The sequence below is a fragment of the Miscanthus floridulus genome, chromosome 17 (assembly GCF_019320115.1).
Source record: "Miscanthus floridulus cultivar M001 chromosome 17, ASM1932011v1, whole genome shotgun sequence".
Classification (NCBI taxonomy): Eukaryota; Viridiplantae; Streptophyta; class Magnoliopsida; order Poales; family Poaceae; genus Miscanthus; species Miscanthus floridulus.
The window spans coordinates 53,741,424-53,813,512 of NC_089596.1; the positions used below are offsets into that span (position 1 = coordinate 53,741,424).

At 45.8% G+C, this 72,089-nt stretch overlaps 2 protein-coding genes and 2 pseudogenes across 2 annotated transcripts; 2 read left to right on the forward strand and 2 right to left on the reverse strand.

Moving 5' to 3' along the window:
- The first annotated feature begins 7,183 nt into the window (after positions 1–7,183).
- On the forward strand, positions 7,184–11,724 carry LOC136518695 (uncharacterized; annotated as a pseudogene).
- An 11,664-nt stretch (positions 11,725–23,388) lies between these two features.
- Positions 23,389–24,236, forward strand: LOC136518870 (uncharacterized). The gene has a single exon (XM_066512555.1). It carries the CDS (start codon positions 23,463–23,465, stop codon positions 24,027–24,029), a length of 567 nt encoding a protein of 188 aa, XP_066368652.1. The 5' UTR covers positions 23,389–23,462; the 3' UTR covers positions 24,030–24,236.
- A 1,522-nt stretch (positions 24,237–25,758) lies between these two features.
- LOC136514903 (trans-cinnamate 4-monooxygenase-like) lies at positions 25,759–29,888 on the reverse strand. Its single transcript, XM_066508612.1, has 3 exons — positions 28,998–29,888; positions 27,494–27,615; positions 25,759–26,583 (listed from the first exon to the last, which is right to left on the reverse strand). The coding sequence occupies exons 1-3, from the start codon at positions 29,780–29,782 to the stop codon at positions 25,985–25,987; spliced, it is 1,506 nt and encodes a 501-aa protein (XP_066364709.1). The 5' UTR covers positions 29,783–29,888; the 3' UTR covers positions 25,759–25,984.
- Positions 29,889–71,530: 41,642 nt separating this feature from the next.
- LOC136516613 (pentatricopeptide repeat-containing protein At4g21065-like) overlaps positions 71,531–72,089 on the reverse strand; it is a 7,223-nt pseudogene continuing 6,664 nt past the window's right edge.

The following is a 72,089-nucleotide window of genomic DNA, read 5'->3' on the forward strand; positions in this document are numbered from 1 at the left end:
GGTGGCTGGGGTACTGTCCTTTATAATTCAACGGGCACTCCGCGGGATACCATGGACACTCCGGTGGTCCAGGCTGACTATGGATAAGGATTTCTAGTGGCTTCTCGAGGGGTTTGACGGACACTCCATCGAATTGACGGACACTCCGTCAATCGGGCGATAGAACCTATGCTCTTGAGAGATCCTAGGTTCAAGCTTAGATTTGTGGAGTTGTGCATCTTGCATGTGCCTAACATTCCTAGGGTAGCTTAGATGGCTTGCTAGGCTCAAGGTGACTAGGTTTTTAGCTAGTTTCACTACGTGTGGCTAGGGCTTTAGAATTCAAACCAAAACTCATGAGGAAAGAGATAAACCTAGAGATTGAGATGAAGATCCTTAGCTCTAAGATTTGAGAGCTTCCATAGCCAAAAGGTTGAAGATCCCATTCTTCTTCCATCCAAGCTTCCTCTATTTCCAACATGCCACTCCTTCCATCCATCATCTTCTCTACACATGATTGAATTACCACTAGCAAAACAACTTCAAGCATGAGTAGGTTGAGGATGTTGATGAGATCCATGGAAAGGTGTTGATGCTCCTCTTCTTCTTCTCCCTTTCCTCCTTCAATCCCTTTTCCCATCCCTTGTCTATCTAGTTCTAGGGTTCCTCCTTGCTCATGAGAGTTAGAGAGAGAGGGAGAGGGTTGCAAATGAATGGACGAGGGAGAGGGTGAGTGAGAGGGTGTGCTTCAGCTGACAAAAGATCCCAACTCGTGCTGACATGTGGGTCCAAGGTCATAAATGGAAAACCCACTTATTTCCACTTAACTCTGTGCTATCTCAGTTTCTATCGGAGGATTTGATACCCTGGCGGATCGTCCGGTAGTCTCTGTCTTGTGCTGAATTGATTAAGTCACTGAATCATGGATGCTAATTGCTAATGTATCGTTCCCACATGTGTTCTTGAGATGTAATTGGTGTTGATGTCAATAGGACGAACACCAGTCCAAGTAAAGGTTCTCTTTCTCTATGCCGGGTGTGTTAACGGATTCTTGGTGTTTCATCTTGCGTAACATGGCATGGATTTCCGTAGGATTTTCAATAGTTGACCTCTCTCGGCATCCAAAAATGGCTGCCTAGGTTATAACGGATTTTGGGTCGTTACAGAGAAGAAAGGTAAAAATAAAAGGATACACAGGCGAACTAGGTTCGGAGATGATTACGACAACCGTTCCCCGGCAATGGCACCAGAAATGCTTGTTGTCGTTTCTTAGCGTAAGCAGAAGGAATCTGCAAGCGCACGGATACACCCAGTGATATTCATGGTATCGTATTTCCATGAGGAACGGAAGTGTAAAGTCTCTTTAACTAGTTCACCTAACGAAAAGAAGAGGATAACTTGGATAGTGAGGTTCTCCTAAGGGTAAAGATCCTAAGTGAAGATACCTTTGCCACTAAAGACTTACTTCGGGCACCAGATAGCACTTGGTCTACCAAGTGAGCACGGCCTGTAGCTCTACGTCAAACCCGAACGTGGGGGATTATAAGGGACGGACAGGGCTGTCACCACCTGTCGCCTACCCCTCAACCGTGGGGAACGAGGCAAACGAAGATAACTTCTAGCTCGGACACCACATGTACGCTATCAGTTACTACTCTAGTGTTGGCCAGAAACTTCCGTCTTTATCAGGACTCCTCTACTAGAGTATCTGCCATAGGGACGGATGACGGACCAGCAAGTAAATAATGAACAAAGGTAATTTACTTAAGAACTCTGATCCAAAAGATGAACACGAACTTCTTACTCCAATTAGTAAGACGAACGTAGAGGTACAAGTGTAGAGGAAGCCGATAGCTCCGGCACTCCTTCCGCTAAGTGTACAAGTGCACCGAGCACACTAGTGGAGGTAGCCGACAACTCCGGTACTTCTCCAACTCTTCTCTCTCTCACTTCCTATACTACTCTTAGCTAGAAGCTAAAGATATGAATGAGGCTCTTCTTCTTCTTCTTCTTCTTCTCTTGTGTATGATTGATGATGGATGAAGAGGCTTCTCCCTTGCTTATATAGCTCTCTTAGGACGGTTGTGGGGGAATATTCTCTAGGATCCACATGCAACCGTCCTTTGGGGCAATCAATGCACCGCCTGGAGAAAGGTGGGCCCGAAAGGCGGCAAGGGGGTGCACCCGCACCCTGGGTGGCGCCTCCCTGCACCGCCTTCGTAGGGGCGGTTGCTGGATGGGCCTGGGCCTCATCTTCGTGGGTATTGCCTCCAGAATCCATAGGTATGTGGTCTTTATCTTGTTTTGCTTGATTACGCCTTTGTGATTGCGCATTTTGATGTACTTTCATGTATATGTCCTACAAAACATGTAGACACCAAAACTTGTGGAAACTGTGAGTTAAAACTCCTAATTCTAAGTTTTGGTAATCATATTTGTTCTTTTTATTAATATGTTGGTGGTAAAAGATATGAGTTAAGCACCGCCAACACCGACCGTGACGGGCGGACTGTGGTCGGGAGGCGAAATGTGGGTTAGGGTTTGGTTTATATATGTAGGGCATCGGTTTAGGTGGGCCTCGTATAAAGTGGCCCAAGTTTATACATGTAGGTCGTTTAGTGCGCTAGGCTGTGGAGGATTCAATGTCCGTTGGCTAATATGTTAGCCTTCCTCTTTTTCCCCCTTTTTGTTTTGGCGTCTTTTTTCTACCATGACGTGGCTAAGATGGGTGATTTGCTCCAAGCTGGTTAGCGTATTGGGAACCCATATTGGTCTAGAAGCACGTTGAATACATAGAGTTTTTAAACGATCAGGCAGGCAAGAAGCTACTATACTACCTTAGGTAACACGGAGATGTAATTTAGGTGTTCTAAGAGGTTTTAACCTCGATGATATAGATTGCTGAAAGGGCTAAGTAGACAGGTTTTCATAGGACTACATGTTTTTCACTACTTAATTTTATCTAAAAGTTAGGGTAGCCTGAATATTACAGAGACAACAGGCTGATGAGCAGGGTTGTTCCTTCTTTTTACATTGAGGATTGACTAAGAAGTCCAACGTGGTCAGGAGATGTAGCCCATACTGGGTCCATCAAGTGTGCTCCGGCGATTGTGATAAAACATTGGCGTTGACAGGTTGTTGATTGGTGTTGGCTGCTGCGAAAATGAGTGAAATTAGTCGAGGAATGGTTCATATAAGGTTGGAAACTATAGTTAGTATGTAAATTCGAGGATAGAAATAATTGAATAATGTGACCTTTTATTTGGGACGAATCTACTGTGATCTGGGCTCTAAAAAATAGCGAAGGCAAGGTACATCCGTTGCTGTACGTATATATGAGTAATTCTATGATGAATGTGGTGAATAAATGCAACAGTCTGGAAGTAAATAGGTAAAAGGTGACTTTTCTCAGGAGTTATGATTATATATAAGCAATTCTGTTTATCTTCCGAAAGAGAAGTTGAATTTGGTACCTGATGTTCTGTTGCGATGAGAAATATCATGATTATGTCGCTGTGGAATACTTTGTTTGGAGCCTTATTGATGTGTGTATTTGCTGTAGAATAGGATGCGCACAGTATTAGTTTGGCTTCTATATTATTGTATTTAGATGAAAGGCTGAGCTGCGGTGTGCATACCTTGTTTTTTTTTAAGTTGTTCAGTCCTTGGTCTGCAGCTGCACAGTAAGTCTTTATAGAATCAAGCATATTTTGGATCAATGCATCTAGATGCACAATTTCCTCACGAGAAACTTGGCTGATAAGTTCTTGATTCATAAGTTTTATATCTTTATGTACTTGGTGTATCATGGCCGCAGCTTTAGCTGCACAGAGCTGCAGCTCATTGATGAGCTCATTGTAGCTGTTTATCTCGGAGACTAACCTTGCAAGAGTAGGGTAGTTTAGGTCCACTATATTGTATCGAAGAACATTTGTTACATGCCTTACAAATTGATAGATGCTGTCCGCTTCGGCTTCCCACATTGTCATATTTCCAGTGGACATGTACTCGCGATGGAGAGCCTTTCCTGAGATACATGTGTGGAAATTTCCATCTGTTGTTGGCTCCGTTGTGACCGTCACTGTTGTCCCATGGATTTTTCAGCTACGGTGTTGAGGATAGTTTTAAGACGCGCTGTATAATTGCTTGGTGCATCAACCTGGTCGAGGAATGCAGGTGTCAACAATTGAAGCTGTGTATGTGTTTACAGATATTTGTCTTTTAAAAACCAAGAAAAAAATATCAGGAATATAAAAGGTTAGCTGTGCAAGGATTTTCTTACCTGACAAATGCAATGTTTGTCTGTGAATTTAATAAGGTTGATGTCGGTGTTTTGTCATCCAACGAGTGAATTTATATGTGTGTCGTGCTGCTCCAGTAAGACGATGGTAGCATCCAAAGACACAAGGAATTATACTGGTTCAGGCCGGAGCCCTATGTCCACTCTCAGAAAAGATCGAGTGCGTGTTCCTCGGTTGAATGCTGCAGTTCTTACAATGGGGTATGCAAGAAGAGTGGAAGAGGTCGGAGAGTGGAGAGGGACTGCCCGAATGAAGTCTCGAGAATCCATCCCCTTGGAAGGGTGCTCTAGCTGCCCTAACATAGAATCTGGGGCCAGGCCACGTACAAAGAGTTAGGTTCTCTCGACCAAGCGGTCGTGCGACTGAGGGAGGGGAAACTAGCTATCTTAGCTTGCAAGAAAGGGCATCTTGTCTTGATGTCAGCGCTCGTCCGGGCATGGCTATCATCATGGTCTGGTGCCCATGTCGCGGCATGGGGTGACGTGGTGCTACAGTGCCGGTCGTGATGGCACTGTTGGCACGATGGTGGTTCACCAGCCGTCCTATGTGACGTGGTCTCGCCGTGGCCTTCGTCATTGTCTTCTGATCTCCGGGGGCGTCGTACAGGAGTAGGTAGCTGGTCCTGGGTCGTCGGTCGTCCTGTTGGTGGTGAAGCTGATGACCACTATCCGAGCTTCAGGGTCGTGGCCTTCGTTGGCTCAGTTGGTCTTGAAAGTCATGGCCATAGTTGTGAGCCCCATCCCGTAGTGGGTGGGGCCGTATGCCCATCCCGTCAGGCCGTATTTGGACGATGGTTTACCATGCCTGTCGTCACCGCTCGACGGTCCTGTCTTGTCTGTGGCGTGGTGCAGGGATGGCGCTTGCTTCGAGACGGCTGTCCCCATAGTCCTGGCGGACTGAGCAGACGTGCCTGTCCCTATCAGAACAGGCGTACTTGGTGGAGCTCGACCCCTCCCCGTCCCTCCGAGGGGTCCGGCCAGAGGAGAGGCCAGGCATCAACGTGCGGTGTGTGGCGAGAGCACTACAAGAAACAGTCACTCTAGGCATGTTTTTATAGTAACGCACACCGAAAGCGTCTCTACATAGCGTGTCTTAACATAACACGTTTTTAGTGTTAAAAGGCATCTAAAGACACTTTTTATGATGGTATTGTAAGCGTCTCAAAGTGACATGGTGGTAGACACGCTTTTAATCATCAATAGCTTCTACACACGTTAGATAGCGTATCATAGAACGCTCCATAGACAATTAAAGATGTTTTTTTTGATACAATACTAAAGTCGTCTCAAAATAACATTAAGTTAGACACGCTTTAAACGGTTAGTATAATTTATACACGTTGCAAAGCGTATCAGTAATCGTACATAGTCACGTAAACATGCTTCTTGATACGGTACTGAAAACATCTCAAAGTGAAACAAAATTAAATGTGCCTTCGTCATCCATCAGTAGCATGTAGAGACATTGTAAAAAAAATTATTAACATCCATTACATATCTAAGTCCTCTCATACATATTTTTGCTATAAATTTGTAGTCAGTAAACATTTGTACTTACGATTTATATCGTCATAAAAATTTAAGTTTAAAATTTGAAAATATTTTTCTTAACATTCTACCTCAAGTGTTTTTTTTTGGACCTGCTTGTACTCTTGGCCACTATAGTATATAATAATGTAATATTATGAAAAAGAACACAAAAAATACTATAGAATATTTAAAGCATAAAAAGAACACAAAATAGTGCTAGTGTTGGAACCTCGAATATGTGGTATTTTAGATGGCAGCACTACCACTGGTCTAATTGGAGAGCTCATATATTAATCTACTTACTACATTCTCTACAATAATATGAAGACGAGGCTACTATAATTCCAATCCACAATGTTGTTGTCCTCACAAATCGAAAACTCTTCGACGGCATAAGCGAAAACTCTCTTTTTTTCTTTTTTTTACTAGATATATGCCCGTGCATTACACCGGTGTCATAATATTTTTAACTGAACCTCAGTAATCGAACGCGGACGTATGAGCTCCGAGGACTTTGTATTGGACGCGGACACGTGGGTACAGTCTTCGTGTCGTAACCGCATAGGATGCGGACATGTGAGTTCTGAGTGAAGTTTTACTTGTGTTCGGACGCGGACTCGTGAACGTTAGAGTCTTTTTAGGAGTATATATATATATATATATATATATATATATATATATATATATATATATATATATATATATATATATATATATATATATATATATATATATATATATATATATACATATATATATATATAATAGGGAAGGAAAGAGGCAGAGATATAAATCTTTTGAATGAATTAAGCAATATATATACATATATATATATATATATATATATATATATATATATATATATATATATATATATATATATATATATATACACACACACATATATATATATATATATATAATAGGGAAGGAAAGAGGCAGAGATATAAATCTTTTGAATGAATTAAGCAATTGGTAGTTAAAATTAGTGTAAAGTACATTCTCCAACCTTCAACTTGCACATCGGATTACTTATCTCACTTCTTCATAGATAATATCCTATTATTAGTAGTGTATTTTTTTTCCTTCTCCCTAGACAGATTATCTATCGATACTTTTAAAGTAGAAAGGGGGACAGGGGTGGATCTCGTGCATTTGAAGGAAAAGACGGTGGATTTTGAGTAATTATTTAAAACTTTTTATTATTAATATATTTTGCGTGCAGCCTAGCAGCCTGGTGGAGATCGTAGACTCGGAAGATCCTACTCGCAGTCTGGAGGACGCGCAAGTGTAACAGGCTGGTTTGGTGCGCGAGAAACTCTTGTAAACAAATACGACCGAGCGATCAGGCTGCAGGTCCGTCCGTGAGTTCGTGTCTGGCATCTGCTCACCTCAGCTCCCCTCTGCCGGAGCCTGGAGGCGCCTCTCGGCGGCTTGGCCTCGCGGCCTCCTTCCCTCGGCCTCTCAGCGGCACTACGGCAGGTAGCAGCAGCCAGCAGATCCACTGGCCACCACAGGGCGCCACGAACCGGTGAGGCGGCGACCATCGTGGCCCGTGGCACCTGCAGTTCTGCTGTTCAGCAGAGTTTAGACTACAGCTCGTTGCCCCGTCCTGCTCCTTGCCGCTGCTCTGCTCTACAAGTCGTCTGGACAGGCTAACAGGTGAGATCCGGGGCAGTAATCTGTTTGTTCTGTGTTGGATTTCGGATATGCAACGAATGTCAATAACCAGTGAGTCATTGTATAATATTCTGGTCTACAGTCCACTGGTGAAGTTGATCAATTCTGCAGCTTCTATAATCCTGGAACTGCAGAAAACTAGAGATGGCTAGGTGGCACTATATGTTGTTAGCAATTTAGTATATGAGCTCCATTCAGGATTCAATGATACGAGGATAAAATATTTGTATTATGCCAATTGACTGCTAGCAATGGGCTGCAAGGAGGATTTTGATTAATATGCTCATATGCAGATAACTGATGTTTTGGGCTGATCTTATTTATTTATTTATAGAATTGAGTTTGCATATATATTGCAACTATAGTTTTCTCGGTGTGTTGGTTGAATTTAGGGCCTGTTTAGATGCTGAAATTTTTGGCAAAATGACACTGTAGCAGTTTTCGTTGTTATTTGGCAATTAGTGTCCAATCATAGTCTAATTAGGCTTAAAAGATTCGTCTCGTGAATTTCGTCTAAACTGTGAAATTAGTTTTATTTTTTATTTATATTTAATACTTCATGCATGCGTCCAAAGATTCGATGTGACGGGGAATCTTGAAAAAATTGGCATTTTGGGAGGGAACTAAACTGGACCTTAGAAGAGGGCTTCAAGGTGAACTAAAACCAGGAGGCTGAATTTAGATATAGATATATGATTTTTTCCTATCCAAGATTGATCCGTTGAAGAAGAAATGAAAATGGAGCAGATCCAATTGTGGTGTCACCTAATTATTGTATTGTCGTATTCTTGATTTACAAACAAATGTAAATTTCAAGCCAAGCTTACAGCTCAAATTAAGATTCTATCCAGTACCATGCTTGCATAGAATAGGTTTATGGTTTATTATGTACCTAAAAGATTGTTGATCTGATTTTGTTGGTGCAAATCTAGTACTATTATTCGTCCTCAGATATCTATATGTATTGCAAAAGAAAAACACTGATTGATTCCATTTCATTTTTATTCTTGTCAAAGGGTGATGGATCGAAGTTGGATGAGTAAGCCAAGACAGGATACTGCATATCAAGATGGTGTTGAGCAATTTTTGAATTTTGCTTACCGCGACATTCCACGTGATAGCGAGATACTTTGTCCTTGCAAAAAATGCAAAAACAGATTAAACCAGAGTCATGATGAAGTCAGGACACATTTGAGATGTGATGGTATTATTCAAGGTTATACGACCTGGGTTCATCATGGAGAAATGTATGATAGTCCACCATTAGCATTTGTTGACATTCCAAATAACACTACAAATTTGCCTACTTCGGGTGTCCCAAGGGCTGCTGCAGTACAAGATGGCATGCAAGAACTACTTCAAGCTGCCTTTTGCAGGGCTGAAATGTTCGAGTCAGTACCAAGTATGTCTGAAGGTGAAGTAGATGATGTTGAATCAGGATTTGCAGATATGGAACATTCTGTAGCTGAGGATGAGCATCCTGCAGATGACAATGCTAAGGGGAGTGAATAGAATCTGTATGAAAGATACTTGAAGGATGCACACACAAGCTTATATCCTGGGTGTAAATTTTCTAAGTTGTCATTTTTGGTCAACTTATATCACTTAAAGTGCTCAAATGGCTGGACACAAGAATCATTTACAACACTTCTGGGTGTGCTAGCTGATTCATATCCTCCTGAGGCAGACCTACCTAAGACATATTATCTCAAGTGAAGAGAATCACCCGTGCTTTAGGTCTTGACTATGTGAAAATGCATGCTTGCCCCAAAGATTGCATGCTTTTCCGAGGAGATGCAGCTAAGAAAGATTTTTGTGATGTGTGCGAGAGCTCTCGTTGGAAAGATGCTAAGAAGATTGGTTCTGCAGCTAAACCTAAGAAGAAGAAGAAACCAGCAAAAGTGTTACGTTATTTTCCATTGATACCAAGGTTCCAAAGGTTATTTTCAACTACCAAAACTTTAGAAGACATGCGATGGCATGATGTTGGACGTACAAAAGACGGAAAACTGCGACATCCAGCAGATGGTGAGGCTTGGGAAGATTTTAATCGTAGATCCTGATTTTGCAGCAGATGCTCGTAATGTATGCCTTGGTCTTGCAAGTGATGGATTTAACCCTTTTCGGAATATGAGTTCAAAGCACAGTACATGGCCGGTTCCTTACAACTTGACACCTTTGATCTGCATGAAGCAAACATCTTTACTGTTGTCGATGATCATTCCAGGACCAGATTCTCCAGGGAATGATGTTGATATATACTTGCAGCCATTGATCGATGAACTCTTAGAATTGTGGAAAGGAGTGCAAACATGTGATGCCTCTTCTCGAAAGAAATTTCCTCTCCGAGCTGCACTATTGTGGACTATAAATGATTTTCCTGCATTAGCTTACCTGTATGGCTGGAGCACAGGTGGTAAATATGCATGCCCATCATGTGATGCACTTAGAGAAAAATCTATGTGAAAACTTAATTGGAACTTTATTGGATATTCCTTCCAAATCAAAGGATGGTCTTAAAGCACGACTAGATTTAGTGGAACTTGGAATTCGACACAATCTTCATCCTGTGGTAGATAATGAAGGAAAGCAAACTGTGCCTGATGCACCTTTTACCATGTCTAGAGAAAAAAAGGAGGTTCTCTATTCAGTAATCCAAAACCTGAGAACACCTGATGGCTATGCATCAAACATTTCTAGGTGTGTTGACATGAAAGATTGTACATTGAGTGGACTAAAAAGTCACGACTATCATGTTTTACTACATGACATCCTTCCAGTGGCACTCCGATCCTGTTACCCCAGCAAAGATGTCATGGAAATAGTTATTGGAATATCTAATATCTTTAAGAAGTTATGCTCCAAGGTGATAGATGCTGATGAGCTACAAAACCTTCAAGAGAGTATTGTGGTAACACTATGTAATATGGAGAGAATTTTCCTGCCATCATTTTTTACTGTGACAGTGCACTTAATGGAGCACTTGGTAGAAGAAGTTAAACTTGGTGGCCCTGTTCACTACCGGTGGATGTACCCCATGGAGAGGTATGTAATTACATATTGCAGTGTTATTGTCAATAATTCGTTCGACTAATATGTGTTCATGATTTCATTTAGATTTTTTGTTCGGCTTAAAGCGCTTGTGAAGAATAGAGCTCACCCAGAAGGTTCGATTGCTGAAGGATATTGCATGGATGAGTGCATGACCTTCTGTTCTAGATTTCTTGACGGAAATACTCGATTTACCAGACCAGCTAGAAACCCTGAACCTTCAGACAATATGAAAGACGTGTACTTGTTTGAGAGTGCTGGAGAACCAATTGGAAAGGCTACTACTGTAAGCCAATTTGATAGCCAGCTTCTTGTTCAGGCACATCGATACGTGTTGCGACACTGTGATGATCCTGAAGAATTTCGCAAGTGTGTAATATAGTCCCCCCTGCCTCGATTTTTAAGTTTTAGTAAGTTGAATCCATGACACTGTATAACGAATAACCCCATTGTTGTAGAGAATGTGGATGAGGAGAAAGGAAAATTGTGTCCTTCAACTACTTTGACTCTGGCTTCCATCCAAAAGTTGATAGACCAACACTTTCCTGACTGGTTGGAACAAAAGGTGCAGTACAGATGAAATAACTTATTGGGCCATGAGTTTAATAGAATGAATTGATCTAATAAATTTCTTCAATGCAGGTTATCCTAGGTGATGGACTAGGAATCACTAAAAAGGTCCGAGCTTTGGCTGCAAAACCGAGTAGACACGGTGTGAGATACAACGGCTATATTATTAATGGTTTCAGGTTCCACACACAGAGTCGTGAGGCTGCAAGGTCGACACAAAACAGTGGTGTAGTGAACATTGCAAAAGATGGGGTTAATTATTATGGCAGATTATCAGATATAATAGAACTGACATACACCGACTACAAGGTAGTTCTTTTCAAATGTGATTGGTATGATGTCCATCATCGTGCTGGTTTACGAAAAGATGAGTTTGGATTAACACGTGATTTTTTCTCGGAAAATACACACTAGGGAAAAACTGGAGCATGATCCCTTTGTCTTCTCTTCAGAAGTGGAGCAAGTCTTTTATGTTGAAGACCCAAAAGCTGAAGGATGGAATGCTGAGGTAAGAGTTAAACCACGAGATACTTTTGACATGGCTGCCAGCAGATGAAGCAAATTAGACTAACTGGCTTTCAGGTACTATCAGGCTTCTTTTTGATAGTATAGTGGACAATTGAGCGTCGCGATCACGGAGCATGCCATCGACGGTGTCGGTGCGTGCTGTCCCTGCAGAATAGGGCAGCAAGGCGGGCGGCGGGCGGCCATATACTACCTCAAAAGACATCGTCCGGAGCGCGGAGTGGTAGGAAGTGTTGTAGCAATACTCGGCCCACGGCAGCGGCAGTATTAACTAAAGAAATCAGTACACATAATAATTTATTAGTACACAGTCGAGCCACGCGCGGGGACGATCACGAGTAATGCACCTCAAGTACATAGCGATGGTCCGGTTCACCACCTTAGATTGGCCGTCGGTTTGGGGGTGAAACGTCGTGCTCATCCGCAATTTGATGCCAGCCATCTTGAACATGTCCCGCCATACATGCCCAGTAAACACTGGATCTTGGCCACTGACAATGGAGGCGGGGAAACCATGAAGCTTGACGATGCCATCGAAGAAGGCTTTAGCGACGGTGGCAGCGGTGCAGGGGTGACTCAGGGCGAGGAAGTGAGCGTATTTGGAGAACCGACGCTCTTGTCGTGTACCCATGGGAGGCCATCGATGAAGTCCATAGCAATGTCGGACCAAACCTGTGCGGGCACCTCAAGGGGCTGCAGGAGGCCAGCAGGATGGAGATTCTCCGTCTTGTTCCGCTGGCATGTCAGGCACGAGCTGACGAACTCATGCACCAACCGGCGGTCATGCTCGACGAAGAAGTCCTGCCGGAGGCGTCGCAACGTCTTCTGCGTGCCCTCATGGCCAGATGAGTGGGCGAGCTGGACGATGGTCGAGAGGGACGCCGAGGTAGCCGGCATGAACATTCGGTTTCCACGCAGAACGAGCCCGTCGGCTACGCGCCACGGCGCACCGCGCTCGGTGACCACTAAGTCGCGGAAGGTGCGCAACTCATCATCATCTTTGAATTCGCGGCGCAGATCGTCGAAGAACTTAAAGGGCGGCGTAGTGAGGGCGTGCAGCAGCGCATCAGCGTCGTCGTCGCCGTGCCGGGACAGGGCATTCGCCACGGTGTTGAGGCGGCTCGGCCGGTACTCGATGTTGAAGCCGTATCCAAAAAGCTTGCTCACCTCGATGAACTTCAAGGCGTAGTGATTGGTCGTGACGACGAAGTGACGGCCCCATAGATAGGGACGCCAGTGGCAAATGGCCTAGACGAGCCCCATTAGTTCGTGTTCGTACGCCACGAGCTTGAGGTGCCGCGCCGCGAACGGGTGGCTGAAAAAGGCGAGCGAGATCAGGAGCGAGATGGTAGTACAAGCACCAAGACACAAGATTTAGACAGGTTCGGCCGTCAGTATGATGTAATACCTACATCATGTGTTCTGATATATTGCATTGAGATGTATGTATCGTGTCCACTAGGGGACCCCTGCCTCTCCTTATATACTGTGGAGGGGTAGGGTTACAAGGAAAGTATCATATTTGGTACTATACAATAGTTTGCGGTGCACGTCGAGCAGCGTCGTGCACGCCTTGATCTTGTGGGCTGGGCCACCTCTGATGGTGCGGCCCATGTCTTGTCTTGTGGATACCGGGGGTCATACCCCCACAGCTAGTCCCCGAGCCTGACAGTAGGTGACATAGTCACGTGGTGCCAGGGTCAGAAAGTAGAAGAACCAGCTGAGCAGGCAACCAGTCCCCGGGCATAACCTTGAGATGGGAAAAGCGCACATTCACCGTAAGGTGAAGTGTGCCCACTTAGTCCTCGAGCCTGCTAGAAGATGGAGTATAAATCTTGTAGCTGGGTCAAAGAAAAAGAAGTCTGAAAGCTTGCCAACATCGTCTAACATGCACGTATCAAGACCCTAGACGTGCTGCCCAATATCAGCACCCTGATCTGAACAGCATGGAGCAGCTTGATAGCACACCGATGAGACGTAGCAAGATCCGAGCAGCAAGGGAGTCCCCGGCATAACTGGTGATGTCCGAGCACCGAAGAGCGAGGAGTCCCCGGCGTCGCTGGCGATGTCCGAGCACCGAGGAGCGAGGAGTCCTCGACGTCACTGGCGATGTCCGAGCACTGAAGAGCGAGGAGTCCCCGGCATCGCTGGCGATGTCCGAGCACCGAGGAGCGAGGAGTCCCCGGCGTCGCTGGCGATGTCCAAGCACTGAAGAGCGAGGAGTCCCCAACGTCGCTGGCGATGTCCGAGCACCGAGGAGCGAGGAATCCCCGGCGTCGCTGGCGATGTCCGAGCACCGAGGAGCAAGGAGTCCCCGGCGTCGCTGGCGATGTCCGAGTACCGAGGAGTCCACGGCGTCGCTGGCGATGCCCGAGCACCGAGGAGCGAGGAATCCCCGGCGTCGCTGGTGATGTCCGAGCACCGAAGAGCGAGGAGTCCCCGGTGTCGCTGGCGATGTCCGAGCACCAAGGAGCGAGGAGTCTCCGGCGTCGCTGGTGATGTCCGAGCACCGAGGAGCGAAGAGTCCCCGGTATCGCTGGTGATGTCCGAGCACCGAGGAGCGAGGAGTCCCCGACGTCGCTGGCGATGTCTGAGTACCGAGGAGTCCCTGACGTCGCTGGCGATGTCCGAGCACCGAAGAGCGAGGAGTCCCCGGCGTCGCTGGCGATGTCCGAGCACCGAGGAGTCTCCGACGTAGCTAGCGATGTCCGTGCGATGAAGTGTGCCCACTTAGTCCTCGAGCACGAAGAATCCAAGCACCGAGGAGTAACCGGCGTAGCTGGCGATGAAGCACGAGCGACGAATAGTCTAGTCAACTGGTCGGCGGCGAAGTGAGCATTGAGTAGAAGCGACCGACAAACAGTCCGATCAACTGGTCGGCGACAGAGTCCATGAACCAAGCAGTCCGACCAGTTGATCGGTGGAGAAGTCCAAGCACCAGGTGGTCCGATCACCTGGACGATGGTCCTACAATACAAATATGTAGAATGGGTAGTACATGATGTAAAAATATATGAACTCTGGAGAAAAAAAATAGCGTATGTAGCTCGGCGATCAGTTGGAGCGAAGATGTATTTATATTTAATATAAATCACCCGGCCAGTTAGTGTGTAGCTGAGTCTCCAGCCCTAGCTAGCCCATAGTCTATAACGTCGAGCGCAGAGCCCGTGCATGTGTAGGAGGAACAGGCGTCGCTAAGGAGCCGCTGCCGACCACCCATAACGCAGAGGGCAGACGCTCGTGCACGTGTAGGGAGGAGCCAGAGACAGGGCCGTCTCTAGAGGCGTCCGAGCATCAACATGACTTTTTAGGGGTTCAGAAAATCATTTGGAGAGCAAATATGGAGAAAACAGTTCGGAGAAACATCATGGCGATATACGGATATTGGAGAATATTTAGAAGAATATTAAAGCGTAACTTAGCTTTAGACAGAAAGTTTGGTCGGCGACGTATGGCATTATCTGGTCGGTGTTGACAGCGAACACCTGGCGGGCGGTGAGTTGTTGGTGAAGGCGACCTCGGAGGTGATTCCAAGATCGGATCTGCTGTCGTGGGGGCTAGTGTAGCCAGCGATGAATCATCGTCGTGGACAGGTATGGATCTCCATGAGATTGATGACGAGAACGCGCTGTTGATTTGAGGTCCATCTGGCTCGCCGTGGATCAAGCGCACACCCCTACCTGGCGCACCAACTGTCGACAAAAGATGTTCGGCAGTCCACCGAGGGGTATCCTACGATGTTAGATTTGTCGTAGAGGTGAGCGAGATCAGGAGCGAGATGGTAATACAAGCACCAAGACACAAGATTTAGACAGGTTCGGCCGTCAGTATGACGTAATACCTATATCCTGTGTTCTGATGTATTGCATTGAGATGTATGGATCATGCCCACTAGGGGACCCCTGCCTCTCCTTATATACTCGGGAGAGGTAGGGTTACAAGGAAAGTATCCTATTTGGTACTATACAATAGCTTGCGGTGCACGCCGTGCACGCTTTGATCTTGTGGGCTGGGCCACCTCTGATAGTGCGGCCCATGTCTTGTCTTATGGATACCGAGGGCCATACCCCCACAACGTCATCGCCTTGATGAAGTACGGCATCGAACCCGGAGCCAGACGCGTCACAGTCCATTGTAAAGGGCCGGTCGAAGTCCGGTAGCTGGAGTACCAGCGCGGTGGTGAGGGCCTGTTTGAGGCCGTCGAATGCTGTCGTCGCCTCAGGAGTCCAGGCAAACCCCTCCTTGAGCAGCTTGGTGAGCGGGCGACGATGATGCTGTAGTCCTTGATGAATCGGCGGTAATACCCCTCATTCCTAGGAAGCCGCGTAAGCCACGAACCGAACACGATTGTGGCCATGTGGAGACAGCCTCGACCTTCGCACGATCCATGGCAACGCCCACGGCTGATCACATGGCCAAGGTATGCGACCGATGGTTGCGCGAAGGAGCATTTGGAGCACTTGAGCCAAAGATGGTGTTCGTGGAGGGCGGTGAGGACGGCATTGACGTGTTGAAGATGGGATGACCACAACGGGCTACATATGAGGATGTCATCGAAAAACACCAAAACAAACTTATGAAGAAACAGCCAGAGCATGGTGTTCATCAAGCTCTAGAAGGTGGCTGGTGCGTTCGTGAGCCCGAAGCGCATGACCAAGAACTCGAAGTGGCCTTCATGGGTGCAGAACATTGTTTTCTCGACGTCTTCAGCGTGCACCCGCACTTGGTGGTACCTGGAGCGCAAATGAAGCTTGGTGAAGAAGTGCGTGCCATGGAGTTTATTGAGCAGCTCCTAGACGACGGGTATCGGGAACTTGTCCTTCACCGTCTGCTGATTCAGGGTGCGGTAATCCACGCACAAGCGCCACGATCCATCGTGTTTCTTCACCAAGAGCACGGGCACCGAGAACGCCAACTTACTAGGGCGAATGATGCCCTGCTCGAGCATGGTCGCGCACTGGGCCTCCAACTCATCCTTCTGAAGTTGTGGATACCTGTACAGCCGTACTGCCACCGGTGCTGAATTGGGCAAAAGATGGATCCAGTGGTCATCGGGGCGGCCTAGGGGAAGGCCAGCCGGCGCGGCAAACACATCATTGAAGGACTGAAAAAGCCAATCAACCATTTCCGGCTCGTTATTGCGGATGGCGTGAAGACGGCGCGTCGACTAGACATCGTGGCGGTGGAACCGATGCCGCGCCAGAAGATACGGTGGCCCTCACGCCATAAGGTCATACAGAGGTCGTCGAAGTCCCATAGGATCGGCCCCAGGGTGCGGAGGAAGGTGACGCCTAGCACCATGTCGTAGGTGTCAATGGGGATGGAGTAGCAGTCGACGGTGAAGATCTCATCGGCAATGCTGATGTCATCGTCGAGGGTGAGACCACAGCACGCCACGCGGTCACCGTTAGTGACGATGACGCCGACATCCGAGCAGGGCTGGAACTAGAGGCTCACGCGGCATGCGACGGCGCCCCTGACGAAGTTTTGAGTCGACCTAGAGTCGAGCAAAGCGATGGATTGCTCTTTGCCAATGGTGATGTAGAGCTGCATCGTGTCCTCGGTATGGATCCCCGCAATGGCGTGGAGAGATATCATTGGTGTCTCGGGGTCGAACGCCACGGGCTTAGTGGTGGTTTCCGTGCCAGGTTCCTCATCCTCCTTGGGTTCCTCCACCATGTAGTCGAACACCTCCAAGTAAAACAGATGCGGGCACTTGTGGCCGCGAACATATGGTTCATCGCAGTTGTAGCACTGGCCGAGTTTGCGACGATCGGCCATCTCGGCAGGTGTAAGCCGCTTGAACAGACGAGGAGGAGCAGAGGACGACGCCAGCTGTGCCCCAATGGCGCCCGTGGCCGACAGCGGAGCGGTTATGGTGGCCGGGGTGCAACGAGGCGGCCGGGGCGGTGGAGCTGGCAACGCCAGGGCCGGCGCGGCGTTGCGGCGCTCATAGGCGCGCGCCAGGCTCATGGCGCGTTGCATGTCTTGAGGGTCATGAAGCTCCACATCAATGCGAATGTGCTCCGGGAGGCCCCCAGTGAAGAGCCGGGCCTGCTGATACGAAGTGAGGCGGCCGGCGTGCGCCATTTTCACCTAGAAGGCCTCCTGATAAACCGCGACATTGGCCGGGAACGGCAGGCGAGCCAATTCCGCCAAGTGGTTGGTACGGAGGGGTGGCCCAAAACGCTGATGGCATAAACATTTCAACTCTTCCCAAGCGGGCTCACCGACGTCGCGCTCCAAGACGTAGTACCACTGTTGGGCGGTACCCATGAGATGGAACGAGGCAAGCCAAACCTTGTCGCCGTCGGGAGTACGCTGGCACGGAAGAATCGGTCACATCTATTGAGCCATCCCAGCGAGTCATCCTTGCCATCATAGGTGGGAAAGGAGAGTTTGTGATAGCGTGGCACGGCGGCGGCCTTAGGTTCCGGCGGCACATGGGGAAGGGGAGGTGGCATGTGCATGGCGGTAGACGGTAGAGGATGTGGCGCCCGCATGATCGATGAGGAGGGAACTGGGGATGGTGAGTGGGGAAAATTGATGTGGGTGATAGGCATGCCCAGCGATGGCTGCCCCCGCTAGGAGGACACAGCCATGGAGGCTTGCAGTGATGGGGCGGACGCGGGAAGGGAGCAAGGGCACCAGCATTGACGCGGAGGACAGCTCCGAGATGACAGGGCCCGTGGCCAGCAGTTGGGGAATGGCATCGTAGCCTAGGAGAATGTACGGCAGAATGGCAGTGTGGAGGCCGTGGGATGACCCTCGATGGCCGCCATGCGCGTGGTGATGTCCCCCATCTGGCGCTGCAGACTTTAGATGGCGGCTGTGAGCGCATTGAGGGCGTCGGTGGGGATCGCGGTGAGCTGTGGTAGCGGAATGGGGAGCGATGCAGTGGGGACGATGGCGGAGCTGGTGACTGTGGGGGCAGATGTGATGACGGGTGGCATGGTGGTGGTGGCGGGAACGGCGGCGGCGGAAGAAGCTCTAGAACCGGACATGGCTGATACCAGATTGTTGGAGCTTGGCCTATTGTGTAGAGGGTATGAGTGAGAGGTTGAGGCGAGGCTTGAACGCCCGGCGACGAGGCGGCGGCGCCGTGCTCAGCGCCGATGTCTAGGGTAGACAAATGAGAGAATGCGAGTGCGAGTGCGAGTGCGAGAGTGCCAGAGAGCAAGAGAGAGATTAACTCTAATCTCTAGCTAAACTTTCATTAAACAAACTGTTCCATACTTATACCACAATCCTAACAACTAATCAGCTAACTTCAAGGGATAACAAACCAAGGAAACTAATGCTCCTAAACGATTGGATCACACAACGACGATGCGAACACCTGGGCGACGCGGTTGGCGTGCCGTGGCTGGTTTCCGCGGGCTGGCGCTCCTCGCCACAGTCCACCTTTCAGCCACTTCTCTTGGCGTGACGCTGGTAGACGTTGCCGACCATAACACTAAACTCAGCTTGAAACATGCAAAGCATCATCAGTAGGTTGGTACATCTGCAGCTACTCGCCTGGTTTGGGTTCTGTGTTTGTTCGACCTGTAATTAGATTTGATGTGTTGCTGCAGCGCTTTTGGTTGGCCAACAAGATTGTCCATGTAAATCTGTGATGGTCTTGGTGTAGTAACTGTATTTGTATTAACACTGTTAGTTGATAAGGAGATTTGCCAAAAGGAGGGGGGAAGGAGCTTCAATATATGTGCATTCATATATTTCAACGAAGATGTATACCTCTACCACCGCGGTTGATGATCCACGGTAGGTTATATGATTCATACTCCGGACACCATGGTACCATGTCTAAAACAAAGCCTGGTTCATCTAGTGTTCGAGTCTGAATAAAATGGAGCTGAAGATCAACCGTGGGTAAATTGATGACGAAGTTGGGAGGAGAAAATGAGGAGTTAAGGATGCTTCGATATGAGCTTAGCAGTTGTGTAATCCTCATAGCAGTGCCGTATGGAGTGAGGGTACACTGGTCACCATGCCTCAGCCTAGCAATGACTGAGGATTGTCGCTGTGCCCCTGATTATAGAGCGGAACAAAACATGAATCTAGGTTTACCTGTACACATTATTTTAAAAAAAATGAGAAATGCTACTTGATTTAGGTTTCTCACCTAGTTCAAGAGCCATTTCAGTGGCACAAATGGCTTGCCCTGGCTAAAGAGGCCTGACTTTTGGCATCTGTTCTGTGGTAGCCGAGCTCGGCAACATGCGAATGCACATGGAGCAGGGCAAGTCACAGCAAGAATAGGATCACTCTATGGACAGAAAGAGAACGTGAAAAAGCTAGTCACTCATCCTATTTCTTTGATAGTTGCTGATGAATCTAGCAAATGAATGTAGGCAGCGGAAGGTAAATACTTGTGAGCACACAAAGCTAGCATAGATCTTGAAATGAATAGAAGGCGGAGGTCAAGGTGTTCGGATGGTGTTGAATGATTGAATAGTATTCTATTTGAGAGAATAAACTGAAATAAGCCGGGACCTTACCAGCACCTGATGTTGGATTGGCTGGCGGGGTCTACAGTACCGTGCTGCTTTCCCCACTTGGATCACTGTTTATCTACAGCGCAGCGACGATGCTTGTCCCAATAGACCTGGAGAACCGGATTACGTCGCATTGGGATGGTACCATTGAGCTGTGCTGCCATGGGCGACGGATTAGGCTGCACAACGCGGCACCGGGCGTCGTTGCAAGAGTCGGCGTCACGCCACCGGTGTCAGCGAGCGCGACGGTGCCGCGATGCTATCGAAGTCTGTCGGTGTGTGTGTATTCGGCGGAGAGCGTTGAGGCGGCAGGGCAACCGGAGGTAGGATCAGGAAAAACAGCAATGGCGGATCTATGTGTGTTTGCGGCGGCGTGACGGCCGCGTCGGTGAAGCCGCTGGATGCTGTTGCTGTCTCTTTGTCCTTGCTTTCTTCTTTCTTTTTTCCACCCCCTTAGGCGCTGCGTCAGTAGTTGCACAGTTTTTTTTTTCTTTTCCCTCCTTTTTTTTCTTTGGGACAGGGGTTAAATTTTTGCGTCGTCGAGTCCAAGTTAATGGGCCGTGGAGCCTTTGGTCTAGAGAGGGTTCTTTTTTTATATATAAAATATTTGTCCCTTTTTTGTGTGTGGTTTTTTTTCCTTTCCCCTCTTCTAGGCAAGGCATAGTAACAAGCACGGTTAAGCGCAGTTTGGCTGCTAGTATGTGGTTTTCCTGTGATATGAAATGCGAAGTGCCACGGTGATGTAATGGGGCCTCAGTTTAGATTGCAAATTTTTGCAATCTAGGACACTGTAGCACATTTCGTTTGTATTTGACAAACTTTGTCCGATCATGGACTAACTAGGCTCAAAAGATTCGTCTCGTGATTTACAACCAAACTGTGCAATTAGTTATTTTTTTTACCTACATTTAATACTCCATGCATGCGTCTAAAAATTGATGTGATGGAAAGAGAATGAAAAAACTTAGAATTTGGAGGTGATCTAAACAAGGCCTGGGTATATGACTGATACTTGCAGATGGGTGCTTCAAAAGATATAAAGAGGTAACGCTGACATGTTATGTGTATCTATGCTAGGGGCGGCAATCGTAGGGAGGCACAAGATTGCCTATAAACTGCACAAAAGATGTACCAAACATGGTGCCTAAGTGGTTTAATATAAGAGTACATGATGCAGTCATAGGAAAGCAAAAATACGACACAGTGTCCTAGAGATTTAGTGCAGGAAAATACACATTGACAGCAGTAGGAGCACAAGAGGTAGGACACGCCAGGCTATACACAGAATTTTCTGCTGCAACGTCTGCTGCTAAGCTAGGGGAGTTCTATACAACAAAATACTGGAAACACTGCAAGGCTCTAGAGCCAACCGAGTAGAACTCTTACGAGCATGTTGGAGCTTCTCTGAGAGGGCTTCAGTGCACTACAAAATGATGGTGGAAGCACGTTGCTGAATATCGATGCCTGTGACAGTAAGCAAGACGGCAGGGCGTTAAGAAGATGAGGCAAATAAACATTTTATCATGCAGTGGCGGAGCTAGAGTAAATCTGAGGGGGTGTGTTTGCCTTTGTGGGTGCGATGGTTTGTAATGTAGGTGTATATATGGTTGAAATCTGGGTCTTATCACTGTTTTTTAATTTTTTTGTGGGTGCAGCCGCACCCACTAAGTTCAGTGTAGCTCCGCCCCTGGTATCATGCAATGTAGCAGGGCGAGCTCTGATAGATATTAGAACGATGCAAAGATTCAAATAACGACCAGGCGAGTGCAAAGGCATGGCACTCACCTATTATGTAGCCTTGCTTGATGAAGCTTTCCTGGTGCCACCCTTTGATCGCTGACCTGAGCCGCTGGTTCTGGGCCTGTGTATCATAATATACGAAGCACGATGATGAACTGACTCTATATAATCCTTTCATACTGCATATAGTACATAGCAGCAGGCATTGGCGCACTTTTTATGTTTCTGCTGTAGAGCCAAGTGGGAGGCAGTATCTTGATTATCTTGGATCAGGTCGTCTGCGCTGAGTTCCTAAGCTTCTGTTGCATCCTGGAGTGCAAAAATAAGGTAATCAATCGGTTGTTGATTTGTACAACAACGACTTATTTAAAGATGGCATGTTTGGAAATATAGGATCATAAAAGTGGCCAACGGGGCTGGAGGAATGATGTACCTCCTGCGCTGAATCATCGTCATTTAACATGTGGGTAGTGGGTTGCACTATAATCACAGCTGACTTGTTCGCGATTTGAAGACAAGGAATGTGACAATAATCAACAGGTAAGAGTAATTAAAGCTACAGCGCTAATGTATGAGTACAAATATGGCGGTTTGCGTAGCCATGTGGTTTCTGATGTACACACTGCATGTAGAAACTACCTAAACTAGGTTTCCAATAGATAGTTTCTACGCTAATATTTTTTTGTTCAATCACATGTCTTCTCTCTTTATTACCTACCAATCGCATCTCTTCATGTCTTGATTTTCACGTAGACATGGTGTCTTTTAAGGGCACTCCCAACCATGAAGCTAGATGGTTTCTATCTAAATTAATTATGATGCCAACTAAGTAAAAAGATGAATTGTGGCTGGCAGAATTTTGGCTGAAACTGGCTGAAAAACACTGTTCTGGCTGAATTGTTGTGAGAGAAAAATACTGTTCCAGCTGAAAAAAGAAGTCGAACAAGCCGAATATGAGGTAAGCCGAACGGGGCCGATGTGGCACTGTAATTAAAGAAGAGAGATGAAGAAATGGTTTCTTAGATAAGAAACTATGTCTCCACGAGAACCAAGATATGAGGAGATGTGATTAGTAGAGGATGGATAGAGAAGATATGTGATTGAATAAAAAATAATTCTATAGAAAACATCTATTGGAACCATAGTATCTATACGGTGTCTACGTAAATTAATAGACATAGAAACTACTTGTAGCTTTTAGCATTGGGACTGCTTAATTATAGTGCCGCAACATCTTTTTTGTTTAGTTGGCACCCTAATAATGAAGATAGAAACTAGTATCTAGTTTCATGGTTGGGAGTGCCCTATAATCATGAACAATATCGAGATCAAGCAATTTCTATGTATGCCACAAGTTTGTCTAATGTCAGCACCCCCGATAAGCATGCAGAACCTAGCAAACTATAAGCAATAAAGCAATGGACATTATCAGCTCCAGACTAAGAGGCCAACCGCCATTTGCGAGGCCGAAGAGACCTGTTATAAGAAGAAATCCCACCTCGCTAGTCTCACCACCCTCTCCTTGACTTCCTCGCTAGCCCATAAATATATACCCATCGCCACCGAGCAATTATCTAACAGAATAAACCATGGGGCAAGCCTACTACTACCACCAACGGCTCGTCCTCCTCGCCGTCGTGGCGTTGCTGTCTGCTGGCCTCTTCCCGCAGGCGTTAGGGAAGGGTAAGGGTAAGGCGCATGGCGGTGCTATCAACCCGGTGGTTGCCGGCATCTGCTCTCGCACCCCATTCCCAGAGGTTTGCAAGTCCACAGCCGGGCGGCATGCGTCTAAGTACCCGGTCATCGACAACTTGGCCGTGCTCAACATGCAGGTGGACGCGTTCTCCAAGCGCACTGCGCAGGCGCGGAAGCATGTCGCGAAGTCGGCCCGCACTATTCCACCGGCGCAGGCGCAGGCCCTTACATTCTGCGACACAATGTACATGAACACACAGGACACCATCGGTGCGGCGCAGCGGGCCATCACGTTCAAAGACACGAGCACCGCGAAAATCATGCTGCAGCTCGCCGTTCAGGACTTCGACTCGTGTGACCGTCCGTTCACCCAGGCTGGTATCCTCAACCCCATGGGGAAGTTCGATAAGGAGCTCAACCAGATGGCCAACAACTGCATGGCGCTTGCAAACATGATATGAACCAGGCATGCGGAGTCAGCTAGGCATGCTTGCACCCCAGCGTGAGGTGGCACCGCATGCAGGGAATGCTTGGACCTGAGGACTTGATTTTCATTTAAGAATTCATTGAAATTATGAGTTATATTGAGCAACTCTATGTATTTGTTCCAGACCTACATTTATTCAGTAGGTCATGAAATGTGAGGTAGAGGGCCTTTCATTGCTTTTCATCCTTTGATTGCTAGATGTTCTTCCTTTCGTTGGTCAGTTTCCAAACATACCACGTCCTTGCCTTGAGACAATTATAATAATTATCTAATTAGAAGCTCCCCAAAGTATACTACTAAAAAATATTTTAGGAGATACCTCCATTTATTTTTAGAGACGGGCATAAAAAAATTGCAGCCTCTGTTAATAGAGGCAATTACCTACTTGTCACTAAAAAAGTTCTTAATTCCATATCTACCACTAAAAATCATTTGGCACCTACCCAACCATTAAGTTAAGGAAAATTTTGCTTTGGAACAATTAACAAAAGGTGGAATTGGCTAGTCCACATTGGCAACAACAAAATTTACAAGATACCATTATGAAATCGGGATCCTCAGTTGCCACTCCGGAGCCAACACAAACAAGATACGCAGTCCATAGCCAACTTCTACAATTCTTTAGACCTATCAAGGCCTGGACGGTTGCATTTCTGCAAGCTTCGAAGGTAAGAATTTTTTTCTCGATCACGCAAAAGGTTTGCGTATTTTTTTTATTAAGGTAGAGAAAAAAGTTTCATACAACACGCCTTAGAGCCGCCCTAGGGGGTCTGTAAGGATTTACATGAAAGCTCAGCTCTAGTGTACTATAAACTAGTCTATTACATTGGACAGAGATCGACCCAAATTTACAGCGCTGTCAAGGAGGCATATGGCCTAGCTGGCGAGCGGCGGCACTGCTTGCGCGCGCCTACGTCGCCAACTGGTGAGAACAACTCACGCAACGCCTGCATATGAGTAGAGTCACCACTATCGTATGCTTCCTTAGCCGATGTTGACGGAAACGGCATCCCGCTGGAGAGTCCCAGGCGCTTCATGACAAGATACTCACCTTGCTTGGCAGCCGAGATACAAGCTATGGTCTGTGCCGCAATCCCCCTGCTTCGCATGGGGAGCGAGGGCGGTGCACGTCCGCAAGGGCCGTCTCATCTCCGGGCAACTCCAGAAGTGGCGGCTGCCTCCTCTTTGTAATTCGCTTGGTAAAGCGCTTGAGATGTCTGTCGATCGAGGTCGTCTGAGACGAAGGGGTGCAGTTAATGTCGTCGTCGGTCGCAGCCACGATCGTCGTGTGTGCCCTGATGTTGGCCACCTCTGGGCTCATGGGTCGGATGGCATCAGACCTCTCAGAGCACGCCTTGGCATCCATGGATGTTAGGCTGTCGCTCCCGCGGTGGCGTGACGAGGAGCTACCCCTGCAAAGACGACAACGAAGGCTGAGTCCGTCGTCCGCTAGACAGCCTTTGCCGGTGAATGGGTGTCCACCAACGATGCTCTGGGAGGTGGCTGCCGGAATAGGCTGGCGCACGACGAGCTGAGGCGGCGAGCTCGTTCAGCATTGGGAAGCAATGTGCAGCTGAGGCGGCGCCGTTGTCGATGATGCAATTCGCAAAGTGCCAACTGAACCACTCGGATCATACTCCACCACATCAAGCTTTCACTTCGGTGGCCAATTGTACTACTTTTTCATGTTCCTGTACCCTGCATTTCAGCAACCATCTCTGCTCCATTCAGGAGGCGCTGCAACCTGCGAACTGGGAGCCTTTTAAACTCCTATACTTGTAAGATGTTCTTAGTCTGAATGAAGGTACTTATCAAAAAGAGAGAGAGAGAGACACATCTCCTCTTAGTACAAAGAACACACACACAAAAAAAGACAAAATACATAGTGCTTGATCTGCGGGGGCGCGTCCAGGGAACACGCATTGATTTCTAGGCCTCGAGGGGCTTGCAGACGATGGTGGCGTGCTTGGCGATCTGGTTGCTGAACTGCCCGGGCTTCTCCGTGGTGTCGATCTTGTCCAGCCCCGGCGGAGGCAGCAGCTGGAAGTTCTGCACCAGCCTGCCCAGGGTGATGCCGATGATGGGCAGCGCGAGGATGATTCCGGGGCAGCTCCGGCGGCCGACTCCGAAGGGCACGAAGCGGAAATCGTTGCCGTGGGCCTCCACGGACTTCTCCTCCTCCAGGAAGCGCTCGGGCCGGAACTCATCGGGCCGCACCCACCTCTTGGGGTCGTTGGCGAGGAACCAGGCATTGACGAGGATCTTGGACTCGGCGGGGATGTCGTAGCCGGCGAGCTTGGCGTCGTTGAGGTTCATGTGGGGGACCAGCAACGGGATAGCCATGCGCAGGCGGAGCGTCTCCTTGACAATGGCCTGAAGGTAGGGGAGGCGCTCAAGGTCCGGCTCCGTCACAGGCACGCCGGCGCCCAGCACTGAGGCGAGCTCCTCCCGGAGCTTGGACTGGATGGCCGGGTGGTTCACCAGCTCGGCGATGCCCCACTCAATCGACCACAGTGTCGTCTCGATCGCTGCAATTAATTGGCTTGCTCATTACACATTCAGATTTGAGCAAACTTTCTGCTCTTGATTTCCTATAGGCCGATTGTAAGCGCATCTTGTGATTTTGTCAAATCCAAACAAATGGCCGGTGCATAATAAGTTTTTTTCCCACCGACCGCTGGCGGCAGCTTTGACTTGTAAAGCAAGACCAGAAAAACGCATTTCTTTTTGAGGCGTGATCACGTGGCGGCGGCTTCAACTGCCATTTGATATGCTACATACGCCTAGCACGCTGATCGAATAATACCAGAGCCCATTTGAAGTCTGACACCGCATAATACTCCATTTGAGACGTGCCTTATTTTCCATGCTAAAGAAAACAGTGGACCACAGCAAGGATTTCTTCAGCCTGTTCGTTTCAGGCTAAAACGATCGTGGATTATTACTGCTGGCTGGTTTGGTATGAGGGAAAAATATTGTTCTGGCTTATAATCCGCGATCGTTTATGACCCAGCGAGCAGGCTGCTTGTCTCCAATGTTGCAGTGCTATTTATTTGTGTATGGCTGGACTGCAGTACTTAAATGATAAATCGTACCAGGTTCTTTTTACTGGAATTCTTTGGGTGGAGCTGGAGTATATTACTATTGTTTTATTTTACTAGTTGGTCCCTACTGTACACATTTATGATGTATAATAAGCTGGCATTTAACCCGGTAAGATACGCTGACTGAAGATGGGCATGGCCACTAAATGTTCTGAAAACTCGTTTATTTAAAACCAGGCATAGCATACTCTGTTTCCATTTCAATCAGAAACAGAGCATAGCATGCTGCTCCACTAAAAACTGTGGTGTGAATTGTGACATCTATAATGGACTGAGCAGAGATTTTGAGTTAGTACTTGGAAGATGGAAGAGCAAAGAAGAGTCGAGTATCTACCTGCGACGTTGATGTTCTCGACGATGTAGAGGACGTTGTCGTGGTTGATCTCGCCCTTCCTCTCGGCCTCGAGAATGTGGTCCATGGCGCACCGAATCTCACCAGTCTGAGCCATCACCTTCCTGTGCACGCAGCACGCAGCCATGTTAGTTATTAGTTTGGCTTCCCAACTGAATGAATTAAATCAGAAGGTTTCCACCAAGTCAACAAGACGGCTAGAATTCCATGGTAATATAGAATTTGGTAAACTATATGTTGCACATTCCGCCGTGGTCGTGGGTGGGCACGATTGGTACATGCACCCAACCCAATCTGGGGACAAATAAACTAGCCCGTTTATCATAGGCATGCATGTCATGCTTGGCCCTTCCAACTAACATGAAGCAGCAAGCAAAGGGCAAACCAATTCCATCTAACATGAAGCAGCAAGCAAAGGGCAAACCAAATATCCTATCAAAGAAAAGGGCAACCAAATGATCCATGTAACCACTTTTTAATAGAGAGACAGAGCAAAAGCTTTTACTTTCATATGTTGCAAAAAAAAAAATGAAGCCTGTAGCCGTGAAGCCGTACTTCTTTTCCATCATTCAGCCTATTCGCTGGTTGGTTCCTGGGCTGGTTTGGGCTGGCTGGGGCTGATTTGTTGTGAGAGAAAAACACTGTTGACTGGCTAGTTTGGGCTGGCTGAAACCAACAAGCGAACATGATGATTATCTGTCGCTCTCGGTTTATGTGTGTGTGGTTGCCCGGATCATAAGCTTTCGGCCTTGCCCGGAAAGCAAAGCAAGGCAAATCTAGCGAGCCCCCTTTTTTTGGTGGGCAGGAGTCAGGAGATGAGTAGTGCGGTTCACCTAATCATCATGCACTTTTCTATCTTCAAAGCCTACCCCTTCGTTGTGTTAACCTGTTGTGGACAATGACAAGTTGTTGTTTACTACGTACTCCTCCTTAACCCGTGCGGTTTTTTTAGTTAGTACTTGTCAAAAACTGTACGACTGGAGCCACGCCCTATGCAATACTAGTAGGCCTAAAACAAGCGTAAGCAACGATGGACCTATGCTGGGGTCATCTGGTTTGGCCGCTTCGGTTCAAGAATCAAGACATTATTGGATTGGAGGCCACACAAAAGTCGAGTCTCGCCAAATTGAATGATGAGTAGCGAAAATGGACTTGGCAACATGCTGATTCTCCACTGGCAGAGGCAACCAAACCAAATACAGCATCCGCCACCGCTCTTCAAAAGAGCAAATACAGCTGCAGCTGTACCTGTAGGTGCCTAACATGCAGCATGTGCACAGATCCTACCAAACTGTCTTCCGTCCAGCTCCAGCTCATCATCACCTCACCCCGCCGACGATGCAAATTGCAAATGCAACTCCACCAATCGTCAACCGAGCACCAACACCAGGCCCGCTTCCCCAGCCCCCAGGGGCAATGCGACGTATTATTGTGTTTCATCGATTCGAATTGAAGATTAAAAAAGAAAATGGAATGGCAGGCTTACTTGCGTTCCTGGACGAAGTTGTCCTCAAAGACCTTCATGCGGCGTGTCTTGAGGTCGTGGCAGCGGTTGAGGTAGCCGCGGAGGAATGGGCGGAGCACCGGGATGAAGTCGCCGTAGTTGTACTCGAAGCTCTGCGACAGGCGGCTGCGCTCGGCGTTGAGCGCCTTGAGCTTGTTGAAGAGCGGGTCGTCCTCGCTGTCGAACCGCCGATCGAACATGATGCGGAACATGTCGTTGTACATCATCAGCTGGAGACGGCGGCGGATCACGACTCCCTCCGTGGCGGCCTTGTGGTTGCTCTTCACGTCCTCCACCACCAGCCGGGCCTCCTCCTCCCAACCAGCGCGGTTCTGCGCCACCACCTTGTTGGTGAAGAAGGGGACGGTCATGATGCGCCGCATCTTGCGCCAGTGGTCGCCGTACACTGTGAACACCATGTCCTGGCCCTTGCCGGTGAAGATGTCGAAGACGACGTTGCGGGTGCGGGAGCCGAACTCCACGCCCTGCGTGTGGAGCACCTCCTTGGCGAGCTCCGGGGTGGACACCACCGCCAGGTTGCGCACGCCCATGCGCAGGAGGAAGATGTCGCCGAACCGCTTCGCCAGGGCCATCAGGTTGCGGTGGTTCAGGTCGTCGCCCACCTGCAGCCAGTTGCCCACCACGGGGGCGCCCGGGGGGCCGGGCGGGAGGCGGTACCGCTTGCCGGTCAGCTTCGCCACGGCGATGGCGAGCACCGCCGCCGCGAACAGGCCCAGCAGGGCCTTCTCCAGGAGGGCGAAGTCCATGCCGGGCGAGACTCGGTCCGGCAGGCGTAGGTGGGGTGTGTGGCTCTGTTTGTTCGCTTCCTCTGCCCTGTAGTCTGTGGAGCGGGCAGCGGAGGCGATGGAACAGGCAAGAGGAATGGCGGGGATGATTATATAGCGTCTTGGAGGGAGCCGAGACGGGTCCGATTTGAGTACACAAATTTGTTTGGTTTGCGACTAAGGGGGTTGGTACGGTTTTGGTGCTGCCCCACAAAAGTTTCACAAAGTGTGTGGCTCTTATTTTGGTTTGGAACCGGAACAAACATTATTGCTATTTCCCTGGCAGCAGGAGAAGCGTCCAAAGGGGATACATGCATCACCGCCGAGTCAGTCGGTGAAGGAGCACCTCCACTGACCCGTTTGTTTTTTCCTTTTTTGAGAATGGAACAAGTTTCCAGTGACTAAGGCCTTGTTTGGCCGGGCTCCGGCTCCGGCTCCGCGACAGCTCCGCCGGCGGAGGAGCCACACCAAATGCGCTGGCCGGAGGAGCCGCTTCTGCCCGTCCGCCAAAGGAGCCGAAGCCCTTTTGCACGTACGGAGGCGGAGCTCGGATTTGTGGCTTCGCCGCTCCGGCTCCCACGACGGAGCACCGCGGGCGGAGCGTGGCCAAACACGGCCTAAGCACAGCCAAAGTCCTTACTAGATGCTTCAACGAATTAACTGAACAGAAAATATAGAATTAGAACATAGGTAGACTAAAGAAAAGTTTATTATAAGTGAACTAAAAAACATTTTGCAAGGTTTCATTCTAGTAGAAATATTTCGGATCCAGATTCCCTTCAGAAACGTTTCGCCGAATCAAAACTACTTCATGTAACTGTTTGGCTAGCTCACTGGGTTCTTAGAACTAGAACTAAAATTAGAAGAAAATATGATTTTGGGTGTTGTGATTTTTCATGAAGAGTTTCTCTTTTCATGTCAGTGATTCTAGTGAGAATCTAAAATAATTTTTACCGCCAAACGCATCATGGGCGTAGCACCGCTGGTTGGGTTCCTTTTGGTGAAACCTATCCATTGGGGTTCTGTGGCAGAACCGCTAGAAATAACATGTTTTCAGAGGTGCTCGTCTTCCACTAGGCACTAAGCACCCTGAAAGTTAGCTACACCGGACAGTTCCGTCGAGCATACCTCATGGGAGAACTCGAAACAATCCATGTTTTACATCCAGAATCCAATAATGAGTACGAGCTTATAATACTTAATCCATTTCATACAACAAGAGTTCTTGGAAATTATTTATTACAATATCAGAGTTCAGAGTGCGATAATTAAACAGCGGAATAAAAATAGACATCTAGCGGAAACGATACAAGGATCCGTCTATGCCCACCAGAAGAATCCTCCACACAAGAGCTACTCCTTAAGCTGCACCTACAACAAGGGTAAAATAAACCCTGAGTACACAATGTACTCGCAAGACTTACCCGACTAGTGGGAATAGTTTCCCGCTATAGTAGGCAATATGGGTTTGTTGTTTTCTTTTTGTTTGCGAAAAGCATTACTAGAAGTACGTCCTTAAAATCAAGTTTAATTAACAGTCATGATTACTTCATTAGCTAACCATTATAGGTAAGCACATGCTCTACTTTCAAACAAAGGTTGAGCAATCAGAACCATTTTATCATCTTTCATCTTCCAGTTCTTACTACGGTGCTAGACCATAGCCAAGTCGTACCGTCTCATGGAAACGGCGATTTGCAAACCAATGTATCCCAGCTGGGTACCCCGAAACACACGCTCCGTTTGTACACCAGGCACAAACAAGACCAACCCATTCTACTCCTGTCAAGGGGTCCAGATTTCTGTCCAAACTTGGACTCCAAGCCCCTACACTTGAGACCCGGTCTTAGTATGGTGCTTAGACCTCCACCTTTCCTCGCCTCCAATCAGTCGGTCCGGAAAGAGCCGGAACACACGACAAGAACATAACGAGCCTTCCCGCTCCCATAAGCAAGTATGTGTTCAGGATAATAAGTCTATGACCTAACTACCATCCACAGCAATGGACGGTCCTTAATCGACACAGATATGGAAAACAGTATAACCAAGCTAAGCCCCATGGCCACAGGGACACAACTCGTCACACCCACCAATACCCATACCATATCCCTGTCCGGTCTCTATTTTTTTCCTTTCATCATTTTATCATGAGCGTAGATATAATAATCACTTATTGTCAGTAACGGCAGGTTACTCGCGCTACCGAAAACCTAAGCATAGCATCTACTCGAACCTGCACTAGTAAGACTCATAGGACAGATATATCTATGCATGTGGTTTTCATAAAATTTCCTGTAACGTAAATGCACATCACATATATTCAGTGATTATAAAAAATAAGGGTTATGCACCGGGGCTTGCCTTGGGCAGGCGCGGTGTCAGCTGAGTCAATCGTTGGTGGCTCTAAGACTTTCTTCCTCACGAGGATCTCCTCCTCATACTCCTCAATAATCTCCTCGAACTCACGATCATCAGAGGTCACTATCTCCACCAACTCGTTCTCTACATGCATGCGATGATGTTGCAACACTTAGCATTTAGGCAACAACAACTCTTAAAATAAGAATACACATAATAAGCTACTAAGGTAGCTCCAATGACTAAGATACTAAGCTAACTATCATCTTCATCAAGCAGGGTGTTGGATTCCACTAACAAACCCTTAGCTTGACAAATTAAGGATATATCTTTATTTCTTCTACTGATTTAATGTATATTGAAACAAAGAGCATTTAACGATCCTAATGCTTAGTCTACCCTAAGGCTACAAAAATTATAGTGAGCACGTAATAATACCATGAAGCTACTATAAAAAATTTAGGACCAAAGCTAGCACCAATTTACCACAAAAATTCCTACAACGATTAATTTAATAATATGAAGCATTCTCAAATGATTTAATAGCTTCTGGTATCAATATGTATATATATGAACTAAATACACCAACAGATAGAGCATAATTTTATGAACCTAACAAAATTTGTTTCACTATTTTTGGACACCTACATGATTTTATATTAATTACCAAATATCAGCTCATAAATGAAATTAGAAAACTATTTCTAATTCCTTATGAAAAATAAAAATGAATTCTCCCGTTTGGCCCACACATGCGGCCCACGCGATGCAGCGCACGGCGCGAGCACACGGCGGCCCGCGGTGCGGCCCACGCGAGGCCGGCCTACAGCGCGAGACGGCCCGCGGCGGGGGGATCTCGCGCGCGCCGGTGATTTTGCAAAAGAGACCTCCAACTTCTCCTAAATTACAACTAAGTACTAACACTATTTTCCCCTCTCTCAAACCTTTTCACTAAACCCCCTGGCTTTCCTGGAATTCCCTCGCGCACACCCCCGGCGACTCAGTGCACGGCGGTGCGGCGACCGGTGACACAGCGCGGCTGCACCGGCCACCTGGTACCTACGGTAGACCTCCTAACGGGCCGATCACCATCTCCAACCCGAGCGGCTACGCTAAGCGGCAGTGCGGGGGGACATGACTTGCTGGGGAAGGCTACAGCGGTGCGTGGCCATCCGCGACAGCGGCGCCACTATTCCGGTGAGCTAGGGTAGCTACAGACCTAATTGGTTAGCGCATGAGCATCATGAGGCTACCATGCATCAGACCGAGGTGACGGTTGGGGCGGAGGATGATGGACGAGGGCAAGCCACGTGCGGCTGAGCTGTGCGATGGCGCACCGTGGTGCACGATCACGTCAGCGACGACGGGGAGGCGGTAGCGGTTCCACTGGCATGCGCAAGGTGGAGAGGGATGCAAGGCGAAGCTAGTGGTGCAGGCGAATTGACTCGGGAGGGATGATAGGAGGGCTGCCCTCGACCATGACCGAACGCGGCCTTAATGGCATGGCTACGGGGAAAAACTCCAAATTGGATCTTGGCCATGCTTTCTTCAAGGCTGGGTGGGGTCGGGGGGGGGGGGTCAGGTGGCTTAATGGAGAAGTCAGAGACGTGATGAATCGGGTGATGGTGACTCAACTATGCCGAATTAAGTGAGCGGGGTCGGCCGATCGTGGTGGCAGAGAGAGAGAGAGGAGCAGGTCTGGCTTGGCTCATCCTCGCCTTAGCGACAAGCGGTCAGCCAGACCTAAGGTAGCGTCTACGCACCCGCTACATGACAACATGGCCAGACCACAGTGCGTGCGGGTAGAGGTAGGTGGGGGCACGGCATGCGCAGGCCACAACAGCCATTAAGGAGAGGCGGCGATGCTAGGCAGCCGGTTAGCCTACAGTGTGCATGGGGACAAGGCGAGCGGTAGCGTAGCACATCATCGCAGTGGCAGTCAGTAGCAGGCAATGCGAGGTAGGGCAGTAGTGCAGACGCGACGACGAGGTGATGGCGCTGGTAGCGGCTCCATCGTGGCGTGGGGCGGGGCAGGCGGCAGCAGCGGTGGCCGAGCCATAGCTAGGCCAGAGGCAGCCATGGCCAGTCACGTGCAGGTAGCGCATGCAATGCACAACCAGCGTGGGGACGCCGGGCACCCGAGCTTGGTGACCGCGTCCACCCGGTGAGCCAGCCCGAGAACATGTCATGCACGAATTTTAAAGCGTCGATAGCAACTAAACGGTTGAGGTTGACACTAAACCGCCTTCACTATGCTAAAGAGGGTCTATTAGGCTACTAATTTGAGCTAAAACACGATACCACCTCTTAACTCAATTTCACAAAATAAATCCCCAAAACCTGGCATTGTCTAGCTGTAAATAAACTTAAAAGAATCTTCGAAGTCTTGGCAGAATTCAATTTCAAGTTCCATTTCTAAGCAACTAGAATTACTAGCTAGCAATGTTATTTCTCTACATCAAAAGTTGCATTGTCATCTACAAAGTTTGTACTTCAAACTTTATTTAAGTATCACACACATATTCTATGGTATTTTTGCTTAATAAAAATTGGTTTTCAACCCTACTTGATATACCTGAGCTATTGAATCAACATACATTTAACATTTTTATTGATCATTTTAAGTTACAAGAAATTTATCTACACATTCTATCACATGCATTATCACATAAACATGATGTGCATGACATGTTTTAGTAGTTTGTTTAAGGCATGACACTGAGGGTGTTACAGGTCTCCCCCTTAAACAGAATTTTGTCCTGAGATTTCATGTGTGCCTAGTGTGGGAAAAGGGATAAGAATAAACTTTTACTTAACCCATTACCTCAAAACTTTGGGGAGAAGATGGGGATAATGCTCCAAAATATAACTCTCTTATTCCCAAGTTGCTTCATCCTCTGAATGGTTTTGCCATTGGACTTTATAAAATTTCACCACTTTGTTCCTTGTGACTCTCTTTTTCATCCAAGATTTTAACGGGATGCTCAATATAAGAAAGATCAGATTGGAGAGGGAGTCCTTCAATTTCCACCACTTCCTCAGGAACTTGTAAACACTTCTTTAATTGGGAAACATGAAAGACATTATGTACTGCTAGCAAAATATCCAGAAGTTGGAGACGATAAGCAACAATATCAAACCGTTCCAAAACTTTATAAGGTCCGACATAACGAGGAGCTAATTTTCCTCGGACTCCGAACTGATGCACTCCTCTCATTGGGGATACCTTTAGGTACACATGGTCACCAACTTCAAACTACAAAGGTCTTCTCCTCTTATCCGCATAAGTTTTCTGACGATTCTGAGCCGCTTTCAAGTGACTCTGAATAACACTAACTTGTTCTCTTGCTTCTTTGATAAAATTAGGTCCAAAGTAACCATAGTCACCCACTTCCACCCACTTAAGAGGTGTTCTACATTTCTTGCCCTACAGGGCCTCAAAAGGTGTCATTCGAATGCTCTCTTGATAGCTATTGTTATAAGAAAACTCAACTAGAGTCAAGCATTCGTCCCACTTTTCTAGATAAGAAATGGCACAAGCTCTCAACATGTCTTCAAGTACTTGGTTGACCCTTTCTGTCTGCCCGTCAGTTTGCGGGTGATAAGCTAAACTTCTGAGGAGACGAGTACCAAGACATTTCTGGAGTTGCTCCTAGAAACGAGAGACAAAGACTGACCCTCTATCAGGAAACAATGGTAAGAGAAACTCCATGTAGGATCACAACTCAATCAAAATATAACTTGGCATACTTCTCGGCTGAATACCTTGTATCTACCAGGGAGAAAATGAGCAGACTTGGTAAGGCGATCCACAATGACCCAAATAGAGTCATACCCCCTTTGTCGTGCGGGGCAAACCCACAACAAAGTCCTTGGAAATATCCTCCCATTTCCAAATAGGGATAGGCAAGGGCTGTAGAAATCTAGGTGTACGCATATGGTCCACCCTAACCCTTCCACAAATGTCACATTCTGAGATGTATTTGGTAATATCATGTTTCATATTTGGCCACCAATACAAGTGACGTAAATCATGATACATCTTGTTACTTCCCAAATGGATGGATAATTTGGAGTTGTGAGCTTCATCCAAATTTTTCTCCTAAGCTCATCACTTGAGGGAACCACCAATCGGTTCTTGAACTTCACCACAACTTGATCATCAATATTGAAATGAGGACCACGCCCTTCGGCGATTAGCTTCTTGATATGCGGAATTTTCGAAACATCTTGCCTTTGCTCTATAATAATTTGCTCAAGTAGATCCGAGACTAGAGCAATATGGGCTAACACCTCAGAATGGTTGAGAGACAAAGATTCTTCTTCAACTTGATGTGACTTTCGACTTAAGGCATCAGCTACCACGTTAGCTTTTCTAGGGTGATAATGAACTTCTAAATTGTAATCCTTGATTAACTCGAGCCACCTCCGTTGCCTCATATTCAACTCGGATTAAGTGAAAATATATTTGAGACTCTTGTGATCCATGTAGATATGCACTTTATTTCCCAACAAGTAATGTCTCCAAATTTTTATAGCGCGCACAACTACAGCTAGCTCTAAATCATCAGTGGGATAATTCAACTCATGCTTTTTCAGCTAACATGAAGCATAAGCGATCACACGTCTGTGTTGCATAAGCACACATCCCAGTCTAGTCCTAGAGGCATCACAATACACATCAAACGGCCTATCAATATCTGGTTGGGCAAGAATAGGAGCTGAGGTAAGAAACTTCTTCAGGGCTTGGAAAGCTTCTTCACAGGCCGGACTCCATACAAACTTGACATCCTTCTAGAGCAACTTGGTCATTGGTTGAGCTACCTTAGAAAACTCAGGGATGAAGCATCGATAATAACCATCAAGACCAAGAAACTGACGAATCTGATGCACTAACTTTGGAGATTTTCAATTTAACACATCCCGCACCCTGTCAGGATCCATAGAGATGCCTTTAGGTGTTAGGACATGTCCCAAAAACTGCACTCGATCCAACCAAAACTCACACTTGCTAAATTTGGTATATAGCTTGTGTTCCCACAATCGAGTCAGGACTATGCGAAGATGTTGTGCATGCTCTTCATTGTTCTTAGAATATATCAATATGTCATCAATAACACCACTACAAACTTGTCTAACTCCGGCATGAAGACCGAATTCATGAGATATATGAAGAATGCAGGAGCATTGGTGAGACCAAAAGACATGACTAGGTAATCATAGAGGCCATACCTAATAGAGAAAGCTTGTCTTTGGTATATCTTGTGGTCGGATCTTAATTTGGTGATACCCAGAATGAAGATCAATCTTTGAAAACACCTTGGCGCTAGCCAACTGATCGAACAAAGTATCAATACGAGGTAAATGATACTTGTTCTTAATGGTTACCACATTGAGAGGGCGATAATCCACACACATCCGAAGAGTATCGTCCTTCTTCTTCACAAAAATAGCTGGGCAACCCCATGGTAAAGAACTTGGATGGATGAATTCCTTTTCCAATAATTCCTCTAATTGTTTCTTCATCTCGGCCAATTCTTTTGGAGCCATGCGGTAAGGACGCTGTGAAATAGGAGTAGTTCTAGGTTCTAACTCAATGGAAAACTCCACATCCCAATCCGGTGGTAACCCAGGTAGATCTTCAGGAAAGACATCCGTAAACTCACAAACCATAGGAATAGACTCAAGATTAGGAGAAGCTTCAGTATGAGCAATAACTGGTAGGGCAGAAACTGAAGGCATAAGGAGAGACATTCTATCCTCAAAAGAAGGAAGCTTCAACTCAACAATTCTTTGCCTAAGGTTCAAGACTACCCCATAGTTTCTCAATCAGTTCATTCCTAGAATTGCATCTATGCCTTATGCAGGCAGCACCATGAACTGGAGACAATAAGAGTGAGTGGCTAGCACAAGCCTCACTATGTCCGTTCGAGTTTTAACGCACAATTGCGCACCCAGGGTTCTGATTCTATAGGCAATAGGAATAGCCATAGTAGATATATTGTGCCTTTGTGCAAACCCCATACTCATGAATGAATGTGATGCATCAAAATCAAATAATACATATGCTGGGTGGGAATCAATGGTGAATATACCAGCCATCACAGGCTCTCCCTATGGGATCTCCTCAGCGTCGGTGAAGTTAACCTATCCCGAGCAGCTCACGGGCACCTTCTTTCTAATGATAGTCTTCTTGACCAAACGAGAGTTGGCTGAGGGCTAAGAAGACTGAGTAAGCTAGTTCTAGGGGCACTCACGAGCATAGTGCCTTCATTGCCACACTTAAAACAAGCACCTAGCTTGTTCCCCTATCCCTGACAAGGCAGAACCTACTGTCCCTAAGGCTACTGCACCTACTGAATAGGTGCACGGTACTAAGTGGGTGGTGCCGGGTGAGTTTGCTGAGTCTGGCGAGACGACTGTCCACCCGGACAGTGATAGGACACCCTCCTCACCACCTGTACCATATATTGGATTATCCATTAAAACAAACTCTCAGAGTCGACAGCTTGGATCGGCTGTTGGCTTTCATCATTGATCTTAATGAAGCCTCCTTCCCATAGCTTGCCAGAAAAACACTCGAAATCTTCTAGTTCTCAATACATTGGATCAGCTGTTGCTATACTCACAGAATCATCAGCATGAACCAGCTCAACATCATCTCCATGCCACTGAATCAAGCATTGATGCATAGTCAATGGTACACAACAATTTGCATGAATCCAATCATGACCAAGGAGTAAACTGTATGAACCCTTTCCATCAATGACAAAGAATGTAGTGAGCAAAGTCTTACTTCTAATTGTCAATTCAATATTTATTGCCCCCTGGTCTTGGATGTAGTACCCACAAAATCCTTCAGCATCATGTCAGTCTCAATCAAATCTCCTGATCCCATGCCAAGCTTACAAAAAGTAGTATAAGGCATAAGATTAACAGAAGCACCTCCATCCACCGACATTTTGTTCATCGGCTTCCCATCAATAAAACCTTTTACATGTAAAGCCTTTAAGTGCCGATGCTTGGCTGGTTTATCAAATATAGCTTGTTGTATTACTGTCAACTTGGCAACTATCTCCTCATATTCCAATTCATCAAAATCTGAATAGACTTCTTGATCTGCTGGAGCTCTAAATTCTGACGACAAAAGAAAAGCCATTTGAATATTAGCCGATGGTCGACCCCTATCGGCTATTTATTTAGCACGCCATACTTGAGGTTTACCAGATTTCTGAGCCTGTTCTAGCTCTTTATTCCTTAGGTGTTGTACCCTTCTTTTCTGACTTTTTGTCAAACCTCCTGGACACCATTGCTCTTCCTGCCAAACATACTCTTCCTCATCACCTTCTTCTTTATAATCAGTCCAATTTTGATCAACAACTCGCTTCCCAAGCCGATCATGAACACTTCTATTTTTTAAGCATTGATCCATATTATTATGATGATACTCATTTCGAGCATGGATAGACTGGTGGTTGGCTTGAGATTGCCTAAACTCCCAATATTGTTCACTACACTCTAGGCAATTATTTCTAGCAGGTAATTTCAAACCTTCATTCCAACAATGTCTGAAGAAAGGACAATTCCAATGTAACTCAGCTTGTTTTCTTTCATACCTCTCCTCTTTCTGTTGACGCTAGTATTCTTTCTCTTCCAACCAACGCTGATAATCCTTTTCCTTCTGCCATTGCCATTATTCAACAAAATTCAAGATGTAACACGCGGCCTTATCGCCCTATTTCTTGACGTCTCTCCCTGCTCATATCGGCTCTTCTGTTGGTCACGACACCTTTTAATTTCTCTATATTCATCAGTCGATATTTGCATCTCTGGATCAACTGTCCTAGTTTCTTTGGCCCTAGTTGATGTTAGAACTTTAGTCTTCCCTTTGAGAAACTTAGCATCAACCATATTCTGATCTCTTGGGAAAGGATTATCATCAACTTTCATCTTCCGAGGTGTATCAAATTTAACCTTCCCTTGCTGAATAGCCCTCTGTATATATTACCAGAAAATTCTGCACTCATTAGTAGAATGAGAAGTAGTGTTATAAAATTTACAGAACTTCTTATTCTTCAACTAATCAGGAGGTAACATAACATGATTGGCGGGCAATTTGACTTGTCCTCACTCGAGCAAGAAATCAAAGAGCTTCTCTGATTTTGTGATGTCAAAATCATAGCTTTCTTTCAACTCCTTTTCCCCTAAGGATTTGGCACCATCACTGTCTTCATACCCCAATTCCATTCAGCTATAGCAATCTCCTCTTCTTCATCATCCTCGCCATCATCATCAACTAAATATGGATTATAAGCTTCAGTAATTGCGGAATTCTCTGGAATCGGGTATCTATGCGCATATTCTAGAATTAACTATTAAGTGCTGCCACCTATTGAGCCAACTGACCTAAATTGTCAAACTCTTGCCCAAGCAGTCTTTCTCTCCACGTTGGCAACATTCCTTGACCGCCAAAGCAGCTAGCTGATCATTAGTCAGATTCAATGAAAAGCACAAATTTCTTGTTTCTCGGAACCTCTGAAGAAACTCAGCACCCAATTCATTAGTTCTTTGCCTTATGGTCAGTCAAATCTGTGATTTTCTTTTCTCCTGTCCCAGTATAGAAATATGTATGAATTTTTTTTCTCTAGGTCAGTCCAATTGGAAATAGAATTAACTGGCAACAATGAAAACCAGGTGAAAGCTGGTCCTAATTGGGACAAGGAGAAGAAACAAACTCGATGAGCTTCTTCAATAGGATGCTTCGCCCAACTGTGTAAGATACCGACTGACATATGCTATCGTACTTGTGCTATCTTGACCAGTATACTTAGCAAATTCTAGGAGCCCGTAATATGTAGGAAGAGCAACCAAATCATACCACTCTAGATATGGATGTTTATACGAAAAGGTCTGCCCTTTTTGGTTTTAAATTGAATTGATTCTTCATCATTTCAGTTACTCTGAGCAACAACTCATCAGCATTTGTATCTAGATTTCTTTGCAATTGCTGACCCATCTGCGGATTAAAATTTCGAGTACCTTGATACCCTAGATTTGGAATCATATGAAGGGTATTATAATCTATGCTATAATGATATCCTTATGGAATCTCTATCTAGTTGGGTCCTTGACTAATTTGCTGCTTGAAGTCTCTGATTATAAATGTTGGGATCAAGTATCTCTATGAATCTTTTGAAGTGATGGTGCTATTTTTTTGAGCCAACAGCGGTATTTGGCTTGACGTGCCAAAATTAACCATCTGATTTTGAACTTGCCCCGTCGGTCGTTGCACATACTGTGCTGATGATAAAGTCGACTCGGTAGTGCCGACCATCAGTCATCTAGTGAATCTCATCAGAGGTCTAGTCATAGAAGTATGTGGCATGAAACTGTGCAAGGACCTCCTCATTCCAGTTATACTAGAAACCCATGATGTTTGAAAGCTAGAACCTATCACAAATTTTGATTACCTTGTCAAACTCAGACTCCTCCTTCTCCTGCATCTCATCCCAATCAATATACTGCATCTTGATGATCTTAGGTTTTCTTGGATGCAAGAATGGACAGTGGCATAAAAGTTGGAATGAAACTCATTCTAGAATATGTAATCAATGCCCAAATCCTTGCGCACTACATAGGGATTGATCCTCCTTGCCTCTTCCACCAGCTTCCAACTCTTGGAATAGTTGACAGCTGCATGTTGGCGGGAGTCATCTAGAGGTCTCATGATGATCTCACCATCAAAATCTCTCATATATCTACCATCAAACTTAGAGAGATACTGTGGGGTGTCAGGAATGGCATCAGTGGTATGACCTATCATCTCTAGCCTCTCCTCATCTTCAATGTATTGCTCACGCCTCCCCCTGTCACCAAGTTCCCTTGGAGCTGCACTACTGCTTGCTGCTATTGACCTCCCTCGACCACAGGAGAGGTGGATCCTTGTCTCTTTGCTCATTCATCTTCCTTTTCCCCCTTCGGTCACTATCTCCATACTCCATCTATGCATAGAATGAACTAGATAAGAAACTATACAAATGGGACATAGAAAATCACTTGAAGAATAGTCTTGATAAGAAAAAGGACTTGGATCATGAACTTGAGAGACACTATGGATAGTGCTACCTAGGTAGTGCGGCACTGCCACACCCTGAGAGCGGCACTGCCACACTCAGTATCTCCACAAGCTCATGAACTCCTTCTTTCTTAGCAAATCCATTTTTTCAAATGTCTTCCCACATCACCAAACAATTTCCAGAGCATAGTTCAAGATAAAAACACATGATGTCATGTAATAGATGGGAATAGCGATAATATTTTGAGTGTGAGAGAGCATGTGATGAATAAATCCAACCAATACATCGATTCATCTAGGGAAAGTCACAACCAGATGTAGTCTCAAACTGCTGGGGTGCAGTACTTGCTACACCTTACCGCTGACACTACCAGCATGTGCTGTGCACCGCCCCCAAATGAATTGACCTATTGATTCAATTTGTCCATCAAATCTCCCTCCTACTCGTTCATAGTACCACTAAGAACCCAAATCCATCACAGAAATACTCACATTGCATAGATCGAGTAGATTTAGGGTTCTACCTTCTCAAATGAGGATTGGAGAGGGAAGAAGCGCAACTGCTCGGGCCAAGAGTAGCAACAGTCATCGGTGGCATTAGGAAGATGGCCGGCAACCACCATGGCACTGCCGAAGACTAGGCAACACGTGGCCAGGCGACAGTGACGTGTGGGCATGAAAGGAAGAGAAGGTGTTGGCATCGGCATCGGGTGAGAATGAGGGAGGGAGGGAGTTACCGTGGGCCTGGGTAAAGAGATAAGGTAGATGGGCATCACAGTAAAACCGTTTGGGCCGAATCCCAATTGAGATTCAAAGTGTGGCACTGCCACATGCCTAGCCCGGCACTGCCGCACTCCCCAAAATAGTGGGAGTTAACTATAATCTATATGACTCTCTCTCTATATAAGATATGGACACATATCACCTATATACCATGACCAGAAACAAATAGTTAATACAGACCATGATGATGATACATAAGTTGCCTTTTATAAATCATTTTCATGCACAATATGAAAATTTTCAACTCTTTTACCTAGATACTAGTTTATCAAATAGAGGTATGCTAAAATTGGATGAAACCATGTTATGAGAATCAAGTATATTTAGCTCACTACACAAAGCACAAAACCTTGACTCGTCGAGGGGCTTTGTGAAGATATCGGCTAGTTGCTTTTTCGGTGCTCACATGGCGAATTTTGATATCTCCTTTGGTTTCGTGGTCTCTCAAAAAATGATAACGGATGTCTATGTGCTTGGTTCTAGAGTGCCTTACTGGGATTGTTTGCAAGCTCAATGGCACTCTCATTGTCACATAATAATGGGATTTTGGTAAAATGACATTCAAAATCATGAAGAGTTTGCCTCATCCAAAGTAGTTGGGCACAACATGCACCGGCCGCAATGTACTCGGCCTTGGAAATGGAAAGGGCTATACAATTTTGCTTTTTAGAACTCCAAGACACTAGGGATTGTCCAAGGAATTGAACATGTCCCCGAAGTGCTTTTTCGATCTACTTTGCAACCGGCGTAATCGGAATCCGAATACCCAAGTAGATCAAACTTAGAGCCCTTAGGATACCACAAACCAAGGTTAGGAGTGTGTACTAAATATCTCAAGATTCTCTTAACTGGCCACCAAGTGACACTCTTTTGGGTTAGCTTGAAATCTAGCACACATGCACACACTAAGCATAATATCAGGGACTAGATGCGCACAAATAATGTAGAGAGCCGATCATGGAATGATATACCTTGGTATCCATGGCTTTCCCTTCAATGTTGAGATCAAGATGTCCATTGGTTGGCATGTGAGTTTTGATAGGCTTGGCATTCACCATGTCAAACTTCTTGAGCATATAATGGGTGTACTTCATTTAACTAATAAAAGTTCCATCCTTCACTTGCTTGATTTGAAATCCGAGGAAGAACTTCAACTCATCCATCATGGACATCTCAAATCTCTTTGTCATGATCCTACTAAATTCCTCATAAAAAGTATGATTAGTACTACCAAATATTATGTCATCGACATATATTTGGCACACAAATATATCTTTACCAAATTTGTGAGTGAAAAGGGTAGGGTCGACTTTGCCTATTTCAAAGCCTTGTTTAAGCAAGAATTCCTTAAGGCATTCATACCATGCTCTTGGTGCTTGCTTAAGCCCATAGAGCGCCTTTTGGAGTTTGTATACGTGGTTGGAGAACTTGGGATCTTCAAAACCCGGTGGTTGCTCAACATAGACAAGTTCATGAATAGGGCCTTTGAGGAATGCACTCTTCACGTCCATTTGATATAGCTTGAAATTGTGATGAGCGGCATAGGCTAGAAGCATTCAGATTGCTTCAAGTCTTGCCACCGATGCATATGTTTCCTCAAAGTCCAAGCCCTCTACTTGAGTGAAACCTTGAGCAACCAATCTTGCCTTGTTTCTTGTCACCACGCCATTCCCATCTTGCTTGTTGCGGAAGACCCACTTGGTGCCAATGATATTGGTGTTGGGTCTCTCCACCAAGGTCCACACTTGATTTCTTTCAAAATTGTTGAGCTTATCTTGCATGGCCATCACCCAATCTGGATCACCAAGTGCTTGCTCAACCTTAAGAGGTTCCAAAGAGGAAACAAACGAGTAATATTGGTAAAAGTTTGCTAAATGTGAATGAGTTGTTATCCCCTTTTGAAGACTCCCAAGGATATTGTCAACGGGATGATCCTAGTTGTATTGTTTGCCTTAGCCTTGGATTTATCAATGGCCTCTTGTCCATATTCTAGATCTTCATTATCTTCTTGCTCGAATATGGGTTGTAGGTTCTGTCCTTGAATCAGAGTTGGACTTGTTGCTGCTATTAGAGGGAGTATGGCACTACTGCTCTTATGTGCAGGCACTGCCGCTCTACTGATTTGCAGCAGGGGTCAGCTCCCCCTTAGCATCAGGTACGTTAGCTGAAACTTTGTTCATCAGCAGCTTGAGGAACCTCCACTTCAGTGACTTCGTCTTCTTGTGGTCTTATATCACCAATAACCAATTGCTTGATTGCTTCACATGGTCGATCCTCCTTTCCTACAACACTTGAATCAACTTGCTCCACTTGAGAACCATTAGATTCATCAAATGTCACGTCTACCGCTATTTCAACTCTCCTGGAGGTTTGTTGAAAACACGATAGGCATGCTCATTTGATCCATAACCAAGAAGAAAACCTTCATCAACTTTAGGTGCAAACTTAGTGGTTTTGGGTTTCTTATTAAGTATGAAACACTTGCACCCAAACACTCTAAAGTAGGACACATTTGGTTTGTTACCAGGTTAGAAGCTCATATGAAGTTTTCTTCAACTTCTTGTCTAGGTAGAGGCGGTTGATGGCATGGCAAGTGGTGTTGATGGCTTTGCACCAAAAGAGGTCCGACGTCTTATACTCATCTAGCATTGTCCTTGCCATGTCAATTAGTGTATGATTCTTCCTCTCTACTATACTATTTTGTTGAGGGGTGTATGGAGTTGAGAACTCATGCTTGATGCCTTCTTCATCAAGAAACTCCTCAACTTGGGTGTTCTTGAATTCAGTCCCATTGTCGCTTCTCATTTTCTTGATGGGGAGACTGAAATCCTTTTGAGCTCATCTAACAAAAGTCTTCACTTTGTCTCTAACTTGACACTTATCAAACAAGAAAAATACCCAAGTGAAACAGGAATAATCATCAACAATAACAAGACCATATTTGTTACCCCTGATACTTAGGTAGGCGACTGGTCCAAAGAGATCCATGTGTATGAGCTCCAATGGTTGCGTCGTGGTCATGATGCTCTTTGGTGGGTGAGGAATGCCAACTTGCTTTCTGGCTTGACAAGCGCTACATATCTTATCTTTCTCAAAGTGAACATTTGTTAGCCTAAGGATGTATTCGTCCTTTTGAAGTTTGGCCAAGTTCCACATCCCAACATGGCCTAGTCGGCGAATGCCAAAGCCACCCCATGCTAGATTTTGCCACTAAACAAGTCTCAAGATTAGCTTTACTTTTATTGAAATCAACTAGGTAAAGCTTGTTCTTTAAATGACCCATAAAGACAATAGAGGAATCCTCCCTTCTAAAGACTTCCACATCCTTATCCATAAAGAGACAATTGAAGCCCATCTTGCATAATTGAGAGACGGACAACAAATTGTAACCTAACGAATCAGCATGTAAAACATTAGTAATTGAATGCTCAAGAGTTATAGCAACTTTACCAAGACCAATCACAACCCCCTTAGAGTTTTCTCCAAAGAGAATATTTTCATTTGAGTCCATCTTCGGGGTATATGATGAGAACATACTCCTTTCTCCGGTTATATGATTTGTACATCCACTATCAAGCACTCAACTTAACTCACCAGAGGAGTATGCCTGCAAAATAGATTTAGTTGCTTGATTTAGGTCCCCAATTTCACTTAGGGCCTTGCATGTTAGTCACAAGAAATTTAAGAACCCAAATAGAAGTATTCCTATATGTGTTGGCTTCCTTTCCAACATATTTGGCAACCACCTTTCCACTATTGTTGTTCCTTAAAACAAAACACGAAGTCAAGCTTTATCGAGGTGGTTGAAACTTTGGTTGGTAGGCATACTTGTTCATAGTGCTCCAACTGATTCCTTTGGCTTCTGCTGAACCTATTTCTACTGGGACACCTTCTTCTTGGGCTTAGTTTGATCAGGAGCAGAATTGGTAGCCTTCCCATTTTTGTGGGGAGTGGCACAGCCGGCCTTCACTGCAGCACCACCGCTATCTGTGCAGGCTGATCTATACCAACTCTTTCCTTCCTCTCAAACTTGACACACTCATAGACATTTATGATTTTTCTTCCATTTGTCTTGGCTCCTGTAGTGTGCCCAAGCCCATGCTTGATTGAGGGGTGTCACCCTTGCTTGAATTGAGGCACTTTTGAATCATTTGCCTTCTTGTCACTTACTTGAGCCTTACCACTCAAGCAGCCCTTGCTAATGATCTCATTGAGTCTAGCAATTTCTTTTCTCATTCCCTCCATGTTTGCAAGGTTAGTAGAATAAGCATTCAAATCAATATTATAACATTTTCCACAACCTTGACTAGTGGAGGTAGTAGAGGCATCCTTTGCCTTAGAGGGATGTGAGTTGCTATCCCAAAGAATGTTATATTGCAGCTCAAGTTCTTTGTGCTTTTCATCTAAGTCACAATACTTTTTCTTGAGAGCAATATTTTTTTTCTTTGTGATAGCATGGTCCCCTTGTTCTTTGGCCAAGGCCTTGCGCAAGGATTCCACCTCACTTCTCTCTAATGCAAGAGCTTCCTTGCTAGCAATGTAGAGATCCTCTTGTTGGATAAGAGTTTCCTCTCTAGATTCTAGCTCGGCTTGGACACTCTCTAAGTCCTCCATTAGTTTAGTGATGAATAGTTTGGTCTTTCCATCGAAGTTCTTAGTTAATTTATCAATTTCTTCATCACTAGATTCATCATCACTAGAGCTATCACTAATATCACTACTAGAGATATCACAAGGAGATGGAGGTGGAGGAGCTTTGGCCTTGGATTTAGATTTTACCTTCTCACCCTTTGCAATAAGACAAATGTGAGGGGAGTAGTAGTCATCATCGAACATGTTGGTGAAGAGTCTTGGTGAAGAAGATGGCTCATGGATAGCAATGGTTGCAACTTTCTCATCTTCTTCACTTGAGCTTTCAATAGATGAATCCCATTCATGCCCAATGTGAGCTTCTCCTATGTTTTTCTTGCTCTTTCTCTGGTCGGCCTTGTCCTCCTTTTTCTCTTTCTTATACTTGTTCTCCTTGATCTCATATGGGCACTTGGCAATGAAGTGATCGGTGCTTCCACAATTGTAGAATGTCCTCTTCTTCTTGTTTAGAAACTTCCTCTTTACTACATTGTACCCTTGCTTCTTCAACCCTTTGTGAAACCTCCTCATAAAGAGAGCAACATCATCCACTTTCTCATATCGGTCATCATCATGTTCACTCTCACTAGAGGATGAGGTGGTCTCTACTCTTTCTTGAACTTGCTTGATTGCTTTGGGCTTGCTAATTGAAGCTTGCTTGTTGGTCTTGGACTTGCTAGTAGAGCCTTACTTGCTTGATTTGTTGACCTTGAGAGCTACATCCTTGTTGATCTTGATGCCTTCTAGCTTTGCTTGCAATTCTCCAAGCTTCTTCCTCTCATTTGCTTCTTCTCTTTGCATGTCAAAGGTCAAGATCCTCCCAAGTACATCATTTGGTGTGAAGTACTCAAACTTCTTCTTGTCTCTAATTAGAGTTACTACGGTCTCATTTCTTGGTGAATAAGCTTCCAACATAATCTTGATAACTTTGTGATCATCTAACTCATCACAACTATAGCCTCTAATCTTGCTCACCATGGTCATCAACCTATCAAACATCTCTTGTGGCCCTTCTCCATCCAAGATAACAAATCGGTTGAGCTTGGACATCAACAAATCAATTCTTGCCTTTCTCACTTTGTCAACCCCTTCATGTGCAAGATGCAAAGTATCCCAAATTTGCTTGGCAACATCCACACCAATCACTCTATTGTACTCATCACCATCCAAGGCACTAAGTAGCACACTAGTAGCTTGACCGTTGAGGTAGATGATTCTCATTTCTTCTATGGTTGGATTCTTGGGATCAACTAGTGGCTCAAATCCATTGCAAACAACCTCCTAAATGCTAGGATGAAGACCTATAAGATAGGCTCTCATCAAGTGCTTCCACTTGGCAAAGTTAGTCCCATCGAAATGAGGTAACTTGCCCATGGGCAGCGTTGATGAAAGACTTGTGATCATGCTTAGTCATAGACATAGAAGAATAGTTAAAGGATACGGCGGCATATTTGTTGTCGTCATTCTTCTTGCCCTTTCCTTTCTTGTCCTTCTTGCTATGCACTTGGTAGGACTCATCACCATCTTCGGAGCTGCTAGATAGCTCACTTGAAGATGCATTGGAGGTTTTTACTTCTTGTTCCTTCTTTTTTCTTGCTTCTCTTCTTTTTCTTCTAGCTTCTCTCTTGATTCTTCTTTCTTCTTTTCTTGTTTTCTTCTCTTCTAACCGTTGTTGCTCCTTCTTTTTCTCTCTTGCTTCTCTTTTCTCTTTTTGAGCTACCCTTCTTCTTCTTTCTTCTTCATTTTGATCTTTTTCGGCATCGGTTGCCTCTAGCTGCAGGAGCGTGGAGTTGCTCGCTATAGAGGCGCTAAGTTCACTGCTGTCGGTGTCATGCAGCCCAACAGTCCTCCGGATCAATGTTGATGGGCTTCGCAACACTAGATCCTCCCCCAGGCTCCATACCTCACACGGTGAAGCGCACACGAGGTAACCTGCTCTGATACCACTTGTAGGATCTCTGGTACGCCTAAGAGGGGGTGAAAAGGCCTATAAAAATTCAATTCAAACTGAAGTCAAATTCACCCGCGGCACTGCCACTATTTGAGCGCGGCACTGCCGCACCTGCAGAAGAGATTAGTTCACAGTTCAAAATCTACCCAATGAAATTTAGATCGGGTAAATTTCTTAACTTCCTGCAGGGTAGTAGATCACAGATCCACAGTTGAAAGTGGTGGAAATACCACACACAAGTGATCAGCCTCAAACCCTAGAAATCACCTCAACAACAATAAGAACACAAGTGTAGCAACACAAGCACAAGATGACACAAGGATTTATCCTGTGGTTCAGCTCACCACCAAGGCTTGCCTAAGTCCACAGTTGTTGAGGTATACCACTAAGGCTTAGGGCTTTGTAACCCTACCTCGTTCTCAAGTCAAGAGAGTGAACTCTTGAGATGAGAGGTGATTTTGCTCGCTGCAAGAGATGGTTACAAACCTCCTAGGGCTGCCACAAACTTGGCAAGCTCATCGGGCAACGCTTTAGCCGGCTAGGAGCCAATCTCCAAGAGTAACAAACACAACCGCCAGCCAAAATGTGAACCAAATGCTCTTTAGACTTCAGGAATCTATGGAGCTACTCTCTAATCACTTTTGGCACCTTTTTCTCTCAAGGATTGATGGGGATATTAAAGGGAAAGCTTGACAGCTTGAAGGGCACCAATGGAGGAGAGAGGAGATGAGCACCTACTGTTTTTCGTTGGTCTAAACCATTGGGGAAGAAGACAGTGACGTTATGGAGGATAAGGAAAAGTATAAATACCCCCTGCCTCCTAATGGTTACTTAAGTGCGGCAGTGCCGCCCTAAGTGCGACAGTGCCGCGGTGCGGCAGTCCTCTCTCCAGGTGTGGCACTGGCGCACCCAGCAACACAGCAAGGGTGAAAGAGTTGTTAAGTTGGTTGTCTTGACTAAAGTGTGAGGATATTTTGTGTAAAGATTGAGCATTTGGTTGCACACTTTTAACCAGTTATAGTGTCCCCCTTTATAGTACGACTTTCCCATACTCAATTTCAAAAGACAAAAGAATTCAAAACTCCTTTGAGCGTGATGTCATCCTTATTTGTAATTGGGGGCTCCTCCTTTCCATGTAACATCCTCTATAATGAATTCTCTGCTTATCATCTTAATAAATCTCATTAGTTCTCTAATTAGGTGGTCATCAACACCAAAAACCACATTAGGGCTTGATTGTACTTACATGCATGAACGTGGGCGGGTACGTCTCCAAGAAGTCCTAATAAGAATAGGGCCTCTTGGAACCACGGGCACCACCTCCGTTCCCAACATTGCCACCGGGGCCTCCACGGGTGAAGCCACCAATAGCCTATGCCAGCATCTGCAAGGCACAGGCTGACTACGAGCAGCCAACATCTTAGCCATCATCTCGACATGGGTCATCAGAGGCGGTGGTGGTGGCGGAGGAGGACCATGGAATGGGGCCTCGTGGCTCTCCTCGTTGGCATTGCCATGATCATCGCCACGACCATTTTTGCCCTGGTCTTCACCAAGACCATGGCCCATCCTAGTACTGGTGCTCCCGTGACCAAACCTCAGGTTCATCTATAAACAGATAGGAACCCACTGTTAGGGACCAGGCCTTCATACTTAGAAACAAACGGCTAGAGAGATGATAAGGCCCAACAAATAGTTACTAGCGAGACTTTTCCTTAAGAGTTAAAGCATACTCTTTATTTATTATCCTATCAATTTACTACCCAAAATTATACGTGTGGAGAGAGTTTAGTTTAAACAAGATTCTCTTCTCATGATGCATGGATTGACCTATTTGTTCACTCAAATTGGAATATAGCGTCATTCGCATATAATTTTTGGCACAACGCACACTCACTTCCCGTACGCTAAACGATTCTTACGCAGCGTAAGTTAGTGTACCTATAGACGATCGATTAGATAAAACCAGTGCTACTATCCTAGATAGACCATATTACTATGGCTTATAATTATTTACATAATTTATCGCATCCTACTTTTCGCAAAGCTTTTATTAGTCAAATTTTAGGTTTTGAAAAGGGTTTTTAAACTCGTAGACTCATTATTGGGCTCTGATACTATCTGTGGCGGAACCGTCCGAAATAATATGCTTTTAGAGGTGCTCGTCTTCCACTAGACACTAAGCACCCTGAAAGTTAGCTACACCGGACAGTTCCATCGAGCACACCCCACGAAAAAACTCAAAAGAATCCAAGTTTTATATCCAGAATCCAATAATGAGTACAAGCTTACAATACTTAGTCCATTTCATACAACAAGAGTTCTTAAAAATTATTTATTACAATACCAGAGTTCAGAGTGCGATAATTAAACAGCAGAATGAAAATAAACATCTAGCGAAAACGATACAAGGATCCGTCTGTGCTCACCAGAAGAATCCTCCACACAAGATCTACTCCTCAAGCTGTACTTACAATAGGGGTAAAATAAACCCTGAGTACACAATGTACTCGCAAGACTTACCTAACTAGTGGGAATAGTTTTCCGATTCCTCAAGCTAACTATCATCTTCATCAAGCAGGATGTTGGATTCAACTAACAAACCCTTAGCTTACCAAATTAAGGATATATCTTTATTTCTTCAAGTGATTTAATGTATATTAAAACAAAGAGCATTTAACGACCCTAATGCTTAGTCTACCATAAGGCTACAAAAATTACAATGAGCACATAATAATACCATGAAGCTACTATAAAAATTTTAGGACCAAAGCTACCACCAATTTACCACAAAAATTCCTACAATGATTAATTTAATAATATGAAGCATTCTCAAACGATTTAATGGCTCCTGGTATCAATATATATATATGAACTAAAAATACCAACAGATAGAGCACAATTTTATGAACCTAACAAAATTTGTTTCATCATTTTTGGACACCTACATGATTTTATATTAATTGCTAAAGATCAGCTCAGAAATTAAATTAGAAAACTATTTCTATTTCCTTATGAAAAAGAAAAATGAATTCTCCTGCGCGGCCCATGCGTGCGGTTCACGCGACGCAGCGTGCGCGCAAATGCGCGGCGGCCCGCGGTGCGGTCCATGCAAGGCCGGCCTACAGCGTGAGACGGCCCGCGGCGAGGGGATCCCACGTGCGCTGGCAATTTTACAAAAGAGACCTCGAACTTCTCCTAAATTACAACTAAGTACTAACACTATTTTTCCTCTCTCAAACCTTTTCACTTAACCGCCAGGCTTTCCTAGAATTTTCCCGTGCACACCCCCGACGACTCAGCGCACGGCGGCTGATGACACAACGTGGCTGCGTCAGCCACCTAGGACCTACAGTAGGCCACCTAACGGGCCGGTCACCATCTCCAACCCGAGCAGCTACGCTAAGCGGCAGTGTGGACGCGACGACGAGGTGATGGTGCTGGCAGCAGCTCCGTCGCAGCGCGGGGCAGGGGAGGCGGCACCAGCAGCGGCTCTATTGCGGCGCGGGGTGGAGCAGGCGGCAGCGGCGGCTAGGTCGCAGCTAGGCCAAAGGCAGCCACGGCCGGCCATGCACGGCAATGCGCACACGCTCGACCAGCGTGATGACGTCGGGCGCCCGAGCTTGGTGACCGCGTCTACTCAGCGAGCTAGCCCGAGAACGTGCAGTGCACGAATTTTTAAGCATTGATAGCAACTAAACGGTTAAGGTTGACACTAAGCCGCATTCACTATGCTAAAGAGGGTCTATTAGGCTACCAATCCGAGCTAAAACACGATACCACCTCTTAACTCAATTTCACAAAATAAATCCCCAAATCTGGCATTGTCTAGCTGTCAATAAACTTAAAGAATCTTCGAAGTCTTGTCTAAATTCAATTTCAAGTTTCATTTCTAAGCTACTAGAATTACTAGCTAGCAATGTTATTTCTCTATAGCAAAAGTTGCATTGTCATCTATAAAGTTTGTACTTCAAATTTTATTTAAGTATCACACACATGTTCTATAGTATTTTTGCTTAATAAAAATTGGGTTTCAACCCTACTTGATATACATGAGCTATTGAATCAACTTTCATTTAACATTTTTATTGATCATTTTAAGTTACAAAAAAAAATATCTACACATTCCATCACATGCATTATCAGATAAACATGATACTCATGACATGTTTTAGTAATTGGTTTAAGACGAACACCGAGGATGTTACAGGTTCAAGCTCTAGGTTTGACACGGTTACTCACATTTTCATACATTCATTTATTGTAGGATTTAATAAATTATTCTTTCAATGGTAGACGATATATTCATCGACAACAAGACATACGTGATGATTTAGTCCGTCTCGAGATCTATCGGCTTAGTCTTTCTACGGTGCTTATAGAGGTAAGGTATGTGCATGTGTTCATAGAAGTGGGTGTGTATATATGAATGTTGTTCTAGGTGAAAATGTCTAAGGCAATAACCTCGAGTGCTCACCTCATCAGTCAGATGGTCTTATTTGTATCCACTCTGAAACATGAGTAAGAAAGTGAATAAGTGTCAATTTTAACACGGTATAAATTCTTTTATTTTAAAAGATTTTTTATTTTAATTATATTTTGAAAAAGTAAATTGCACACGGTCCCTATCTATTATGTTATTCTCATCTAATTAAGGATAAAAATGGAGCAAATATTTCCATATATTCATCCGTCCCAAAAAAGCATTTAAAGACTATATAGGTAATCTGTACATGAACCTGGACATTTAATATTCGTATCGTATCCGAATTTGAATCCGATAGTCAAAGTTGGATTTCTCATACGTGTATGGAATAGATATTAATATCTTGCATCCGATACTATATGTATACGTCTCCAAATCATATAGAAAGAAACAACTACCCGTATTCAATATTGACACTATCCATTCCTATACAATCATGTTTGCTGTTTCATCCCGACATCTATTTACCAAATTATGAAATCAGATCCATGTCATTAAACAATTGAAGTATCTCAATCCCAGTCTAAAATAGTCATATCACATCCAATTAGCTGACATGGCGCTCTAGCGTACAACCAACATGTGGGGTCGCATCTCATATTTACATGATCAATCCCTAAACTATCCCCAAACTATGAACCCTGCATAGATCATTCTAGTGGTGTGCATCACCGTCGGATTGTCGTTGTGGTGCGGCCATCAATGGTGTGTTGGGCCAAACAAGAGGCCCTTGGCGGTCTGGGCAAAAGGTCTCTGTCGATACGGGACCCATAGGATACCCCACAAAGGAGAGAGAAGATCTAGTCTAACTAGGATTCTTCCCTTGTAATCCTAGTAGTAGTACTATTCAGTAATCCTACTAGTAACTCTCATTATAAACCGACTAGGACTCTGGCCTCCTGACTATATAAAGGAGGGCAGGGCTCCTGGACGAAGAGGACGACAATTGTACAACACAACATATCACAATCAATCCAACGCAAAGGCTAACGCCGACTGGACGTAGGGTTATTACTCGATCTACGATCGAGGGCCTGAACCAGGATAAATCGACTGTCTCTTGCGTTAACCGTCGAGTTCTGCATACGCCGAAGCCCGAACATACTGTCCCGGGGACCCCCGTGGCAGGCTATCGGTGGTAAAACATCGACAGCTGGCGCGCCAGGTAGGGGCTTTCGGCGACTTTGCATCCGAGAGCTCGATGGACCTCGATAACATGATCTTCCCGACGGGATCAACTTTCATCTTCGGCTCATGGATCTGCGAGGCGGACAACTACGGCAAGCTTCAAAACCATCTCCTCAAAGATCCGGATCATCATGAAGAATTTCCTATTTCGACAACTACGACGGATCAGCTCACCAGAAGATTCGCGCAGCTCATAATATCCGATTCGAATAAGATTTCGCGGCTACGCGCATCCGACTCGAATTCAAGCTCCGTGTCCAAGGTGAAGTCTTATTCGAGTGCTTTCAAGAAACCGAGTTCTTTTTTGGCAGGATTCCAGAGCACAACCCAAAACAACTCGGATTACCCTCAGAGTTCTTTCAAAAAGTCGAGTTCTTTTCCATTTGGGCTCGACAACACGGCAAAATCCTATCAGGGACAGTTCGAAAGGTCTTTCAATCCAATGCTTGGGATACCACTGACAGGAGCCCAGGAGGGTCTCGTGCTAACGATAACATCGCAAGACTGTATCATCCACTGGCCAGGTTCCGTTCCTGAAGATAGCGGAACCCAACTAGTCGGCACAACAACAACAGCTATTCTACCTTACCAAGAAGGAGACTCGATCTGCGACATCGAGGCGTCTACTGAAGTCATCAGCAACTCTGATAGTATGAAAACTAACACCAATAACAGAACGGCTCACGCACGGGAAGTACTCATGGTTCGACGTCCTCGGTCACCATTAAACCCCCCAGAAGCACCCGATGTCAGGTCATCAGATGAATCAGAATCCAACATATCACCCTTTGCCCAGGGCTACGATGGAGAAACCGAGAGTCAGAGACAGGCTAGAGAAAGGAAAAACAAGTTGAAGCAAGGGCGCCAACACCGCGCTAGGCAGCGCAGAGAAGCCTGGATCAGATACGAGTCAGATTTGGCTGAATACGACAAAAGAAAATCACAACAAGAAGCCGAAGAAAGACGCACGGTGAATACGCCTTACGATAAGATTCGAGAAGCATTAGAAGAACTCAGGGCAACTTCACATCACGGAGAGAAGTACGAACAGCTCCAGGACTTGCTCCGGTCGACGATCCCAAGAACGCATGAAGAGAGAGCCCGATCGAGACTACCCGCCAGATCAACAACCCACAGGCAAGAAGATCAAAATCAAAGGAAGTCCGCTTTCGAAAGACTTGGGCCAGGTGGAAGCCATAACGGAGAAAGTAGGAAGGAACATAATCAAGGCCACCAATTTGAACAACCAAGGAAGACCAGGAGTAGGGTGCCTACCCAGACAGCCTCGCAGACTTATTCCCATCAAAACAACACTTGGCCAGAAGAAGGTGCCGAATCCGAATTCAAAGAAGCCGGAACGCATGACAGATTCCCCTGTTTCGCGAACAGGCTTGGCATCAGTACGATTACCTCACAAATTCAAACCGTCTAACCACTCCAAGTATGATGGCAAAACCGAACCAAGGCAATGGCTCAGAATATATTCACAATCAATTGAACTAGCCGGAGGAGACGACGATATCAAAACCCTGTTCTTTCCCATGGCACTAGAAACTATGCCCCTCCAATGGTTCGACAAGTTAAATCCAGGATCTATCAGAAATTGGGAGGACTTGCAAAGAGCTTTTTGTGAAAATTTCGCAGGAATCATTACACACCCAATCACTCATGCAGAACTGAAAGGACTCAAGCAAAAGGGAGGCGAAAGTCTCAGAAATTACTATCGACGATTCGGCGAACTACGGGCTCAAGTGCATGACATCACCGAACGAGAAGTAATTGAAGCTTTCTCTCACGGAATCATGGCTAGGTGGCAATTTCAAGATTTCTGCAAAGAAAATCCGAGAAACAATGAAGAATTCAGGCGAACAGTGGAAAAGATGATTACTGCAGAAGAAAAAACACGAGAGAGGTTTCCGGATAGAAGCAACCAGGACAACCCGGACAAGCAAAATCATCGAAATAGCAGACATCAAGAAAGAAAACGTAGACCAGACAATACCGTGGCAATGGCCGACAAATCAAAGAAGTTTTCCAAACCCAGAAGATATGATGACATTGAAAACATACGTTGCCCATTGCACCCTAATGGGAGGCACACCATCGGAAATTGTTACACTTTCAATGATCGATACACAAGAAAAGATAGTAAGGAGAACACCAAAGAGGACAATCAGAAAAAGACGAAGACAACCACGAGGACAAAGGATTCCAAAAACCCAGGGGAACGGTAGCAGTGATCTTCTCAGGGGCTCCAGATTGCAGAAGCAAACATCAAGAAAAACTAGCACTACGGACTATCATGACAGCAGAACCGGCTACACCAAGATATCTCAATTGGTCACAGTATCCTATCCAATTTACCAGAGAAGACCAATGGACTAGCGTGGGAAACGCAGGCCATTATCCACTGGTTCTAGATCCAACTATTGCTGGTATGACTGTCACCAAAGTATTAATCGACGGGGGAGCCGGACTCAACATCATCTTTTCGGAAACACTAAGGAAGATGGGACTACAACTCGCCGGGATGATCACACCAACAAGCACACCTTTTTACGGAATAGTACCCGGCAAAGCAGCCATGCCGCTCGGACAAATTACTCTACCAGTCACTTTTGGAACACCCTCAAACTACCGTACGGAATTCATCAAATTTGAGGTGGCGGACTTTGAGTCATCATACCACGCGATTCTTGGACGACCGGCACTAGCAAAATTCATGGCGATACCGCATTACCCGTATTTGCTGCTCAAGATGCCAGGACCTAATGGAGTACTTTCCCTTCGAAGTGACTTGAAACGCGCCTTTGACTGCGATGTTCAAGCAATCCAGATTGCAGCCAGAGCACAAGATGACCAAAGTAGAAAAGAAATAGCCACAATTGCTGCAGAGATAAGCCAAGAAGAATTAGAAATACCGGCTAAAAAGCCCAGCATCATCACGCCACCAAAAGAAGCCGACGTCAAGCAGATCGACCTGGGTACTGGCGATACCTCCAAGACAGCAACTATCAGTGCTCACCTCTCGGCAAAATAGGAACTCGCGCTCACCAACTTTCTTCGGGACAACAAAGATATCTTCGCTTGGAAGCCGGCCGACATGCCAGGTGTCCCAAGAGAGTTGGCTGAGCACAGAATTGATGTTAATGAAAGCTCCAAGCCTATAAAGCAACGGCTACGACGATTCTCACCCGACAAAAAGGCAGCGATTAAAAAGGAAATCACAAAACTGATGGCAGCCGGATTCATCAGAGAAATCCTTCATCCAGACTGGCTAGCAAACCCGGTCCTTGTGCAGAAGAAGAACACAGACGAGTGGCGTATGTGCGTCGACTACACAGATCTCAACAAACATTGCCCAAAAGATCCGTTCGGGCTACCACGCATTGACCAGATAGTCGACTCAACAGCAGGGTCTGCACTATTATCCTTTCTCGATTGCTATTCAGGGTATCACCAGATCGCATTAAAAGAACAAGACCAGAGCAAGACATCTTTCATTACTCCGTTCGGTGCTTACTGTTACAAGACCATGTCGTTTGGACTAAAGAACGCCGGCGCCACATACCAAAGAGCTATCCAAACTTGCCTTGGGGATCAAATCGGTGAAAATGTGGAGGCATACGTGGATGATGTAGTGGTGAAAACGAAGAACCCAGACACTATGATTGAAGATTTAAAGCAAACATTCGAAAACTTGAAGAGATGGAGATGGAAGTTGAACCCAAATAAATGTGTATTCGGAGTTCCTTCAGGACAACTACTCGGATTTTTGGTCAGTCAGCGCGGGATTGAAGCCAGCACCAAGCAAATTCGAGCTATAACAGAAATGGGCCCACCTAGAAGTATCAAAGATGTGCAGAAACTAACAGGATGCATGGCGGCCCTCAACCGTTTCATATCAAGACTCGGCGAAAAGGGGTTACCTTTCTTTAAACTACTAAAGAAGACAGACAAGTTTGAGTGGACAAAGGAGGCCGACGAAGCCTTCAAGAAACTTAAGGCATACCTCACATCCTCACCAATTCTCACACCCCCAAGGAAAGACGAAGACATGATGTTATACATTGCGGCGACTACTGCTGTGGTCAGCACGGCAATAGTCGTAGAAAGAGAAGAAGAAGAACGCGTGTATAAAGTACAACGACCCGTATACTACATCAGCGAAGTATTATCTGAATCAAAAATACGGTACCCGCATGTACAAAAACTACTCTACGCCCTATTGATCACTTCACGCAAGCTTCGCCACTATTTTGAAAGCCACCAGATCACAGTGGTGACAGACTTCCCGCTCGGAGACATCTTACACAACAGAGATGCGACGGGACGCATATCAAAGTGGGCAGTCGAACTCGGAGCTCTTAACATCAATTTCACCCCTGCGGAAAGCAATCAAATCTCAAGCCCTTGCCGATTTTGTGGCCGAGTGGACAGAGATTCAACAGCCTTTATCAGATACAATCCTTGACCACTGGAAGATGTACTTTGATGGGTCACTCAAACTAGGCGGAGCCGGTGCAGGCGTCCTCCTCATTTCTCCAGAAGGAAAACAACTCAAGTACGTCCTTCAGATATTATGGCAAGCTACAAATAACGAAGCAGAATATGAAGCCCTCATCCACGGGCTACGAGTGGCAATTACCCTCGGAATAAAAAGATTACTCGTATACGGCGATTCAGCAGTAGTCATCAACCAAGTCAACAAAGATTGGGATTGCACCAAAGAAAACATGGGTGCTTACTGTGCTGAAATACGGAAACTTGAAAAACATTTCCAAGGATTAGAAATTTTACACAGTCCTGCGCGATTCCAACATTGCAGCAGATGTCCTTGCCAAGCTCGGATCAGACAGAGCGAAGGTTCCACCCGGCGTATTCATAGAAGAGCTATCAGTTCCCTCTATCAAACAACCCGGTGAAACAACCCATGAAATTCAGGCTAAAGGCGTTCAGATCTTGGTAATCAACACTTCATGGAGCCAAGTTTTCATCGACTATATCAAAGAAAATAAATTGCCAGCAGATAAAGCAGAAGCCACCCAAGTTGTTCGCAGAAGCAAAAACTACGTTCTAGTAGGAGATAGACTTTACAGAAGAGCAGCATCATCAGGAGTACTCCTAAAATGTGTCTCATTTGAAGAAGGCAAAGAGATCCTAGATGAAATACACTCAGGTTGCTGTGGAAATCATGCCGCCTCAAGGACACTGGTTGGCAAAGCATTTCGCACCGGATTCTACTGGCCAACCGCTTTGAAAGACGCAGAAGAACTTGTCAGAAAATGCAAAGGTTGCCAAATGTTTGCAAGACAAGCCCATGTACCAGCTCACAATCTTATCTGCATCCCACCCGCTTGGCCTTTTTCCTGCTGGGGGCTGGATCAAGTAGGACCCCTGAAGAAAGCAAAAGGCGGCTTCGAGTACATCTTTGTAGCAATCGACAAGTTCACCAAGTGGATTGAATACAAACCACTCGCGAAGTACAGCGCAACCAAAGTAGTCGAAGTTCATCCAAGACATTACGCACCGCTTCGGCATGCCCAATCGAATCATCACAGATCTAGGCTCCCCCTTCACTAGCTACAGAATTCAAAAGCTAGGCACAAGACTGTGGTTTCAGTATAGACTATGCGTCTGTTGCACATCCAGAAGCCAACGGACAAGTAGAAAGGGCTAATGGACTCATACTAGCCTGGATTAAAACCAAGGTTATACGAAGAACTAGTGGACTATGGGTCCAAATGGATTGAAGAATTACCGAAAGTAGTATGGGGCCTACGAACTCCAAATAAGCAGAGCAACAGGCTACTCACCCTTCTTCCTAGTTTATGGGTCAGAGGCCGTACTGCCTGCCGACTTGATCTGGACATCACCAAAGATAGAACAATACGATGAAGGAGAAGCAGAACACACAAGAAGATTAGAACTCGACAGCTCAGAAGAAGTCAGAATAAACGCTACCCTCCAATCAGCCAGATACCTACAAGGTTTAAGACGACACTACAACAAGAGTACCCATCCTCGATCATTACAAGTCGGAGACTTAGTGCTAAGAAGGATACAAAAGACTGACGGACGACATAAGCTGCTCAGTCCATGGGAAGGTCCGTTCATTGTCACAAAAGTCACCGGACCAGGCACATACAAGTTAATAACGAAGATGGAAGAGAAGTCAGCAATACATGGCACATCAGCTAGCTAAGAAGATTCTACGCGTAAAAACACTCAAGAAAAAACAGATATGCAAGCCACAAGGGACCAACGTTCACAATCGACAAAGGACAAATATTCTTCGACAACATATGTATTAGTTTATATTCATGATCAATAAGATGATTATTCATCCACAGCATGTCTTGTCATGACTTTCAACGAGTTGTTTTCACGAAACAAAAGCAAAACGGCTGAAAACAGCCTGAGCATCCCGGCCGAGAGCAACATAGCTGAAAACACGCTTGAGCCCGCCGATGAGGGTAGCTAAAAGCTAACACCCGAACAAAAAGCAAAATGGCTGGAAAAATGCCTGAGCATCCCGGCCAAGAGCAAAATAGCTGAAAAGACGCTTGAGCCCGCCGATGAGGGTAGCTAAAGCTAACACCCGAAACAAAAAGCAAAATGGTGGAAAACATGCCTGAGCATCCCGGCCGAGAGCAAAATAGCTGAAAAAGACGCTTGAGCACACCGATGAGGGTAGCTAAAGCTAACACCTAAAACTAGTCGACCGAAATTGAGCTTCAAAAGACCCTCCAGCTCTTCGTTCTAAAAAGCAAGAGGCTCGGGGGCTACATCTAGATAGGAATACTTTTTCCTCAGAAAAGCACAAGCGCCACTCAAGAAAGCATTCGGATGCCGAAGTTCGTCAAGGCAACATTCTATGCCGAGTCATTTTTACATAGCGCGGACGAAAGGTTGTCAACACAAAGATTTACATCAAACAAGTCATAGCATGGACAAAGCACTCGACGGATCACAAAAGAGGAAGAAAAGAAAAGTACTCGACAAATCGAGGGGTTTCGTCAGGATAACGCACAGAGTTGTTCGCGGAAGCAGAGATGAAAACGGGACAAAGTACTCAGCAAGTCAAGTAACTCCGACCACACCAAGGCAAAGAATACATCAACGAAAATAAAGAATCTTCATTTAAGGAGGAGTGTAATATTACAAGAGGCTGGTCAATTGGATCAGGCATTGTCATCAGGAAGGGAAATATCAATATTAAGACTGTCTACACCCTACTGGCTAAATCTTCGACTTCAGGCTCCATCCTCTCAACGGCGTCAAGGTATTCTTGACTATCAGCTTCCTCCGCTATCTTGGACAGAGGCGCCTCTGGAGCAAGAACCCGGACCTAGGCCAGCACATTCTTGGTACATACTTGAGCGCACTTCTTCGCGAACTCTTGAAAATGAGCCAGAATCCGAGGAATGAACTGAGCCCAAGATTGCCCGTCATCCGCTGGAGTCCGGAGAACATCAGCTACTGAACGGAAAGATTTCCACAAAACGTTCCAATTTTCAGTAGCCGTCGCCAGCTTCTCGGACAAGCCTTCAATAGTTTTTTAGGCCTGCACAAGATCTCTATCAGCTCCACGCCTAATCAGCTTAGCAAGGGCGAGTTCTTCCTCAGCAATGAGTAATTACCTCCTCAACCTTGTTATGACTAGAGCGGACAAGAGCCTTCATTTCATCGATACTCTCCGAGAGCTTCTGCTTTTCAGCTCGGAGAACTAGACAAGACACCAAAAAACAAGTTAGCGAAAAAAGGAGTCAAAATACAAGAAGAAACAAGCAGAACCCATGGCACCTTTGCATTCTTTCTTCGCAGATTCCACCGTGGCATCCCTCTGCTTCTCCGTCTCTACTACCCGGGCACGAAGGGTCCTCTCCTCCTTTTTGTACATTTGACGCTCTGTCTCCAACTCAGCCCGGAGGAGGTCGAGATCGGCTTTCAAAGCGTTCACCTCAGAAGACAACTTTCTCTCATTTTCAGATGAGAAAAAGAAGCCAGAATGATCACGAGAGAAAGACTAAGCAAAAAGAGACAAAGAGGAAACAAGGCGTAAGGACAGAAGAAAAATGAGCATGCAAAAGAGGAGTGGCAGTAAAACTTACCTGGAGCTTTTTACCAAAAGAAGTCACGAGGGTCGACAAGCTCCCCCAGGCTATGGTCAGCTCCGATAACCGATGGGTGGCATCGAACTGTTGCACCACGTCACCGGAAAAAGAGGGGACCACCGGAAGCAAGAGAAGGGGAAGGAGAGGCCGGCTGGGGCGAAGAAGGAATGACCAAAGCAACCTCCAGGGAAGCCAGAGCCAAACCCTCAGAAGGACCCGGCGCAAAGGCCACAGTCACCTCCAGAGCGGCCAAGTCCGCAACTTCGCCAGGTAGCTCCGAGGCCCCCGCAGCAACTTCATCAACAGTATGTTGTGAGTCCTGAGGCTCGAAACTCGTTGGCACGGCGGAAGGCAGAGAAGAAGTCGATGAAGAAACGAGAGAAGACGAAACACTGAAAATTGATAAAAGGAAGCACCGATGAGAACCAGAAGAAGGAAGATAGAAGCCAAAAAGATAAAGCTAGAATCTACTCACCCAACCACTTTCTTCTTCGCGAAGCCAAAAGAAGGCCTCGTAGGGGGAACCACGATGGCGAAAACGTCCCCGCCACCGGCGACGGGAGCGGGATAGCCGACAACGGAGCCGCGGAAGAAGCCAGGGCTAGAGCCGTGGAAGAACTCTACATTGGAGGAGCGGTAGAGATCGGAACTGAGGCTACCAAAGAACTCGGCACCGGAGCTTCAAAAGAAGTCGGCGTGGGAGTCTCAGAAGAACTCACACCCGACGTTGAATTACTTCAAAAAGTTCAAGACTAAAAGTCAAGACAAAGAAGAAAAATTCAATGCAACAGGAATATAAAAAACAACTCACCGCCGCATGATGAGGGGTACTTCATCATCCTCATCTCCCTCAGCCAAGGAAACCAGAGCACTTGCTGAAAAAAGAATAAAAAGTACTCGGTTCAAGAGAGAAATAGGAAAACAAGGAACAAAGAGTATTAAATGTGCTCACCTAAGAGCATGCTAGCAACAACTGGAGTACCTGAGGGAGTACTTGGTTTGCGAGGCTTCTTGGAGACAGGCAGGCTAGATGAAGACCCATCCGTTCGCCCCCTCTTCGGGACACTGCGAGGACCGCGAGGGACTAGACGAGGAACATATTCTTCATATACATCAACAAATCTGGAAGAAACCCCAGGAAGGGCTTGTAGAGGTTTGGGACTTACTAGTTGCAGAAGTTCCAGCAAGTTTATCCCCAGTCTCCACCATGGCGGGGAGAACATCAAGAGGGATCGGGTCGACAAAGTTCCGCCCAAGCTCCTGCGAAAAAGGATAAAACACCGAGACAAAGAAAAGCTAAGCAAAAATGGATGCAGCAAGAGTACATAAAGTACTCAAACAAAGGGATAGACAACTCACAGCTAGGGGCGGGTTGTTGGCTGAGAACTCGGAGACAGCAGGAGGAATGACGCTCACTCCTTTCAACATCTTCTGGAGATGCTCGAGTACCTCCTCACTGGTCAGCTCAAGAGCTGGGACCATGCGTGAAGGATCCTCGGCCCCAGAATACTCGAAGCCAAGGTGCTCCCGCTCTTTCAAAGGCTAAACCCGGCGACGAAGAAAGCTTGAAACAATACCGAAGCCGGTCAAACCCTGCTGTTTCAGCATACTAATCCTATCAAGGAGTGGCTGGATCACTTGAATCTCAACAGGTGACTCAAGTTTCTTGTCCCATCGGTCATTCACCACAGGACCAGATCTAAAATGGACGACAAGGGAAGGGATCAAATTGGCAGCATAAAACCACTCGACATGCCAATCTTTTACAGAATCGACCAGGTCATAGTCAAAAAACTTAATCTTGAGACCCTGGCGAAACTGAATCCCGCAACCGCCAAGAACGCTGGTTTCTTCACGGCGGGGGTTGAGGTTTCAGACGAAAGAAAAAGCGAAAAAAGAGATAGAGAAGGAGGGATTCCAAGGAAAGCTTCACAAAGATGAACGAAAACAGAAAGATGGAGAACGGCATTAGGGGTTAGATGGTTCAGACTAACCCCGAAATAACCAAGAAACTGATGAAGGAAGGCGGAAGCAGGAAGGCAAAGTCCGGCACGGACAAAGGAAACGAAGATGACAATCTCACCAGGACCCGGAGCTGGAACCCAATGCTCGCCCAGAACTCTCCATTCAGCGATGACTTTGCTTTGGATCAAGCCGTCGCTGACGAGCTCGCGCAGCTGGTCTTCGCTTGTTGTTGGAGCCGGCCAAACCTTCTGAGCAGCCCTCGTGGCCACAAACTCCTGGTTTTTGATCAAAGAAAGGGATGACTCCTCGTCCACGAAGGTCACCTGGGACTTGCTTGCGGTTTTCTTCTTTCCCATGAACTGGCGGAAGCAAAAAGGCACTAGGGAAGATGAGGCTAGGATAATGGTGCTCGGGGTGACAGCGACGATGACGGCGGCGGATTTCTGAAAGCTAGGGTTTAAAGGCAAGAGCTGGGCAGCAAGGGAAAGGAAGATAAAAGGTCTTTAAATAGATTTTTCAGTAATAAAAACGGCCCACAAGGTCCGTTAAAACACAGTGTGAGAACGCAACGGTCCATTTACCGACGCAGCTAAAACGACGGAGGGCACAAATCCACACAATGGTACAAACCAATGGGCAGATTTTAGACTTATCCATCCAACACCACGACAGGGCTATCAGATCGCTACAAGAACAACTCGTCGAACCAAGAAGAAAGAAAGGGCTACCTCACAAGGAACAAAGGAACCCGGTTATTTAACAAAGAACTCGGTAATCTCATGAACGAACAGGGATCACAGCAGAAAAGTAAAAGACAACTCAGAAGACAAGATTCGTTCCATTACAAGCGGCTTCAAAAATAGAAGATTACAAATCTTACAAGACCCAACGAACTCGGTACCACGAAAAGCAAAGTAGCAAAGAGGAACACGGACACGGCTAGGCTCTAGAACGACTACGTGTCCCAAATTGCTACTCGGAAGGACAAACCGCCATCAGCTACACTGTTTTCTTCAAAGGATGGACGCAGTGCATCCAAGGCGGAAATCGGCAGCACGGCAGGGCAACATGGAGCAGAGAAGGCCGGCAGGCATCTGTCTACCCAAGACCGATGTGATGCTGGATATGGTGTTGATCTGCACCGGACAGTCTCAAGACAGGCGACGAGGATCAACCCAGAACTGCCAGATGAAGGAACGAAGCCCACATCACAAGACTTCCTCCAACTACCGCCACGTACATCCTGGCACAATGCTGTCACGGGATTAGCCTACCTCTAATCCCTATCACAAGACTTCCTCCAACTACGACAAGACGCAAAGGAACTACAAAATATGCCCGGGGGCTGCTCTACTTCACAAACTACCATGTTCATGACCACGAAGGTTTAAACAGAATGTCCAATGGATGAAAACAAGCACTCCGGGACAGTATTTATAGATTAAAGGAGCGGCGCACATGGACTAGGAGTACCAACGAAATAAGCCTAACAAAGGACACAGTGAAAAAACAGGACTCAATAATGGACGACTCAGGCGAGAGGGAACAGTACTCGAAGACGGGCATATTCGGAAGAATATACCAGCACAGTACAACCCGTGAACAAAAGGCATTTACACTCAACCACCACCATACAACTACCTCTGACAACAGCAGACTATCAAAGAATACGCCAAGACCTCGCATCTGAGTTCTTCCTGAACAAAACAACAAGGATATGCGCTCGGAGGCTGCATGCTGCGAAACTACTCGGATGATGGTTTAATCCAAGACTAAAAGGCTGCTTCGAAAAGATGCCGCAAAACTACTTAAATGATGACATAACCCAACTCTCAGGAACTACTTCAGAACATAAATTTTCAAACAACATAAAGATTCAAGACCCTCCAACTTTTTGTTCCAAATAGCAAGAGGCTCGGGGGCTACACTCAGTGAGTGCACTTTTTCTTCGAAAAAGCGCACATCACCAAAAGACTTCCTCAACGCAGACCACTTCAAGACATTACGACAAAAAGAACCCGGAACGAGCCATATTCGAGTTCTTTTTGATAAAACTTCAACGAACAAACAGAGCAACTTCAAGACAAGATCCTCCAGCTACTTGTTCCAAATAGCAAGAGGCTCGGGGGCTACAACCAGATGGACACACTTTTTCTTCAAAAAAGCACTCACCACTCGAAGGTCCCAAGAAGCGCTACAAGGTTTCACTCCAGAAAGCACTCAGATGACGTTTGTTACTACTCATCAAGACCTGAAAGAGCAAAACGAGACTTTCAGAGCTCAACCATGAAGTGCTCGGGGGCTTGTCGATACGGGACCCATAGGATACCCCACAAAGGAGAGAGAAGATCTAGTCTAACTAGGATTCTTCCCTTGTAATCCTAGTAGTAGTACTATTTAGTAATCCTACTAGTAACTCCCATTATAAACCGACTAGGACTCTGGCCTCCTGAATATATAAAGGAGGGCAGGGCTCCTGGACGAAGAGGACGACAATTGTACAACACAACATATCACAATCAATCCAACGCAAAGGCTAACGTCGACTGGACGTAGGGTTATTACTCGATCTACGATCGAGGGCCTGAACCAGGATAAAATCGACTGTCTCTTGCTTTAACCGTCGAGTTCTGCATACGCCGAAGCCCGAACATACTGTCCCGGGGACCCCATGGCAGGCTATCGGTGGTAAAACATCGACAGTCTCCATGGTGAATACGACATGGAGCGGTTCAAGAGAGGTTTGGCCAAGACTCCCTTGCGAATGGGAATGGCCCGTGAATTATAGTAGAGTGACCTGACCACAGAGGTTGGCCATGACATCCTTGCGATGGGCTCCAACAAGTAAAGAAAAGCGTGAGTTTTTTTATACCTCGGAAAAAATCATTGTGTGGGAGTCTGCATTCTCCAATTAAGTTTATATTTCTATATTTATTTATTGCATTCTTTGATGTGTGCTTTACCTTCCTTGTCTAACTTGCTAGTTTATTTGATAGGATTGGAATTTAGGGCGCAAAACACTTTTTCATCAGAGATAACAATACTTTCCAAAAAAATAGTACACATCTACATAGAACTTATGTAGGTTTGAAAATACATTAAATTTTATTGATCTAGTTCACCTTCTCTTAGGCGTCTCTTCAATTGTGTTTGAAAATTTGTAAATGCATGCCGCAAAGATAGATAATTTTAATTAGCTGTATGTATATATATTAGTTAAATTATTTAGAAACTTATATAATGGTTATGTATATTAAAATTTCTATCGCATGCAAAGGTGGTGATGTACGGTGTTCGTCAAAAGTGGAAGAAGTAGTTAAGCATATCACTGGCTGCATGGTGGTGACACATAGCAAACGCGGTCAAACTAGTTGGAGTCGGTAAGTTGGAGAACAAACGGTTTAGCTGGGCCCTGACCCCGCCGTAGCGGGAAAGTCTAAAAAAACAATTCTGAGTTTGGATTTTACGTTTAACTAAGTTTAAAGAAAGTATTATTAAATTTATTATTCTAAATACATAAACTATAAAAATGTATTTTCTGATTAATTTGATGACATTAATTTAATATTATAAATGTTAGTACTCTTTGGTAATAGATTTAAATAAATTTAAAACTGTTTGCGTCTTGAAAAAAAAATCGACTCCTTTTAAAAGGAAGGGAGTACTAAACATGAACAGAGAGTTGACACGGAGAGTAGGTTGTTTATTCCGTCTTAGGAGCATGATGTGCAAGTAACATGAGGCTACCTACCCTCCCATTGCTTTGCCTTGTTGCTCTGCATCCTCTGCTTTTTGGCCAGGTCAAACCTGTACTGCTGCTTCGGTGCAACTTTACTGAGTTAGGTGATGAATCCATATACTATACTTCATGTGTACTGTAATTTGTATAGGCTTGGTTGAAGCACAACTGCACAGGAGGTTTGCGCAATATTGGGCTTGGAGCAATGACGACACCGACACGTAGTGTGGCATCGGGTTGGTAGTTGGTACGCCTGCGAAAGGCCCACGTACGGCGCACAGGCGCCTCCGCGTCACGCACCGCGTTTGATTGGCTCAGGGACTTCGCACCTGCACGGCTCCGAAAAGAGCAGCAGCGCCTGCAGTTCTCCTCGCTGAGGAGCCGCGCCGCAGCAAAGGAGTCCCGTGGCGCTCGCGCGACCTGCCCACCTACCCCCGTCGCCGTCGCCGTCGTGTGCTGGGCGGCTGGGCCTGCGCGGCCGGTCCGCGCTGCCGTCCGCCTCGCCCACCTGTCCTCCCTTGTGTTTGCATCCGACGGCCGGCGCCCTGTCTTCGTTTAAATCGGTGCTCCATCCAGCCACTCAGGCAGCACCGGTCTCGTCTCTGACTCTCCGTGCCTCCACGTCGTTGCTTCCCAGCCCATCCTACCGCCGAGAGCACACAGCTAATCTCACGTCCCCACCAACCATCCGTTGGGGACGGCAATTGGGATGGTCCCTCCCCCCAGTAGCCCCCTAAGCTCTGGTGGCTTCTCCCGTTCTCCGCCACCCGTCCAAATAATGCACTCCTCCCAACTCAACTCACTCGTCAAACGCTATTCCTTTCTTTTTCTTCTTCTCCATCTCTCGGTAGGTTACATATGTGTTAAATCTACACCCTTCGCTTGATCATTTCTGTGACTTATAAGCCAGCTGATGCTGTTTTGTTGTGAGAGAAAAACATTGTATCATGACTGATAAGTATGACTGATACGATCAAGCGAACAAGGTGCTAAACTTAGCATAAACACGTAGCACATGTACACAAGATCTTGAACAAAATCTAACACATAACCATACTTCCACTTTTATTCTTTCTTGGTCTCTTATACAATTTGCAATGGGAAGCCTGTCCTACTTATTCTTCCACAAATCCTGCTACCTCTAGATTGGTCCACGGATATGTGCGCATACTCCCTCTGTCCTAAAATAGAAGTTATTCTCGTTTCCTTTCCTAAGAAATCAATTTTCTTTTTTACTTTAATCAATTATATATAAAAGAATATTAATATTTATAATACATAATTAGTACCATTAGATAGATAGTTAAATATACTTTTATAATAAACTTGAGATCTTTTACAATGGTTGGGATCGCTTACTATCGCCTCCCATCGCATCCGCAAAATAGACATTTTTGATGATTTTATTCGTCGAAGGGCAATATGGTCATTGCGCACGGCCCTCTCACTCCCCCACCCCCACCACCCGCCCCCTCCCCTGACGGCCCGACACCACACCGAACTCGCTCTTGCCCTCGCCAAAGCCGCCGCCCTGCTCTCTCCCTCCCTCTAGCCGTCGCCGCCCTCGCATAGCGTTGCGCCGGAGGCCTTGCTTCATCGCTGCCTCGCCCTCTCCATCGCGCGGCCTGCCTTGGCCCTCGCGTGGCGCCACCACCACAAGCCTACCCTCACCCGTGCTCGTTGCTGGGATCCCATCGCTCCTCACTCCTCCCCGGCACCCCCGGCTGACCCGAGCGGCCCAGTAGAGAGCTCGCCTAATGCGAATATCCTCTCCTCGCTATACATCGGCCTTGTCCTCGTCCTCCTGCACGCCTCGCTGCTCATCGGCCTCTTCCTCGTCCTCCTGCACGCCGCGCAGCACAAGGTCGAGGACAACGCCGGCGCCAAGGTACGCCGATGTCACAAAAGCCGTCACACTAGGTGTGAGATCCTACCTCTCCCTGATTGTCACGGTTACTGTAGTGCTTCCTGATGTCTGATTTGTTAATATGTTCCTGTCAGATGTCAGGTGTGATGTTAACTTGGTAGAAAGATGAATAAAGTTGTCTTTGACTTAGCTAGATCTTGAACAATAGCATCTTTGAACAATAGCATCGTTAGAGAGTAATAGGCTATCAGTATGGCAGCTTCTAAAAGTATCTCTTACATTACTCCAGTTGTTGGCAAAAGGCGGTAGTGCCGCGCCGTGTGCAGCTCTTAACTAAATAAAAAGAAAAAGATGATATATGTGTTACAGTTTCTAAGTCTAATACTTGAAATGGAGTCATATTTCTTAGTTGCTGGTTATCATCTTCGATTGGCAGGAAGCATTGCAGTAATGCAGCCCATTTAATTTTTAAAGAACACATACCAATGATTGGCAGGGAGCATTGCAGTAATGCATATATATATACAGTCTTATTGCAGAGCAAAAGCATGTTTCTATATGCCAGTCTGGAGATAACTAGTTAAATAACATGCATCTTCGTGATCATGGAAAGAGTTGGACATAACCATTCAACCTGATAACTAAGCTTATAATATAATCTTTGTTGGGATTGCAGTAATTTTTTTATCCTTCTTACTATTTGTACTGGTTTATAGTCAGCACTAGTACTGTGACTTAGTCTTGGACCTTGATTATTTAAGCTGCATTGAGTTTTCTTGTGTAGGCTTGGTTGGGAAGTTTTGCCTTGCTACTGTGATGTCAGCAACAATTAGACACTAGGATTCACCCTTGATTACATAAAAACAATTAGACACTAGGATTCGCACAAACTCCAAGACTGCAGTTAAATGATGTCAATGTGGCTCTGAGTTGCAGCAGTGTCCAAAGCTGTGGCATTTACAAAATTTGTTGTCATATCTAACACGGGATAGGCCTGCAATAATAGCTCTTTCAAGACATCTGCAAAACCAAAATTGAACTAATATGAGTCTGTTTTTATGAGAGAACAAAGAAGAGAATATTATACATGCTTTACAAAGAAATATCACATTCATGGGCATGAAGTATACA

What these genes read in the sequence shown, in the direction of transcription:
- LOC136518870 (XM_066512555.1), top strand. Translation starts at nt 23,463, where the DNA reads ATGGGGCAAGCCTACTACTACCACCAACGGCTCGTCCTCCTCGCCGTC.
- LOC136514903 (XM_066508612.1), bottom strand. Translation starts at nt 29,782, where the DNA reads ATGGACTTCGCCCTCCTGGAGAAGGCCCTGCTGGGCCTGTTCGCGGCG. An exon ending in AACTTCGTCCAGGAACGCAA is followed by an intron (nt 27,616 to 28,997) that starts GTAAGCCTGCCA and finishes CTGCGTGCACAG; the next exon opens with GAAGGTGATGGCTCAGACTG. An exon ending in CGAGAACATCAACGTCGCAG is followed by an intron (nt 26,584 to 27,493) that starts GTAGATACTCGA and finishes AATTAATTGCAG; the next exon opens with CGATCGAGACGACACTGTGG.